The sequence below is a fragment of the Xenopus laevis genome, chromosome 3S (genome assembly GCF_017654675.1).
Source record: "Xenopus laevis strain J_2021 chromosome 3S, Xenopus_laevis_v10.1, whole genome shotgun sequence".
NCBI lineage: Eukaryota > Metazoa > Chordata > Amphibia > Anura > Pipidae > Xenopus > Xenopus laevis.
Window position 1 is genome coordinate 53908153 of NC_054376.1, and position 72089 is coordinate 53980241.

The window sequence follows — 72089 nt, forward strand, 5'->3', positions numbered from 1 at the left end:
CCAGAAAGCTCCTGATTTTGGGAAGACCCTCTCCTATGGGGGTAAATTTATCAAAGAGTGAAGTTCCGCCACTAGAGTGAAATTCCGCAGCTCACAATTCATTTCTATGGGACTTTGAAAGGCATATTTATCAATGGGTGAAAGTTCAGCCTTTGATAAATACGCCTTTAAAAATCCCATAGAAATGAATGGAAAGTGTCGGAATCTCACTCTAGTGGCGCAACTTCACTATTAACTTCACTCTTTGATAAATATACCCCATAGACTCATCTTAATCAAATAATTAAAAGCTTCATAAAATTATTTGCTTTTTCCCTGTAATAATAAATCAGTACTTGATCCCTTCTATGATAGAATTAATCCTTCTTGGATGCAGAACAATCCTTTAGAGTTTAATTGATTTTTTAGTATATGATGATCCAAATTATGGAAAGACACATTATCTGGAAACCCCTCCCCCAGAGCATTCTGGATAACAGGTCTCGCACTATATATAGTACATATAAATGCTATAAATGGAACCAAAATTCCATCTTGCCAACTGTTCCATCACAGCATTTTCACAACAGAAAGCAAACAGTGCCATTCTGAGCTTTTCTTAGCAAAATGGTTAGTTTTAGTATGAATCACATCATTAAAAAGATATGGCATGTTTCAAGTTGCATTCATGCAGCAATACTAAATGCAATCACTTGGTGGCGACATATCCCCTATAAAACCATTACCAAGACTGAAGGACCATTTTTCTAAGAAACTTAACATGAGAAGAAGACTAACTTTTATCAAACAGATTTTTTGATCCACAGATTGTTAATGTCAGTAGCACAATATGTAATATGTTAGTTTTCTTAGAGAACAAAGTGGCTTTACAATATATATATACGACATATGGACAACAGCCTAATCAAAAGAGAAATGCATTAAACAAGCTTGGGGCATACAGCTTGCAGTGCCACTGTAAGAATACCTGGGGTTCTTGTAAAATTCAAATATTTAAAGGTGCCGCACACAATTCTCCCTGTCCAACACAGGTCTATTGTTAGATAGTTCCGGAATGTGCTTATTGTCTGTTTTTGTGTTCTCGACCTCCGCCTGTCCCTATCCACTATTGATTAGCTGCCTGAACCAACCTTTGCCTGTCAACTGACCATTATTCTGGATCCTGACTTTGTACTGCCGTGTCCCGTGTCCATAAATACGTTTCAGGTTCCTCATCATCATCATCATCATCATCATCTATTTATAGCACCAACAAGTTATGAATGCTTTACATTAGTTTATAATGAACAGGGAACAAATTGTGAATAACAAACAAGGGTTTACAGAGTACAATAGGATTAGACGGGACTACTCGCAAGAGTTTATAAACTAAAGGTTAGGGTACTATTGAGACATAAGGATTTCAGAAACAAATTATTGATTTATGATACAGCTGCGACTGATTTATTAAGGTACATTGATAAGCTTCCCTAAACAGGTGGGTCTTTAGGGAGTGTTTGAAAGTTTGAAAAGAAGGAGAAAGTCTGACAGCTTGAGGCCGAGAGTTCTAGAGAAAACCAGAAGCCTGAAAAAGGGAAGATTATATCATACTTACTGTGATCTTCCTTTCATGGACAACTCCATGTCTTACTTACCATGATAGCCCCGCCCCAGTGCTCCCATCAGAAGGAACCTCCCCAAAGCTTTAAAAGCCAAACCCCTCCCCCCCAGTCCGCTGTCTCGTAATAAGCTTCTAGAAACTACCGAAAAAGGGATGGGAACTGACATGGAGTTGTCCATGATAGGAAGAGCATGGTAAGTATGATATAATCTTCCCTTTACACTGGCAACTCCATGTCATACATACCGGGACTTAGCAAGCCAATATCCCAATGGGAGGGAATTTGTTCCATATAAGGAAAACTGTCCGAGTGTAATCTATACCAGATAAAACTCAGAAGAATGAAACCCCCACAGGTGGACCTAAATCACCCTGTGGAAAACCTGTGAACTCTGTATTTTCAGAGGAAATGGACTGGCAGAGAAAGAAAAAGAAATCGTACTCCTTAGAGGAAGAACCCACACCAAAGTAATGATACAGAGCAGCCCACACAGAGGCCCAGTACAGCCCCTACCAGCCCACTAAATACTGACTTTCTATGGGACCTTTTAGCAGCCCCTCTGGCATTTGCCAGAACCCACAGATTGCCAGTCCGGGCCTGATACAGAGTGTGAAACCAGCATGACAATACCACATAAAAGAGAGAACTATATTTACATAAAGAGAAGCGGATAGGAACCCAGAGTAACACTTCTCCATAGTCTTACTCCCAGTACGTTTATTCCAACCGCATAACATCCACAAGAGCACTCTTGGAAATGGCTCAAAAGCATGGTACCTGAAAAAGAGGATTTAGTAGGGGGAAGGAAAAATTCCATCACTAGTATTGTACATGACACCCCTCTGTATGACACTACCAATACATGGCATCACGTAGGGGCAGATTTATCAAGGGTCGAAATGAAATCGAGGGAAGTAATTTTTGGATACTTCGACCATCGAATAGGCTAGTATGACTTCGACTTCCGATTTGAAGTAAAATCGTTTGTTTATTCGACCATTCTATAATTGAAGTACTGTCTCTTTAAAAAAACTTCGACTTCAATACTTCGCCAACTTAAACCTGCCAAAGTGCTAGGTCAGCCTATGGGGACCTTCCTGTCAGGCCCGAAGGCGCAGTTGCAGTGTGGACCAAGGAGGAAGTGGTGGAAGCCAAAGTTCGAGGTACAAGGGGTTGAGCAAAAGAGTTGTCAGTTCAAGCAAGGTCGGTGCAGGCGGCAATCAGACGTGGTCAAGAAACAAGCTGGAGTCAGTTCAGGCGGCAAGACAGACGTAATCAGAATTCAGGCAAGGAGTCGTAAACAGGAATCAATCAATGCAGATAACACCCAGGAACTTATCAGGAGTAAGACCTATAATCGGGCGCAGAGTGGAGCATCAGACGTCCTAAAATAGGCAGAGTTTGGCGCCAAAACGTGAATCACGACGTCATGCGCCATGCGCCAATTGCGTGCTGACGCTGCACGTTTTTTGACGCAAGCGTCGATACGCAGCGTCAAGTTTGACGCATTCGCGTCAACACTGCGCGCGGATCGACGCGCTGGCGTCCGTCGACCGCGTGGTCCCCTCTGGGCGCCGCCATTTTGGACTTGGCGGCCCTTCTGGACGTGGTGTCCGATATTGTCCCTTACAGTACCCCCTCCTCTACGGGGGGCCTCAGGACCACCACGATTGGGTTTAGAAGGGAATCTTCTGTGAAATCTTTGAACCAGAAGAGGAGCATGAATGTCCGAATGCTTGACCCAGGAACACTCTTCAGGCCCGAACCCCTTCCATTTCACCAGATACTGGAGGGAACCTCTAGAAATCCGAGAATCCAAAACAGTCTCAACCTCAAATTCTTGGTACCCGTCGACGGATACAGGAGCAGGAAAGGGAGAAGAGTGACCCGCCACGGCTGGTTTCAGAAGAGACACATGAAAAACGTTTGGAATCTTCATCTCCGGAGGTAACTGAAGACGGACAGCCACAGGATTTACTAGTTCAATTATGGGAAAAGGGCCAATGAACTTAGGGCCTAATTTAGCAGACGGGACCTTGAGGTGAATGTTCTTAGACGAGAGCCAAACTTTATCACCGAGAGCATACTGAGGGGTTGGAGAACGCTTCTTATCAGCATGAAACTTCTGGCTGGAGGAACTCTTCTCCAAGTTCTTCTTAGTGGTTTGCCAATGGCGGACATATGAGAAACTTGATCGTTAGCAGCCGGCACATCGGAGAGAAGAAAATCTTGAGAAAAAGCCAAGGGGTGAAGTCCATAGACACAAAAGAAAGGCGACTGGTCCGACGAAGCATGAAGAGAGTTATTGTGAGCAAATTCGGCCCAGGGAAGCAATTCAGCCCAATCATCTTGACACAATGAGACATGACATCTTAGAAATTGTTCAAGAGCTTGGTTAACTCGCTCAGAAGCTCCATTGGATTGAGGATGGTAGGCAGAAGAAAAATTAAGGGAAATATTGAGGGATTTGCAAAGAGACCTCCAGAACTTGGAAATAAACTGTGAACCTCTGTCAGACACAATCTCTAGAGGAAAACCATGCAGACGAAAAATGTGTAAAATAAACAGTTTAGACAGTTCCAATGCAGAGGGTAGTTTACGGAGCGGGATGAAGTGAGCCATCTTACTGAATCTGTCGATCACTACCCAGATGACTGTAAAACCTTGGGAGGAGGGAAGTTCCACGATGAAGTCCATGGCCAAGTGTGTCCAAGGGCGGGAGGGAATGGGAAGAGGTAACAATAATCCCTTGGGAGAGGTATGACAAGATTTGGAGGCAGCACAAATGGAACAGGAAGCAACAAAGTCCTTAACATCCTTTCGTAAGGAGGGCCACCAGACCAGCCGAGACAGCAGATCAATCGTCTTCTTAACCCCGGGATGACCGGCCTGCTTGGAGCTGTGGGATTGAAGCAAAATAGTCTGACGAAGATCTGGGGGTACAAAGGCTACCCCAAAGGGAGTATTGGCAGGTGCTGAGACTTGAGCAGACAGAATTTGGGAAGCCATAGGAGGAAATAAGGCAGCGATAATTTTGGCGGATGGAACAATTGGTTCTTCATCTTCAAACGTGGAATTCACGGAAGAAAAACTTCTGGATAAAGCATCCGCCTTTTTGTTCCTGGAGCCAGGTCGGAAGGTGATGATGAAATTAAAGCGGGAAAAGAACAAGGACCACCGTGCCTGTCTGGGATTCAGCCGCTTAAGGGTTTGGATATATTCTAAGTTCTTATGATCCGTAAAAATAGTCACAGGAACAGTGGAACCTTCCAAAAGATGTCTCCATTCTTCCAGAGCCAATTTAACTGCCAGAAGTTCACGATTGCCAACATCATAATTCCGTTCAGGCGGGGAAAATTTCTTGGAGAAAAAGGCGCAAGGATGAAGCTTCCCATCATTGAGTTGTCTCTGGGAGAGAATTGCACCTGCCCCAACATCAGAGGCGTCAACTTCTATGAAAAATGGAAGAAGAGGATCAGGATGTCTTAGGACTGAGGCGGAAGAAAAGGATTCCTTCAGGGATTCAAAAGCTGCTTTGGCTGGAGCAGTCCAAATATCAGGCCTTCCCCCCTTGCGAATAAGAGCCAAGATAGGAGAAATTCTAGAAGAGAATCCTTTGATGAACTGCCTGTAATAATTGGCAAAGCCAATAAATCTCTGGATGGCCTTAGTACTGGTAGGCAAAGGCCATTCTTGAATAGCAGAAACCTTGGTTGGATCCATCTCAAAACCTTCAGACGAAATAATGTAACCCAGGAAGGGAATCTTCGGGGTCTCAAAAGAACATTATTCCAGCTAGGCGTAGAGGGAATTTTCTCTCAAACGTGAAAGGACTTCTCGGACATGACCTCTATGCTTGGAAAAAAAAAGATGCTTTGAAAAAATGAGGATGTCGTCAAGATAAACAACCACACACAGTCCCAAAAGATCTCTAAAAATATCATTGACGAACTCTTGGAAAACTGCAGGGGCGTTGCAAAGTCCGAACGGCATGACGAGATACTCGTAATGTCCATCCCGAGTATTAAATGCCGTCTTCCATTCGTCGCCCTTCCGAATTCGGATCAGATTGTATGCCCCTCTGAGATCCAGCTTGGTGAAGATACTAGCCCCTTTAAGTTGGTCAAAGAGTTCTGAAATAAGGGGTAAAGGGTAACGGTTCTTGGCTGTAATCTTGTTAAGGCCCCGGTAGTCAATACAAGGTCGTAGAGTGCCATCCTTCTTCTCAACGAAGAAAAACCCAGCTCCAGCAGGCGATGAAGAAGGACGAATGAAGCCACGCTGGAGATTCTCTTGTATATATTCTCTCATGGCCTTAGTCTCGGACGGAGACAGCGGATAAGTCCGGCCACGAGGGGGCATGGTGCCAGGAAGGAGATCAATGGGGCAATCATAGGGACGGTGGGAAGGAAGGGTTTCTGCGGATTTTTTACAAAAAACATCACAAAAGTCCAGATATGCCTGGGGAAGTGAAGGAAAATTTATTGAAGAGCAGGACAACTTCATAACAGCATTGGAAGGTAAACAACTCTGTTGGCAAGACGAACTCCACTGAGAAATCTGGCCTTCCGACCAGTCGATGACAGGATTATGGAGTTGAAGCCAGGGTAGTCCCAAAACAACAGGTGTGGAGGGGCAATTAATAATAAGAAAAGAAAGTCTCTCCACATGCAGTGCCCCAACCGTAACGGAAAGTTCAGTAGTGGCATGTGAGATATAGGCATTGGACAGAGGTCTGTCGTCGATGGCCAATACTCGGAGAGGTGTAGGCAATGACTTCAAAGGAATCTTGTGCAGAATGGCAAATGACTGGTCCAGGAAGTTCCCAGCAGCCCCAGAATCCAGAAATGCTTGCGAAGAAATCTGCTTAGTGTTTACTTGAAGCTGTACAGGAAGCAAAAGACGTTGAGGGGTCTGTTCAGGATAAGAAACAATTCCACCCCAGTGTGTCTCCCCACACTTACCAAGGCGAGAAAGATTCTCTTGCTTCACAGGGCAGTTAAAGGCGAAGTGTGCCTTGCCTCCACAATATAGGCATAGGCCGGCAGAGCGTCTGCGGAGCTTCTCTTCCTCGGTCAGGCGTGCCCCCTGATCTGCATGGGTTCAACAGGGGGCGAAGCGGAAGAAGAGGTAGTAGGAATGATGGGCTTCTGAAAATGTGGAGCTATGAGAGGCTGGAATCTCTTGCTCTTATCTCTATCGGACAGATGCTCCCGCATTCGAGTGTCCACCTTGGTGGCCAAGGTAATGAGATCTTCCAAATCGTCAGGAATATCACGGGACACTAAATCGTCCTTCAGACGAGTGGAAAGTCCTTGGTAAAAGACCGCATGGTATGCATCGTTATTCCAAGTGGTCTCGGCCGCTAGAGTACGAAAGTCAATGGCATAATCACTAACTGGGCGGTTGCCTTGACGGATCTGCAAGAGACGAGAGGCGGCAGTAGTGACCCGCCCAGGAGCGTCAAAGACTTTGCGGAAGGAGTGCAGGAAAAGGTCTATATCGTAAGTGAGCGGTGAATTCTTTTCCCATAAGGGAGATGCCCACTCCAGAGCTTTTCCTTGCAGGCGGGTGATAACGTACCCCACTTTTGCCCTCTCGGATGGATACTGAGTAGGCTGGAGCTCGAACTGGATCTGGCACTGGTTTACAAATCCTCGGCATGCCTGCGGATCACCATGGTAGAGAGGAGGAGCCGGCACCTTGGGTCCAGTACCCTGAGCAGAAGCAGCAACGACCACAGGAGAGGAAGCAGCAGCGGCAGCAGGGGGATTCACAGACAGTTTGTCCAAGATTGCCTCCAGGGCTTGCCCAAAATGGACCTGTTGACTCTCGTAAGACTCCATACGGGAGGCTAACCCACGGAAAGCTCTTCCGAAATCCGGAGGAGGAGTCACTTCCTCAGTGGGGTCCATGGCCCGATTATACTGTCAGGCCCGAAGGCACAGTTGCAGTGTGGATCAAGGAGGAAGTGGTGGAAGCCAAAGTTCGAGGTACAAGGGGTTGAGCAAAAGAGTTGTCAGTTCAAGCAAGGTCGGTGCAGGCGGCAATCAGACGTGGTCAAGAAACAGGCTGGAATCAGTTCAGGCGGCAAGACAGACGTAATCAGAATTCAGGCAAGGAGTCGTAAACAGGAATCAATCAATGCAGATAACACCCAGGAACTTATCAGGAGTAAGACCTATAATCGGGCGCAGAGTGGAGCATCAGACGTCCTAAAATAGGCAGAGTTTGGCGCCAAAACGTGAATCACGACGTCATGCGCCATGCGCCAATTGCGTGCTGACGCTGCACGTTTTTTGACGCAAGCGTCGATACGCAGCGTCAAGTTTGACGCATTCGCGTCAAGTTTGACGCATTCGCGTCAACACTGCGCGCGGATCGACGCGCTGGCATCCGTCGACCGCGTGGTCCCCTCTGGGCGCCGCCATTTTGGACTTGGCGGCCCTTCTGGACGTGGTGTCCGATATTGTCCCTTACACTTCCAGAGCATATTTTTTATATAGTTTTTTGTATTCGAAGGAAAATCGTACGATAAAATCATTTGAATCATATGATTCGAAGTACGACCTCAGTACGGTCGGAATACGATTGTACGATGCAAAAAATACTATGAATTAGACTTCAAATTTCGTAGTATTCAATTCGATGGTCGAATTTCGAAGTATTTTCCACTTCGAAATTCGACCCTTGATTAATCTGCCCCTAGTGTAGTTCCCCGTCTCTTTAATACTAAGGAACCTGTATTTATTCTGGACCTTAACCACTACCCCTCTTAATGAAAGGTCTGTAAAATGACTCCTGGAGAAGGAGTGATGCCACTGTGGCCTACATTACCTGCCCTGTAAGGTATCTAGGAGCATTCTGCAGTATGTACAGATTGAAATTGTTTCAACCATTAGCTCATGATCCTCCACCAAAAAAAAAACTGGATAGTATTAAGGATCAGCGTGCCCTGGAGTGGACCAGGTAACCGAAATGCATGCAGATATGCATAACCATGCTATGCTACAGTCCTCGAGCCTTCAAGGATGTGAGCTGTACATAGCTGAAGTTATTGTATCCCATAGATTGGGCCCATAATCAATTCCGTATGGCATGCTATCATGAGTTTACCCTATATGAAGAAATCTGACTGACTCCCAACAACCAACAATACTGCTATGGGTTATTTTCATATCCAAGGGCTCTGGCTTGGGACCTGGACAGTTCATGAATATCATACCAGTTTTGTAAATAGACCTTGATTTATCATTAGAATATACAGAATATTTATCTTGCCTGATCACAGGGTGTGATGATATTAAAATCCTTTGAATGAATATATGACTGTATACATATCTACATCCATTCAGCCCCAGGCCAATCCTATCGTAAAAGGCAGGATGCAGTATATAGATTATTTTCTTAATAAGCAGGCATAAAGTCCAGTCACAGAACATAGATTCTAATTAGTGAGTTCCTAAAGACTGATAACTACTCTTACAATAGCCTGTAGTTATGAATTTAACAAAAATATGGGCCACATAGACACCAATGGTTGTGGTCTACAAGTCCATGGTTATAATACAGCAATTGTACAATACCTACCTGCTGTTTGACTATTGCATTAACACCCATATGCAATATAGCCATATACTTTTAAGATAGAATTGGCCACTACTCTCACAACACCTTTGTGATACACACAGTGCATAATCCTATATATTACATAGCATTTGTATGAATCAGAATTGGCCTTAGCCAATCCATTTGGAGAAGATATAGGTCTACATCAGTTATCACATTTACTGTATCTGTAACCCATATACTGATTGGGGCATACTTACCGGGGCACAGTCCCCTAAACCATTATGGACTGCTGTAAATAAGGGTATAATACTTATCTGCAACACAGCTGATGCACTTAATTAAGTTCATAATACCTATATCTCACTTGGCTTCCACCTTTAAGTCAGTCTTGGCTGCTGCCATAAGCAGGCATACGATACCCAATTGGCTTATTTGCAAGAGTACTCCATGCTTGTAACCTAAATCAATGTTATTTGAAACAAACCTAACCCAGGGATACTGGAGCCTTGACATGTGTTACCATGTATACAAACCTAGAGGCTGTTTGGCACCCTCTGGAAATGCCTAAAACCTTACCACACCAATCACTCAGCAGTATAACATTTACCTTCAATTTGGTTGTTCTATTGATTGGTGTCCAAACCAGAGAAATGTATAGCATGTGCATTTATTTTTGGTTATAACCTTAGTCAGCCCTAAAGCCCCTGAAATGTTTAAACATACATACAGTAAGGTTATAGTCGTAACCAGTTGGACCAAATAATGTATGAAATGTGCATTAATATGTGGTTATTACAGCCAGCCCTCGAACCACTGATTTTACCCCATCTACATTCAGTTTGGTGTAATATTAAGCAATGCCCAGACCAAAAATGTATAGCATGCACATTCATATTTGGTTATTAAAGCCAGCTCTAGAACCACTCAACTGTTTCCACATATACAGTCAGTTTGGTTACTACATTATGCAGTGACAGGCCCATACATATATAACCTATGCATTTATATTTGGTTATTCAAGCCAACTCTAGAATCACTGAAATGTCAGTTTGGTTGTAATATTAAGCAGTGCCAGGACTACTAATCCCTACATTATGCAGACAGAGCACTACAGAAGAGTAAAAAGGCCAGTTTCTCTGGCTGCCAAATCCCAGCTAGCCAGTATCCACATATACCGTATATACTCGTGTATAAGCCGACCCGTGTATAAGCCGAGGTACCTAATTTACCTAAGAAAACTGGAAAAATGTATTGACTCGTGTATAAGCCTAGGGGCCCCATGTCAGATTTCAAAATGTGAATGTGTAAATGTGTAATCATGTTTTATGGCCGGCGCCGCTACCCACGTGGCGGCCATGGGCGCCGCCATTTTGGGAGCGAACGCCGGCAGGGAAGGAAGCGCCGCCCGGAGCTCCTGGACCTGCTCCGGGCGGCGATCGTGACAGTCAGTCACAGACAGTCCTGCTGGGGCCGCGGAAGGAGCGTATCTACGGTATGACCCGCGTATAAGCCGAGGTTGAGTTTTTCAGCACATTTTGGGTGCTGAAAAACTCGGCTTATACGCGAGTATATACGGTACACACACATTTATACTGGCTGAACATTTTTCTTACTCCCCTACAGCACTGTCTTAGCTTGTAAGCTAGCTAGAACCAGAAAGCAGAGTAGAAGTACATGTTAGTTTTAGCTCACAAACATATAGGACAGAGTTGTAACACAGAATCTTACCTGATGTTTCAGAGAATCAATCTGAGCTGCTAAGGAAGAGAGGGGAATGTACCTGTTCATCAACTGCACCTGAACACTGACCTCCGGAGTAATTAACTAATTACCTGCAGCTGCTGCTCACAGAACCTGCAGACCAACATAGTATTCTCAGTGCTCAAATAAGAAGGCTAACATTGTATTAGCAACATTCACATAACATATAGACAAGTCTTGCCTTAATGCTAATTTCAGAACCTGCAGGTCATCATTGCTTAGAAAACAGTATTGCATTATCAGTGCATTACATTATCATTGCTCATAGACCGTATATATCTGCATTTCAGCTGCACAGTTCCTCCAATGGCCAATCTGTCTCATCCATTTTTAAGAGTTAAGAGACTCTGGCAACAAGGTGGCATTCTCATCTTAAATTTAGCTTTTAACTGCCAGTAGATTGAAGACCTCAGGGTTTTCCTTTATTTAACCCTGGAGGCTGCAAATTACCTCAACCTTGGGAAAGTCTTTTGAGGGAGCTGGCTCTGAAACCTAAACTACTCCAGAAGAAAAAAATAATACCCCCGTATAGGGGAAAAAAAGAGAAGGAGGCCTAAGGTTCAGGCTGCTAACTAAATATTGTTATCAGATTAACATAACTAACTGCCACCTCCCTCTCCCATCCGTAAAAATAATAAAGGGTGTATGGGCCCTATACCCCGACGCTTTTTAGACATGCCCAGGTAGGCATACGGATGGGGGGGCATAGCACTTGCCACAGCCCTGGATATAATCAGTCCCAGAGGGCACATGGATCAAGAAAAAAGCAATGATATTAGCCACAGTAACACTGTGCCTACCTGATCCAGATGGTTAAACACTGAAGACTCCAAACATGAGGTAATGTGCTTAGGGGTAAAAAGATCACCCTAGGAGGCTTTCCAACAAGCCCTAATGCTTCCCCAATGTTAAAAAGAAAACTTGCTTCTAACAGGAGCAAAATAAATAAATAAATAAACTGAAGCAGAAGGAAAAAAAGACACCAGACTGGGGGGTGGGGTTGGACTTTTAAAGCTTTGGGGAGGGTCCTTCTGATGGGAGCACTGGGGCGGGGCTATCCCGGTAAGTATGACATGGAGTTGTCCAGTGCAAAAGTTTTGTAGATAAGAATGGGCTGAAGTGATGAGAGGAGAAGAGAGGCAAAGGTCAGAAGCAGCAGCATTTAGAAAAGATTGAAGTTGTGAAAGGTGACTTGTTGGAAAATCTGCGAGAATTAGGTTGCAGTAATCAAGGCAGGAGATAATAAGAGACTAGATAAGTGTTTTGGCTGTGTCTGAATTGAGATACAGTCTTATTTAGGCAATGTTAGGCAGCTGATTGAAATGTGATGTTATTAACTGTGTGTGAGATCTGAAGGATAGGGGAAGATCTTGGAGGAAATATAATGAGTTTTATTTTAGAAAGATTCAGTTTCAGATGGAGATGAGACATCCAGGAGGAGACAGCAGAGAGACAGTCTATAACCTGGCCAAGGACAGAAGGAGAAAGGTCAGGAGTAGACAAGTAGAGTTGGGCGTCATAAACATAGAGGTGATACTAAAGTCCAAACGACTGAATACTGTTTCCTTGAGAAGTAGTATACATTAAGAACAGCAGAGGCCTAAGATAGAGCCTTAAGGAACTCCAACAGAGAGAGGGAATATAGTAAAAGTTGAGTTACAAAAAGGCAATTTTAAAGGAACAATCAGAAGGATAAGACATAAACTATGAAAGGGGAGTGTAACAAATGCCAGCTGAATATAGAATGTCTAGGTAGGAGGAGTGGGTGATCAATTGTGTCAAAATGTGTGAATGGAAGAAAAGAACTTCGACAATAGTTATCTGGGATCAAGGGAAGGTTTTTTTGAGGACAGGAGTGATTAGCACTAGCATTAGTGCATCAGAGATTGAATAAAGGAGGCGAGAGGGTATTGGGCCAAGGAAGCAGGTAAAAAGTACAGTGTGGATGTGAGTGGACTGCAAGATAATTTGAGATTGTTGTCAGATGGTATGCTCAGTCTAATGAGATTGCTTTATTTCTTTAAAGAATTAAAGAAATGAGCAAGATCTTGAGCAGTTACATTAATGGGTGTAGGGTGCAGAGGGGGCATAGTAGTAAATGTGGTGAACAGTCATTGTTGTTTAGAGGATAGAGAGGAGATTAAAGAAGAGAAGTACTGTTCTTTAGCTATTGATCGAGCTTGATTGTAGCAGGAAAGCATGAACTTGAAGTGGATGAAGCCAGGATATGTGACTTTCTCTACTGTCGTTCAGCTGATCTACTACATCTTCTGAGGTACCGAGTTAAACTAGTGTTTTAGGTCTGTGGTTTAGCTGGTCGACTGTGATGAGTGGTAGAAGGAGCAAGGTAGTCAAGAGCATAAAAAGTATCGTTATAGAGAGAGAGAAGCTGTGATATTCATGCAGGAAAGGTTGTTAATACGAAAGATTGGCTGTGCCGCTACTGTTGATAATAGTTGTGGATCAAATGTCAAGTTTTCTGTAGATGTGGCTGGAGAGAGATGGATGTGATATCGCAGGTGAAAGTACATCAAATAAAATTGTTAGCGAGTGGAGTTTAGAGGTGGCAGAAGAAGCAGAGTTTTCAATGGGAATATTGAAGTCACCTAAAATGAGAACAGTCGCTGGAGAGAAAGTGTGGAAGCCAAGCAGCAAAGTGATCAAAGAAAGTAGAGTAGGGACCAGTTGACAATATATCACTGCAACACACAGAGATTAGAGAAAACAAGTGTATGCTGTGGACTTCAAACGAAGTGAAGAAAAGAGAAGTTGGTGCGGTTAAAGTTTGAAACCTACATTTGGAGGAGAGAAGAAATACAACTCCACCCCCATGACTATTTCCCGGTCTAGGGGTATGAGTTAATGAGAAGCCTCCATAGGAGAGGGCAGCAAGTGAAGCAGTGTCAGTGGGAGAGAGCCATGATTCAGTGATATCCAGAAGGTGAAGAGATTTGAATATAAACAGGTGCTGTGAGTTTATTGCAGATTGATTGTGAATTCCAGAGGGCACATTAGAAAGGCAGAAAGGGTGATGGCTTTATGAGAATAAGATTTGCAGGATTTGAAGTAAGGTTTTAGAGATTGAAAAATACATCGTTAAGCATCTGTGTGTGGGAATAGCCAAGAGTAGGAACAATGAGAGAGTGGGATCAGGGTTTGGGGAGATGCCCCCAGCCGCAAGGAACAGCAATAAGGAAAGTGACACACGGTGTGACCTAAATTTGAAAGTACGAGGATTGTACTGTTTGCTGGGTTGAGAGGGGTTAAGTGAGTTAACAGTGCAAGAAAGTGTTTTCTTAGATTGAGAGAGAATGATGGGAGCACTGAGGATGAGTTTTGAATTTCAGGATGGTTTGATAGATGTTGGAGTGCAGAGGATATATGGAGAAGAATGGAGGAGAAAGAAAAAGAAGACAATCAATTTAAACATAGTAAAATGGTATAACCAGGCTTATCTTGTTTATGGAAGTAATGATGAGTAATGAGATGTATGCAGGAAGTTTCCAATCGAACTACTGATCCAACTGCTGTCCAACTCTGCCTAACTCTATTTGTTGTACTTAAGATTCCTGTACTTCAAATTGATTGACTTTAAATTGTTAAATCGAATCGTTCCTGATTTTGTACTGACCCAGTCCCACAACTACACTTATCTTTCCCCCATCTTTCCTGTCAGGCTGGACTGGCAATCTGTGTGTTCTGGCAAATGTCAGAGGGGCTGCCATAAGATGCCATAGAAAGTCACTATTTAATAGACTGGTGGGGAGCTGATTGGGCCTCTCTTTACTTGGAATACCGAGGTCTATTTTGACTCCAAGTCCAGACCTGCTTCCTGTGACGCGTTGTAGTTCCCTTGTCAGAACTGTCTCCTTGGTTCTCTCATTTAAAGGAGAACTAAACCCTTAAAATGAATATGGCTAAAAATGCCATATTTTATATACTGAACTTATTGCCCCAGGCTAAAGTTTCAGGTTTTCAATAGCAGCAATGATCCAGAACTTCAAACTTGTCACGGGGGGGGCACCATCTTGGAAAGTGTCTGTGACACTCACATGCTCAGTGGGCTCTGAGCAGCTGTTGAGAAGCTGAGCTTAGGGGTCATCACAAATTATCAAGCTGAAAATGAGGTTTGTCTGTGATATAAACTGATGCTACAGGGCTGATTATTAAATTCTGATGCGAATTGCACTGGTTTCTGTGCTGCCATGTAGTAATTATCTGTATTAATTACTAATCAGCCTTATATTGTGCATTTCTATTCTATATGTACTGTATATTGTGAGTGGGTCCCTAAGCTCAGTAAGTGACAGTAGCACAGAGCATGTGCAGTGAATCAACAGAAAAGATGGGGAGCTACTGGGGCATCTTTAGAGGCACAGATATTTACAACTAAAGGCCCGTGGTTGCCTTGTGGCCTTCTATGTGTCCTTAATTCTGTCTAAAATAGGGAGTCTGTAATGATGGGTCTTTATCTGATCCATAGCTGTTGGCTGCAGACATGAAGACCCTTTATATCTCCTACAGTTGGGAGTTCTGTAGTAACATGCATCAAGTTACCCAGTTTAGAAACTTTACCTAGACAGTATTTGGTTTAGGAACAGGTTATATACTGTACTGACATCTTGTGGTTGTTTCAGTAAATATTGCACAATGTTAATTGATACACTTTATTATGTGGAATAATATCACCCCAATGCAATTGTTTTTTATTATTATGACCATATATAATGTATTTTCAAATTTGGGTCATGAGGTTTTTTGGTAAAGTGTTTGTTCTATAATTTGGATTACCATGCCTTAAGGCTGCTAAGAAATAATTTTACATGAAATTATACCATAAAATTGTTTTGCGCCACGAATATGGATTTATGCAGCTTAGTTACCTTCATGTAAAAAGCAGTGTTTTGTTATTACAGAGAAAAAAGGAAAACATTTTTGAAAATGATTTACTTTAATTCATGTTCCATGGAAAAATAAGGCTCTTTCTAATATGTTTTAAAGCAGAGGTGCCCAAAAGGAAGATCGGGATCTACCAGTAGACCTTTAGCTGGTGATCAGTAGATCTCAAGAAACTGTCAACAAACAGCTTGTCTAAATCACCCTCCTATTTCATGCTTTTCATTCAGATATTTATTATGTTAAGGTTACATAACAAATAGTTGTTTATTAAATAAAGCAATATACATGTTCTTATAAATCAATATTTAAGTAATATCTTCCATGGAACAGAATGGTAACAATGCTTTTTTGGCTGTAGATCATAATGGGACAACCTCACTAAAAGTAGACCTCACATTAGTAAAGTATGGGCACTCCTGCTTTAAAGGAGAAGGAAAGGCTTAAATAAAGTAAACTGTATCAGAAAGGCCTATATAAATATACCAGTAAACCCTCAAAGTAATGCTGCTCTGAGTCCCCTGTCAAGAGAAACACTGCATTTCTTTCCTTCTATTGTGTACACATGGGCTTCTGTATCAGACTTCCTGTGTTCAGCTTAAACCTCCAGGGCAGGGCTTGAGCATGCTCAGTTTGCTCCTCTCCCCCTCCCTCCTCCCCATCCTGCTGTAATCTGAGCCCAGAGCTATCAGTGAGCAGAGAGACTCAGGCAGGAAGTGATGTCACACCAATGTAATATGGCAGCTGCTATCCTAAACAAACAGAGAGAGCTTCTAGAGCTGTTTACTCAGGTATGGTAAAGCATTCTGCAGAATAAATATAGTCTTATAGCTTGCACTATTATGACTAATCTATTGGCAATAAACTGCTTCGGTAACTTTCCTTCTCCTCAAAAGCATAAGTACTGTAAACTTTTTTCAAAGTCCTGCTGCCGGCAGATGCCTAGAACTGTGCGAGTAGTGAGGGAGAAAAGGCAACCTTATCTTACAAAAAACTTTTTTTTAATAAAACAGCGCTTTAATTAAAGTATATTAGACAGGCTTATGTTTTCATGGAACATAGATTTAAGTAAATAATTTTAAAAAAATGATTCCCTTGTTTCAAAGACCTGCAGCCAATGGCCTCCTAGATCCCAACCCAATTAAGAAATGACCCTACCTACTAAGCAAGATAGTCCTCTCTCCCTGTGGTGAACAGTCATTGTTGTTTAGAGGATAGAGAGGAGATTAAAGAAGAGAAGTACTGTTCTTTAGCTATTGATCGAGCTTGATTGTAGCAGGAAAGCATGAACTTGAAGTGGATGAAGCCAGGATATGTGACTTTCTCTACTGTCGTTCAGCTGATCTACTACATCTTCTGAGGTACCGAGTTAAACTAGTGTTTTAGGTCTGTGGTTTAGCTGGTCGACTGTGATGAGTGGTAGAAGGAGCAAGGTAGTCAAGAGCATAAAAAGTATCGTTATAGAGAGAGAGAAGCTGTGATATTCATGCAGGAAAGGTTGTTAATACGAAAGATTGGCTGTGCCGCTACTGTTGATAATAGTTGTGGATCAAATGTCAAGTTTTCTGTAGATGTGGCTGGAGAGAGATGGATGTGATATCGCAGGTGAAAGTACATCAAATAAAATTGTTAGCGAGTGGAGTTTAGAGGTGGCAGAAGAAGCAGAGTTTTCAATGGGAATATTGAAGTCACCTAAAATGAGAACAGTCGCTGGAGAGAAAGTGTGGAAGCCAAGCAGCAAAGTGATCAAAGAAAGTAGAGTAGGGACCAGTTGACAATATATCACTGCAACACACAGAGATTAGAGAAAACAAGTGTATGCTGTGGACTTCAAACGAAGTGAAGAAAAGAGAAGTTGGTGCGGTTAAAGTTTGAAACCTACATTTGGAGGAGAGAAGAAATACAACTCCACCCCCATGACTATTTCCCGGTCTAGGGGTATGAGTTAATGAGAAGCCTCCATAGGAGAGGGCAGCAAGTGAAGCAGTGTCAGTGGGAGAGAGCCATGATTCAGTGATATCCAGAAGGTGAAGAGATTTGAATATAAACAGGTGCTGTGAGTTTATTGCAGATTGATTGTGAATTCCAGAGGGCACATTAGAAAGGCAGAAAGGGTGATGGCTTTATGAGAATAAGATTTGCAGGATTTGAAGTAAGGTTTTAGAGATTGAAAAATACATCGTTAAGCATCTGTGTGTGGGAATAGCCAAGAGTAGGAACAATGAGAGAGTGGGATCAGGGTTTGGGGAGATGCCCCCAGCCGCAAGGAACAGCAATAAGGAAAGTGACACACGGTGTGACCTAAATTTGAAAGTACGAGGATTGTACTGTTTGCTGGGTTGAGAGGGGTTAAGTGAGTTAACAGTGCAAGAAAGTGTTTTCTTAGATTGAGAGAGAATGATGGGAGCACTGAGGATGAGTTTTGAATTTCAGGATGGTTTGATAGATGTTGGAGTGCAGAGGATATATGGAGAAGAATGGAGGAGAAAGAAAAAGAAGACAATCAATTTAAACATAGTAAAATGGTATAACCAGGCTTATCTTGTTTATGGAAGTAATGATGAGTAATGAGATGTATGCAGGAAGTTTCCAATCGAACTACTGATCCAACTGCTGTCCAACTCTGCCTAACTCTATTTGTTGTACTTAAGATTCCTGTACTTCAAATTGATTGACTTTAAATTGTTAAATCGAATCGTTCCTGATTTTGTACTGACCCAGTCCCACAACTACACTTATCTTTCCCCCATCTTTCCTGTCAGGCTGGACTGGCAATCTGTGTGTTCTGGCAAATGTCAGAGGGGCTGCCATAAGATGCCATAGAAAGTCACTATTTAATAGACTGGTGGGGAGCTGATTGGGCCTCTCTTTACTTGGAATACCGAGGTCTATTTTGACTCCAAGTCCAGACCTGCTTCCTGTGACGCGTTGTAGTTCCCTTGTCAGAACTGTCTCCTTGGTTCTCTCATTTAAAGGAGAACTAAACCCTTAAAATGAATATGGCTAAAAATGCCATATTTTATATACTGAACTTATTGCCCCAGGCTAAAGTTTCAGGTTTTCAATAGCAGCAATGATCCAGAACTTCAAACTTGTCACGGGGGGGGCACCATCTTGGAAAGTGTCTGTGACACTCACATGCTCAGTGGGCTCTGAGCAGCTGTTGAGAAGCTGAGCTTAGGGGTCATCACAAATTATCAAGCTGAAAATGAGGTTTGTCTGTGATATAAACTGATGCTACAGGGCTGATTATTAAATTCTGATGCGAATTGCACTGGTTTCTGTGCTGCCATGTAGTAATTATCTGTATTAATTACTAATCAGCCTTATATTGTGCATTTCTATTCTATATGTACTGTATATTGTGAGTGGGTCCCTAAGCTCAGTAAGTGACAGTAGCACAGAGCATGTGCAGTGAATCAACAGAAAAGATGGGGAGCTACTGGGGCATCTTTAGAGGCACAGATATTTACAACTAAAGGCCCGTGGTTGCCTTGTGGCCTTCTATGTGTCCTTAATTCTGTCTAAAATAGGGAGTCTGTAATGATGGGTCTTTATCTGATCCATAGCTGTTGGCTGCAGACATGAAGACCCTTTATATCTCCTACAGTTGGGAGTTCTGTAGTAACATGCATCAAGTTACCCAGTTTAGAAACTTTACCTAGACAGTATTTGGTTTAGGAACAGGTTATATACTGTACTGACATCTTGTGGTTGTTTCAGTAAATATTGCACAATGTTAATTGATACACTTTATTATGTGGAATAATATCACCCCAATGCAATTGTTTTTTATTATTATGACCATATATAATGTATTTTCAAATTTGGGTCATGAGGTTTTTTGGTAAAGTGTTTGTTCTATAATTTGGATTACCATGCCTTAAGGCTGCTAAGAAATAATTTTACATGAAATTATACCATAAAATTGTTTTGCGCCACGAATATGGATTTATGCAGCTTAGTTACCTTCATGTAAAAAGCAGTGTTTTGTTATTACAGAGAAAAAAGGAAAACATTTTTGAAAATGATTTACTTTAATTCATGTTCCATGGAAAAATAAGGCTCTTTCTAATATGTTTTAAAGCAGAGGTGCCCAAAAGGAAGATCGGGATCTACCAGTAGACCTTTAGCTGGTGATCAGTAGATCTCAAGAAACTGTCAACAAACAGCTTGTCTAAATCACCCTCCTATTTCATGCTTTTCATTCAGATATTTATTATGTTAAGGTTACATAACAAATAGTTGTTTATTAAATAAAGCAATATACATGTTCTTATAAATCAATATTTAAGTAATATCTTCCATGGAACAGAATGGTAACAATGCTTTTTTGGCTGTAGATCATAATGGGACAACCTCACTAAAAGTAGACCTCACATTAGTAAAGTATGGGCACTCCTGCTTTAAAGGAGAAGGAAAGGCTTAAATAAAGTAAACTGTATCAGAAAGGCCTATATAAATATACCAGTAAACCCTCAAAGTAATGCTGCTCTGAGTCCCCTGTCAAGAGAAACACTGCATTTCTTTCCTTCTATTGTGTACACATGGGCTTCTGTATCAGACTTCCTGTGTTCAGCTTAAACCTCCAGGGCAGGGCTTGAGCATGCTCAGTTTGCTCCTCTCCCCCTCCCTCCTCCCCATCCTGCTGTAATCTGAGCCCAGAGCTATCAGTGAGCAGAGAGACTCAGGCAGGAAGTGATGTCACACCAATGTAATATGGCAGCTGCTATCCTAAACAAACAGAGAGAGCTTCTAGAGCTGTTTACTCAGGTATGGTAAAGCATTCTGCAGAATAAATATAGTCTTATAGCTTGCACTATTATGACTAATCTATTGGCAATAAACTGCTTCGGTAACTTTCCTTCTCCTCAAAAGCATAAGTACTGTAAACTTTTTTCAAAGTCCTGCTGCCGGCAGATGCCTAGAACTGTGCGAGTAGTGAGGGAGAAAAGGCAACCTTATCTTACAAAAAACTTTTTTTTAATAAAACAGCGCTTTAATTAAAGTATATTAGACAGGCTTATGTTTTCATGGAACATAGATTTAAGTAAATAATTTTAAAAAAATGATTCCCTTGTTTCAAAGACCTGCAGCCAATGGCCTCCTAGATCCCAACCCAATTAAGAAATGACCCTACCTACTAAGCAAGATAGTCCTCTCTCCCTGTTTCCCCCCCGCATACTTCAATAGGTCTAAAAATGTTTCTGAAATATTTCTCACCTAACAGTGCAGAGTAAGCGCAGTAGAGCTTGTGGGCGACATCTTTTGGATTTTTCAGGGTCCTCTTCTGCAATTTCCGTCACTTTTGCCGCATGCGCAGTCAGTATGAACCAGAAGACTGCTCCAACTGCGCATGCACCAGTATGACGCTCTATTACAGATAAAGACTGCCAATCCGGAAGATTTTGTAACTAATAACATTCATTTGTCTGACCCAGTATCTTATTTGTGCTCACTTAGTACTTTATGAACAAAGCCAGACATTTAGGAAGGACCTGTATAAGCTAACTACATAGAAACCACTTTTAAATGTTCTCTTTAAATCTTCATGAACATAGATATTAGCAGATATATATACATGTATAGGATCTGTTACCCAGAAAGTTCAGAATTACAAAAAGGCCATCTCCCATAGACTCAGTTTTATCCAAATTTTTGATTTTCTTTTTCTCTGTTATAATAAAACAGTTCCCTGTACTTGATCCCATGAGTCATTTGGTGGATTTTGAAAAATCGAAGGTTTTTTTTTTTGGGAAAAACTTTGAATCAAATTCGAACGAATGCGCTATTACTTAGAATCCAAAATGTTAAAAATGTAAATGTATATGGTACCAGCTATTTGTAGTACCTGGTTTCCATTGTGGGAAGTGTCATCAGGATGGCACAGAAGAAGGGTTGCCAGATGATCTCTTTAAAACCCAGACACAACAACTCTTAACTGCACAGAAAACGAGCAGTTCATTTAGGGATGAAATAATAATCCACACAGCACAAGGTTCTGCTTTACATTCCTAAATCTAATTACAAAAAAAATAACATTCATTTAAAAAAAAAAACTGTCAGATACATGAAATGGTTGCTACACCTTTTATTTATTTATAGTTTTCTTAATTTACATAAAAGAACTAGAAGAAAACCAATTATAGTACACCTCGGGGCTCATTTATTAGAATATGCACACATTTCTGCTCCAAATTATGTTCACTACTATTCACAGGTACTTTTTGCCAATTCTGGACAGTTTAGCCTGCTGTAATAAAATGCACACGTTTCCTTAGTGTGCTGCCCCTACACCTGCAATTCATGCACACGCTAGGGCTCATTTATAAACACTGGGCAAATTTGCATCTGAGCTGTTACCAATAACAACCACTGATGAGGTTTTTTTTTCCAATAAGCTGCAGGTAGACCAATAAAAGCAAACATCTGATTGGTTTCCACGAGTTACTGCCCAACTGCAATTTGGCCAGTGTTTATATATGCCCCCCCCGACTGAAAAACTGGACTGCTATTTCACCCTTGCGTAGGTAAATTGCATACAAGTTGCACACTATTTTGCAAAATCCCTGCATTACAATGAAATTCTGAAGAAAAATTGCACCTTCGTAACTTCGTTGTTTAAGAAATGTATATGTGGGGGTTATTTTTTTGCACCGCTTCTCTATATGAGCCCTTGTGTCATCTAAATTGAATTTAAAACATTGAAATGATTTTGTTAATCCCATCCGTCATCTGATGATATGTCTGCCCTTCTTTTCTGAAAATCCTGGCGAAATCCTTCATCAAACAAATGAAGATCATCTTCATTCTTAAATATTCCCTAAAATTAGCAAATAGAAAAAGAAAACATTGTCATACATATTGTATGTAATTTGTATGTTGGCTGTATAAACCAAAACCTATTGTACAGCACTGCAGAATATGTTGGAGCTTTATAAATAATAATAATAATATATATCTTTGTTCTTTACAGATGATCCCAACACTGCTGGCATCATTCCGCTTCACTTCCTCCAATTATTATTATATATATATATATATATATATATATATATATATATATATATATATATATATATATATATATATATATATATATATATATATATATATACACTGCATACATATATATATATATTTTTTTTTTTATTATTATCTGCTCATTATATAAAATTAACATGCAAGCCTTGTATGTTTTGAGCAGTCAAAAGTATAATGTACGAGTAGCCACTTAGCACAGCCACCTTTGTTAATGTTGTTCTGAACATTAAAGGTGAAGTAAAGGCTTGGTGCACTTGGGGGTGTCAAATGTTAGGCACGCCCGAGCGATTTTATTGACTTACCCGAAACCCCGGGCCTGTGCTCCTATCAGCAGAAAACTGCACCGGCCCGGGGTTATACCAGTGAGCACCACAGAGCGCAGTAAAACAAAAAGCCGAACTTTAACTAAAAATTCGGCAAATTCGTTCTACTGCGCATGCGTCTGCCCCGGGAAATTTGAAGAAAGAAGAAGACGGAAGTGGATCGCTCATGGTGCTCATGGTTAAAACCCCAGGCCGGTGCAGTTTTCTGCTGATAGGAGCACCGGCCCGGGGTTTCAGTTAAGTCAATACAATCACTTGGGGTGCCTAACCCGTAAGTGAACCAAGCCTTTCCTTTTCCTTTAAGGCAGACAGTCTGAAGGACTAAACAGGAGGAAGTTTAAAGGAGCTTCACTTCATAATCTGCCACTGCACCACACATAGTTAGATATTGAGCATTGGCAGATTTGATTTTCAGACAAAGCCAATCCACAAACTGACAGAGTCATAGTACATTGAAGTTGGTAGTGATCATCAGCCTACCATACGTCTACAGAAATCATACAAAATCAAATGCAATTCTTTGCAAGCCTTTCAGGCAAGAAAGAGCACTTTTAGGTGGTTGATGTAGAGAGCTAGCCAGTTGCCATTGAATAGTAAGAACGGCCATACTGTTTTATTCATAATAGTGACAAGTTACATTTGGACTGTGTGAATCAGCGAAAACGTGGGCATGCAATGTTTGTGTTTTTACAGCCTCACTACGTAGCCAACTCTCTATTGTGTGTACACGGATACAAATCAAAACATAAGTAAGAAAATCGATTGCTTTGCCAGTCTGAGTCAAGGCTTATATGACTTACTTTTGGAAGATATCCAAGCAACTGAGTAGCATGTTGTTTAAGGAGTTTCTGCCTCTCCTCCTCAATAATTGCTCTACGGAATGCGTCTCTTCTTTCTTCATCTTGCCTCTCCCGAAGTTCATGCTCCTGAGGATAAAGAACCCATTAAAAAACTATTTACACTCCAAGGGAATATTAATGTGATTGTAAAGTGCAGGTTTTTGCCCCATTATCAAATCCCAAAAAAAAACCCTGCACTTTAAGAAACAATATTAAAAAAAAAATAGAAAAGAAAAATTATTCTTTTTAAATATTGTTTTCTGCGGATAAAAAAAACGACATATGCAGTTCTTCTAACCTTTACTATAAAATGTGGTGGTTTTATTCCTTTAACAGGATGTGGGATTTTCTCAGGGACAATAAAGAATCCTTTTTATATATGGAGAAGATTGTGAATGATTTACTGGTGCCTGTTTAAATCTGAATATACTTTTAACACCTAGCACCACCACTTTAAGACTTTCTGTGCTTAAATACCTTGATCTAGCCACCCTGTATATTGCCAGGAAACACACGGCACTGAAAACCTACATCACTGGCACTTTTGTACCAGTAGCATCAGTTTTAAGACTCTGGCCGTTATATATTATATACTATTTATATGTACACAGAATACTGCCAGTATACCTGCCACTGTTTTGTGTGTGTCAGACAGGGCACTTTTCAAAATGCCCCGTGAATCCCAAAGAGGGGCAATATATGAACATGCTAATACTGAACTGACCTGTAGTTATAGAATAGGGTCAAATTTATCAAGGGTCGAATTGAAAATTGGAATTCAAAATTTTTTTTATGGTCAAAACTGTCAGATTAGACTAGGGCTTTATTCAAATTCAATTCGAGTTTTTAAAAAAATTCAAATTACATTTTCAGATTTATCATACTCTGGCCCTTTCAGTACTCTTATTTGATTATTCACCTGCAGAATTGCTGTTTAAGTCAATGGGAAACGTCGGAGAAAAAACTTGAATCGACTTTTTAAAATTCTAATCGAATTAGATTCAAATTTGATTCGAGTTTTCGGATCAATTCCATTCATCCGAGTTTAAAAAATTAGATTTTTATATATAAATTTCGATTGGTAGAATTTCGAATTTATGGGAGTTTTTAAAAACTCACCTGAATTCAAAATTCGACCTTTGATAATTGTGCCTCAGGGAATTTGATTTGAATTTTAAAAACTCAATTCGACCTCAACTTCTCCCATTGACAATTCTGCAGGTTTTAGGTGGCGAATAGTCGAATTTGAGTTCTTAAAGGACCAGTGTATGATAAATCTCGAAAATCGAATTTGAATTTTTTAAAAAACTCGAATCGAAGAACTCCCTAGTCGAATTTGAGTTTTGACCATAAAAAAATGTTAATTGTTGATTCAAACTTCTGCATATTGGGAACAGAAAATGAAATTAGGGTTGAGAAATGTGATCTGTGCATTATTTAAACATAAACTGCTCACTTTGTCTGCAATAAACTGCTTGCGCCGCTCCTCTAGAAGTTTCTCCACTGCTCTCTTATGCTCAAGCTGTTTCATCCTCCTCTTCTGCGCATTCATCTGCTCAATGCGGTCGTCCTCTGCAAACTTGGCTAGCATGGCTTGTACAAATGCTTCTTCCTCCTCTTTTGCAGCTTGCTGTACAATTTGCTTAAAGGCCATTTGCTCTTCAAATGTTTGCTGCAATTCAAGACGTTGGCGGATTTTCTTCTCCATCTCTGCCTAACAAAAATTGAACCAAACACTGTGTTATGGATATATAGTATGGAAATTAATCTCTCTATGAAATATATTTTTCTAAAATCACAAATGCCATGCCATGAAAATTATTAAATGACCTGAGTATGAAAAGTGTGAATGTAAAAAAACTCTGAACAATGCACTAAAGAATGTGAATATATCTAAAACCCCTAAAAATCTGAATTTTTCAGCCAATTACAAGCAAAAAAAATCTGACAACCTCAAAGAGTCTGATTGGTTAAAAAAAAAAAGTTCTAATAGCATCAACACAGCTCGTTTTTCGTGGTTTTTACACTTAATAAATCTATTTAGAGAACACTTAATAAATATTTAGAGAAAATATAAGATCCGTGAAAAGAAATCTGAAGTGTTTCTGTCGGAATGGTTTTAAAATGTGTTTCAGCTCAAGTGCCAGTGAAAGTCACATGACTGCCTAAAGTTCTAGTTCCAAAACCCACCAGCACACCCTGGCCTCTCAGGTACAAGCTGGCCTGGTGCACAGTTGAAAGGGATCGGCAACCCTTAATGAAATACGTTTAGCAAGAAGAAAACCGGCACTCAGAGCTCAATGCATGCGGGCAAAGCCCTGCGTGTTTATTGCAACGTTACGTTTTGGGGGCATGCCCCTTCGTCTGTCTGACTGTGGCCCAGCCAATATAGCCTGCTTCATTTGGGGGGTGTATTTTTCATTTGCCTTGAAGATGTATTAGAGCTCACTCTATTTAAATCACTAGACATCATGTCTCTCTACATGCAGGATTTGTGCAAAAGGCAGTTATTTTGTTAGATTTTGTTTGTACTGGAATCAGTTATTTGAGTGAGCTCTAATACATCTGCTAGGAAAGGAAGCCCCCCCCATAAGATATATTGGATCTAACTGTCAATAATTATCTGACACCCAACTGCTGCAAGAAGAGAGAATGAAGAGAAACCAATGAGAGAGGAATAGTGAATATAAACTTGATTATTACAGGAACGATTCAGAATTTTTAATTGGTTGTATTTAGAAAGTTTCTTATTTCAGTATGATGAAGCTTATATTAAATTTTCATTTTTGCAATAGTTTCCCTTTAAACAGTAGTGGAGACTGGGAGTAGCTAGCAACTTGACTACTATCACCAAGCAGCAGATCATTTTTGAGTACACCACTCAAGCTAAACCTTGAATAATAAGCGTCAAATTCCCAATTACAAATACCAAACTGCTGATGTTTTTTCCCTAAACCAATCTAAATGTCATTTTTACATGGAAAATAGTTATTTTAAAACGTGTTTACAGTCACTTACAATATCCTTTTGCCTGGCCTCTTCAGCCTGTTCCTCCAGGTACAGCTCTTCACGCATTTGCTCAAGCTCTTCACGCTGCTGTTGCTCTTTTTGAATCTGTTCTGCAAGCTGATATTGAAAAATGGAAAGGCAAAGAAATCATGTAATATGATTGTATCATTATAAATCAGTCATACATTTGTAGTCACAATTTACATCTGACTGTGTCAATAGGGCCCAGGAAAGTTTTAGAAGAAATATAAGTAGCTGTTCATTTGCCTTAACCTCTTGAGGATTATTTTAATTCTACATATTCTTTGCAGGCAAAACCCTATTGATTTACATTAGAGCTCATTGAACAAAGCAGAGTTCATGGTGTTTACTGCAGCTACAAAACTTAGTGCTACTGATAACAAGCAAAGAAAGCAAGAAATGCGGCTGCAGGCAAATCATTTATTGTTGATGAACGTTAGAGCTCAGTGTGTCAAAGGCTTTTATCCAATTATATTGCTGGCTTTATCAGCCTTACACAGTCCTTAATGGAAATGCTGTTTAAAGAAATTCTGGCTATACCTGTCAGAAACTCTACTCTGACATATGTATGAACTATAGAATGGGAGAAATTGCATTGCATGTGCTGCAAGCTCTGTCTCTAACACAATGAAAAATATCAGTACAAAAACATCAGTACTTGTTTAAGGAAACTTGCACTACCGAGCTGCACACATCTGCAATGATCTCCTCCTTTTACAATTCCATAATGTTATTGTACCTTCTCCTGTAGAGCCTTCTTCTGCTGCTCCCGCTCTCGCACCTCTGCCATACGATCCTCCTCTCTCCTCTGCTGCATGTTGCCAAATGCCAGGATTTTTCTGTTCTCCTCTTCCATTCTTGCCTGTTCCACGCATCTCCACGTTTGCTGCTGATCTTTGAATTCTTCAATGTATCTCCGTGTGGCATTCATTTTCTCCAGCTTCAACTGTGTTTCCCTTTTCATTTAAACACAAGCACATTGGTTGAGTTATTACTCCACTGTGTATTAGATTTCACATTTATAAGGAGCATTTAAAGCATTGTAGCTCAGCCAGGCCCTCCCAAAGCCTGGGTATTAAAGGGCTAGATCATTTTACCATTTTAATATCTATTTACCCAGTTTTTATTTTTACACTGAACAATTCCTTTAAGGGATATGGCATAGCAGGAGATTAGTTAGTTAGGAATAGATTTTGCTACCGTGGAAGACTAATCTCCTGCAAATACTTTCCCACCAGCAATAATGTACTGTAAATCTGCGGTGGGAAAACATATATGGCGCTTCTTTATTCCCAAATAGTTTCCTGAAGTTTCTTTATAAGGCACCTCTGCCACCAGCTACAGCAGGATTCTGGGAGTACAGGGTAAGGGTCTTACTTACATTTGGTCTTCTTCATAGATCTTTCTCACAATTTCATCAATAAGGATCTTCTCTTTAAGGAATTCCTGGTAAGCTCCCTGTCTTGTCTTTTCTTTTTCTTCCAACTGCCTCTCCAGCTCTCTCTGGTAATCTAGCTTCTGCTGATAGAGCTTGGTTTCTCTGACAATCTCTTCATCTGCAGATCTTTCTTGATCTTTCTGCATCTTACGAACAGTTTCCAAGTCTTCTTTCTGTTTGAGTAAATTAAGAACTTGTGAAAATTAAACTTTTAATTTAATAATTTCCCAGCCACATGCCTCCTTTAAAGAGGTAGTGCACCTTCAGATTACCCTGTAGTATGTTATAGAATGGCCTATTCTTACCAACTTCAACAATTGGTCTTCATTTTATTTTTTTATAGTTTTTGAATTTTTTGCTTTCCTTTTCTGACTCTTTCCAGGTTTTAAATGTGGGTCACTGAACCCAGCAAACAAAAAAAATCCACTGTGGGGCTACAAGCTTATTGTTACTTTTTATTAATTATCCTTCTATTTAGGTCCTCCTCTAGTAATAGCCATGTCTCTTTCAAACCACTGCCTGGTTGCTGGTTAATTTTTTTTTTTTTAAATGCTAAAAGACCGGACAACTACCCACAAATTGGTACCAGTGGTCTGCTTGGTGGGGGTGATAGACGATACACCACATAATAACACAGCCAGGATACAGATATGTTCAGCAACATTACAGCAAGAAGTTGGTAATAAGATAATAATCATGCACTAGATAGGGACACAATATCATCTTTGACCCTCTGGAGGCAAGTAACCTTCAAACACTTTTTTTCAGCTCAGTTGGTTTCAGATAGTTCAGCAGAAATAAAGACTTTTTCCAATTACTGATTCAGGTGCATAATTACAATTATGCACCTGAATCACTGAGCTGCCAACTGAAACAACAGAGACCAGAGGAATTTTAAACTTTAAACTTCAATTTTGGGAAAACTGTAAAAAAATAAAAGATGCAAAGCAGTTGAAAAAAAGTCTTTGTTTATGATGAACAATCTGAAAACAAGGGGAATTCGCCTTGTTGTCTATGTTCCATATGCAGCAGAGATGACAATAAATCTCCTTGACTTGACTAACAACCCCTTTAATAGATAGAGTCCTTCCTCTTATCAAGACCAGGGTGCTTGATGACAAGTTTGACAAGATCTGGGAGGCCTGGTATGATGCAAGCTCCTTAGAGCTGTGATTCCACTCCAGTGCATCTTAGGGTCAGGGCACATGTTCAGATTGGGGGAGATTAGCTGCCCGGCGACACATCTCCTCTTCTACGGGGCAACTAATCTCCCCTAACTGCATCCCGCTGGCTAGAATGTAAATCGTAGGCGGGATGGCACTCGGAGCGCTTCGTTTTCCAAAGTTGGCCATATGGAAACCCAAGAGCAAACAGATTTTTTTTAATATTTAATTTTGAAATTTGTTGTGGGGTTAGGCATGTTCTTTGTTTCCCAAGTGCCCCCCGAAAGTCACTTCAATCACTCTTTACTGCTGCACTGCAAGATGGGAAGATGTCAAAGAACAATGGGAAGGTAAAAAGAAAACACCTGCATTGCTACAAAATGCCCTCCTAGTGGTAGATATAAACATAGCACTCAATAGTAAAACACCCAAGCCTGACCAAGACTCATTCAGTTACTTTAAAGGAACAGTAACACCGAAAAATGTAAGTGTTTTAAAGTAATGAAAATATCATGTAGTGTTGCCCTGCACTGGTAAAACTGATCTGTTTGCTTCAGAAACACTACTATAATTCAGATAAACAAGCTGCTGTGGAGCAATGGCGGAAATTGAAAAACAGCTATATGGCACAGGTTAACTAATGGATAACAGATAACACCATTAGACAGACAGAGTTTATTTTCTATCTGCTGTGTAACCTGAGCCTTTTCTCCTTTGAATGGCTGCCCCCATTGCTATACAGCAGCTCATTTATATAAACAATAGTAGTGTTTCTTAAGCAAACACAGCAGTTTGCTAAAGACTGCATTATATTTTCTTTACTTTAAAACACTTTTATTTTTTGATTTCACTGTTCCTTTAAGTAGGAGAAACAATAGCTTATCTGAAAGCAGTTACATTGTGCTGGCTTGTTCTGAAAGTACAGTGACTGAGATAGCTGCCTAATCATCGATATTATAACTAACAAAATACACATATTTGTTCAAGGATAACATTTTTAAATGTTAGAGTAAATCACTTGAACGGTTCTGATAACTTTGCAGTGACAAACATAATTTGAGGTAATGACATGGATTCTAAAATTCAGTTTACATCACATAAAGACAGCTCCTTACCGTCTGTTCATATTTTAAAAGTTCTTTTTCTGCAATCTGAGCTGCCCGCTCCCTGTTTAGGTATGCAGCATTGAGCTTTTGTTCCAGCTCACGTAGTTCAGTGCTGGGAAAAAGATGGTTGGAAAAAGAATCTTAATTTGTGAACAAATGAATAAGCATTGCAGCATGGTCATGGTAAAAGAAAGTTAACTATAGTAATGGTACTTATATGTGTACATATATAATACATGTGAATTAGCCATGAATATTCTGTAAATTATAGTGATCTACTTCACATCACAAGACTCACTGAAACTTGTGTTTTATATACATGCCTTTTATGCTCATGGAACATGATGGCAGGAAAGGAATATGGTTTACAGCCTTGCCTTTTAAATAATATTTTAAATTGTATAGATGTCTTGTTTCATCAGGTTTTATTTGAAATGGGCTTTTACTATAAAATTATGGCTGAGCCACTGCAACCAATGGTGTTTGCTTGCTAGTAAGTCTAAACTCAAGTAAACCTATCCTTGTCTCATGCTGGACAACTAGCTAGGGAACAGCTGATCCATAGTGTAGTTACACCCTTTAAGGTAAACAGAAATTATAGATGGTTTAAAACTAGTAGTCATGGGTCTGTTCTAACTACACTACATCGTTAGAATGAAAAAGTAGTCCAAGAGAGAGGGATTATATAATAGGAAGAGAAATTCACATGCAATTAACTACCTGTTTTCTCTTATTTGTTGTCTTATCTTGTCATCTTTTAGCTGTTCATGTTTTATTCTTGCCAGCTCCATTGCCATTCTCTCTTCTTGTTCTAGCTGGTGCACGTTTAACCTCCTGCTTTCTTCTGCCTAAATTGAAAAATTATGTGAAGTAGAACAACAGAGAAAACTTCTTATATTACCCGAATTGCTAATAGATAATGTAGTGTTACCTTGCACTGGTAAAACTGATCTGTTTGCTTCAGAAACACAACTATAGTTTATATATACAAGCTGCTGTGTAGCCATGGGGCAGCATTTCAAGCACAGGATAGACAGTAGATGACCGATAAATTCTGAAGTATTATATTGTATTCTACAGAGCTTATCTGTTATCTGCTGTGTGTCCTAGGCCTATTCTCCTTTTTTCATCTTTGAATGCTTGCCCCCATGGCTACACCACAGTGTGTTTATCTAAACTCTAGTTATGTTTGTATAAGTGCAGCACAACAGTACATTATATTTTCATTACTTTAAAAAAACTTTTATTTATTGGTGTTACTGTTCCTTTAATACTAACTACCATCCTAAGAAGCGTCTAAAGCCTCCAGTAGAATCCGGCCTGCCATGGACTAATGACTTACCTGTTGTATGGCCTCATCCATTCTCATTTCCTGATCTTCATTTTGTAACCGTTGTAGGAATCGCTTCTTCTCTACACGTTCCTCACTCTTTAAACTTTCCGCCATTTGTTGTTCATAGTTCAAATGTTTAATTCGGTCCTCTCGAAGGAATTCCTGCCGTTGTGCTTCTGCTACCATCTTCTCCCTCTGTTTGTAAGTAACATTTTTCCTGGACACCTAAAATTAAAATATACAAACCCCTTTATTTACACGGAAGTAGTATCATACTCATGCCCTACTCATTCATTGTTTACAAACTAAGCTGAACAGCATGAGGGTATTATCAAACTGAAAGGCATAGTTAACTTTGAAATTATGGATGCAACGAAGCCAGGATTTGGTTCGGGATTCGGCCTTTTTAAGCAGGATTCGGCCAAATCCTTCTGCATGGCCGAACCAAATCCAAATTTGCATATGTAAATTAGGGACAGGGAGGGAAATGCGTGACTTTTTGTCACAAAACAAGGAAGTAAAAAATGTTTTCCTCTTCCCACCCCTAATTTGCATATGCAAATTAGGATTTGGAATCGGTTCCGTATAAGGCCGAATCTTTCGCAAAGGATTCAGGGGGTTCGGTCCAATCCAAAATAGTGGATTCGGTGCATCCCTAATTGAAATTAATTTGAAGTATGATGTAGATATGTAAGTAAATTCGGAGATAATCTGCAATTATAGTTATCTATTATCTGGTTGCTAGGGTCCAAGTTACCGTAACAACCTGGCAGTGGCTTCTACGAGAGACTGGAGAATAAATAGCAAGAGAAGTAAAAAAGTAACAACAGAATTAGAGCATTACATAGCAATAGTTTTTTTTGGCTGCCAGGGTCAGTGACCCATATTTGAAAGCTGGATAGAGGAAGGCAACTCATTTCAAAAACAATAACAAATGAGGACCCATTGAAAAGTTGTTAAGGACAGGACATCCTAAAATATACTACATATGAACTACATTTTTAACACAATTTTTCCATTTTACAGGGATACAATTGTTCAGCACTATGATTAGGAATATACACAAAATGGGTATGTAAAACATTGCTTATACTGTATATATGATATCCACAAGAGCAATGAATATCTTGTAAACGACATCCTTATAAATGGTGCTTGCAATGTCATCAGCTATAATTGATACTTAGGGGCAGATTTACTAAGGGTCGAATATCGAGGGTTAATTAACCCTCGATATTCGACCAGGAACTAAAATCGTTCGACTTCGAATATCGAAGTCGAACGATTTAGCGCAAATCCTGCGATCGAACGATCGAAGGATTATTCGTTCGATCGAACAATTAAATCCTTCGAATCGAACGATTCGAAGGATTTTAATCCAACGATCGAAGGAATATCCTTCGATCAAAAAAACGCAGGCAAGCCTATGGGGACCTTCCCCATAGGCTAACATTGAGTTTGGTAGCTTTTAGCTGCCGAACTAGGGGGTCGAAGTTTTTCTTAAAGAGACAGTACTTCGATTATCGAATGGTCGAATAGTCGAACGATTTTTAGTTCGAATCGTTCGATTCGTAGTCGAAGTCGTAGTCGTAGGTCGAAGTAGCCCATTCGATGGTCGAAGTAGCCAAAAAAACACTTCGAAATTCGAAGTTTTTTTAATTCGAATCCTTCACTCGAGCTTTGTAAATGTGCCCCTTATTGATGTTATTATTATCACACGACTCACTGAAACTTGTGTATTATAGAAAATGAAGTCATTCCTGTTGTAAAATATGAGGATATAAGAAGTCACCTCAGAGATCCATCACTTGTATATGGTTATGGGACTATTTTCAGCCATTTGTAATATCCTTTGCTTTTACAATAAAGGTACAGTATTCCTTATACATTTATGTGTTTGTGTGTTTCAGCCTAAATGTAACCAGAGACACAAGGGGAGAAAACAACGTCAATGCACACAGTGTCAGGTTCAGAATGAGCTGTGAGCCGCCATGCTGCTGGAGGCAATAATCACTTGCATTTACCATAAATACAGGGAATAATTAAAAGTTCTCTGGCAGTTAAAACACCATAAGGGCAGAGACACACGCTCAGATTTGGGGAGATTAGTCACCAGGCGACAAATATCCTCTTCTTCGGAGTGACTTATCTCCCCGAATCGCCTTCCCGCTGGCTAGAATGTAAATCGACGGCTGGATGGCACTTGGACCAATTCATTTTCCGAAGTCGCGGAACTTTCCTCTTGAGGCAACTTCAGAAAACGAAGCGCACCGATTGCCATCCCGCTGGCGATTTACATTCTAGCCAGTTGGAGGTAGTTTGGGGAGATTAGACACCCTGAAGAAGAGGAAATTTGTTGCCGCCCGAATCTGACCGCGTGTCTTTGCCCTAAAGCAACCCGTGTGCCATTTTATTGGCAAAAGATGGAATTGCCAGCTAGATACGCTGGGACGAGCCCATGAAGTCTGGTGTAACCATGGTGCCTGTGCTCGCTGTCAGTAGGAAACAACCTGTGCCCATTCCCTAGGCGGCCTTAAGCCCAACACAAGTGTGCCCAGCTCTCATTCACAGCCCAGAGGGGACATGTCAGGGGTGTAACTACAGAGGAAGCAGATGTGGCTATAGGGGATTCCCAAAAAGTGTAGGGGGTCCTAATTAATGAGCAAATTCAATATATATATTTGTAAAATAGTAAAGACTGTTCTTGTAAAACAATAAAACAGGGTTAGATTGCACTGGGACCGACAAAGATTTTTTGACCTGGCCGATCAATTTCCGGACAGATGTCGGACGAAAAATCGTAACATGTACGATCGTTCGAATCCCACTAACCGCACGATAATTTCGAAGGATTGGTCGGACTTCCCTAAAATCGGTCGTTCGGCAAGAAGATTCGTCGCGTCTATGGGGAGCTTAATAGAGAATATCTCTGTATATCTTCCCAGGAAACATTGCAGCAGCCTCTCCCCAGGTATCATACAGGTTGTACACTAATTACAGGACTTGCTGCTTCCCCATCAAGCTTAAAGGGCAACATTAGCTGGTCCTTCATTTACCATCATTGCTGTAACTGCAGATCAGGCTGAGGAGCAGCAAATGGCAGAATGTCTTCCCGATCTCCTTCAAGTCTCCCTCCTCCTCCTCTTCTAGCTATTGCGCCTGTTTGCAGCGTTACCCGGGAAACACAGTCTCCTAGGGAGAAAGCGCGCCGCCCCGCCCATGTGTGTAAAGCGGCCTATGATTGGCTACAGAAACTCGCGCTGTGGAGAGTGCGCACTACGCAACCTTCCACTTGTGTCTTATTAAATCTGTACGCTGAGACGTGCGTGTGCTGTACAGCCACAAAGTACGGACAACAGTTTCCTGGCAAGAAATAAATGTACAAACCAGGGAACTGTCACTGATAGACACAGATATTCCAACAGCGCTAACTTGAGGGACGCAGCTCTAGTGGGGAACAAGGTACTAAACTGGACAACATTTGTAAACTTTAAAGGGTCACTAACTCTTGCAATAGTTTGAAAAAAAAAAAAGTGGCGAAAAATTCCTTTGACCACGCCCGTTTTGTGGCCACACCCCCTAATTCAGAATACAGATGAGACAGCGCACACTCTTACAGAATCCTAGACAGATAACGTCCGGTGCACAATGTCAGGAGTACGGCTTCTCCCCTCAATCAGTGAAAATAGAAACACATTGGCACACGAGGCGATTTAATGCAGGGTTCTCCCCTTGCAGTTTATTAGTGCAGGCATGCCCCTTTGTGCTTGACAAAGGGGCACGCCCAGGGTCGGACTGGGGGGCCTGGGGCCCACCGGGACTGCTGTCCAGGGCCCCCCAGCCCCCGCCTCCCCTTGCTGCAGGGCCCCTGCCTCCCCTTGCTGCGGCACCAGCGCCGCGCTCCCCTTTGGCGTTGTCCCATGCCGGCGCGCATGCGCAGACGGCACCCGTGCCGACGAGAATGCGCAGACTGCGCAGACAGCGCATCGCGCCGGCTACGTTTTTTTTTTTTTACTATTGCGATTGGGGGTCTGGCCCGGCGGGGCCCCTTGAAGGTCGGGGCCCACCGGGTATTTTCCCGGTGTCCCGCCGGGCCAGTCCGACACTGGGCACGCCCCGAAACGTTGCATGCCTGCACTAATAAACTGCAAGGGGAGAACCCTGCATTAAATCGCCTCGTGTGCCAATGTGTTTCTATTTTCACACCCCCTAATTACCATGTTCATTTCACAAAATTTTGCAGTTTATTAAAGTTTGAATATATTTCTGTTTTTTTTCCAATTATTACAGTTTTCCTAATGAAGGTGAATTGCCCTTTAAGCCATGAGTCTAACTTTACCCAAGGGACCTGTTATCTAATTGTTACAATTACTTATCTCGAAATTGTTTCAAAAGTATCTTATCTTCTGCTGTGGCTGTTCTAAGCTCTATGCCAAAAGCCAATTAAGTTAGAAACATTGTTTCTTTTTCTGGCTGTTTAGTGCAGAGAAAAAGGGGCTTTCCAGTACAAACGAGGGACTGCTGGTTGAGCTGTCAAAAGAGGGTCTGTCCCTCTAAAAAAGGGACAGTTGGGAGGTATGGTCATGGGAAAACGTTTTTTTTTTTTTTTACAACAAATAATAGTGGTGCTCCACCAGACCTGTGCACTGAAATCCATTTTTCAAAAGAGCATATTTTTTTATATTTAATTTTGAAATCTGACACAGGGCCTATTGACATATTGACCATTTCCCAGGTGCCCCCAGTCATGTGACTTGTGCTCTGATAAACTTCAGTTACTGCTGTACTGCGAGTTACAGCAGTAACTGAAGCCTAACAACAGAACAACCTGATAGCAGCTGCCTGGTAGATCTAAGAACAGCACTCAATAGTAAAAATCCAGGTGCCACTGCAACTCCTTCAGTTACATAGTTAAATTGGGTTGAAAAAAGACAAAGTCCATCAAGTTCAACCCCTCCAAATGAAAACCCAGCATCCATACACACACCCCTCCCTACTTTTAATTAAATTCTATATACCCATACCTATACTAACTATAGAGTTTAGTATCACAATAGCCTTTGATATTATGTCTGTCCAAAAAACCATTCAAACCATTCTTAAAGGCATTAACTGAATCAGCCATCACAACATCACCCGGCAGTGCATTCCACAACCTCACTGTCCTGACTGTGAAGAACCCCTACGTTGCTTCAAATGAAAGTTCTTTTCTTCTAGTCTAAAGGGGTGGCCTCTGGTACGGTGATCCACTTTATGGGTAAAAAGGTCCCCTGCTATTTGTCTATAATGTCCTCTAATGTAATTGTAAAGTGTAATCATGTTCCCTCGCAAGCGACTTTTTTCAAGAGAAAACAACCCCAACCTTGACAGTCTACCCTCATAATTTAAGTCTTCCGTCCCTCTAACCAGTTTAGTTGCACATCTCTGCACTCTCTCCAGCTCATTTATATCCCTCTTAAGGACTGGAGTCCAAAACTGCACTGCATACTCCAGATGAGGCCTCACCAGGGACCTATAAAGAGGCATAATTAATGCCCTTTTTTATGCAAGACAGAACTTTAGGCTGTACTCACACAGGCGTGTGTAGGCGGCGAACGCAGGAAAAATGCAGCATGTTACGTCTCAACCTGCGTTCAGCGCCTACACGCGCCTCTGTGAGTACAGCCAGATTGGAAAAAATGTAATGCGTCTATTCCTGCGCTCCCCTGCGGCTGAACGCAGAAAAACGGAACGCAGGGGAGCGCAGGGAAAAACGCTCGTCTGTAAGAGCCCTTAGTCTGGGGCAATATGCAAATAACTTGTTGGACTATATTCTTGGCCCATTTGAAGTTAACACAAATCATGCATAACGCTCATGCTTGCTTGCCTAGAGTCATGTTCCAGAGTATTTGCTGATAAAATATCTATGTAGTATAGTTGATAGGAAATAATCACATTATTTATAAAGCTGTATAATTTGGCTGCATTGATTAGAACGTTTTCTAGCAAGCTTGGAAATCAGCCAATTTTTCTGTGTGAGAATTAATTGCTGCCTGTGAAAGTGCCAAGATCTAAGCTAGATAATGAGGCAGAACATGTCATATTTGGGCAGACTTAGGAAATGTAATGTAATAGCACGGGTATGAGCTTATTAGCGCTAGAAAGCACATATTTATCTGAAATACTGAAAAAAATCATCACTATAAAGTCTACTCCAATGTATTAATGAAAAGCATTTAATTGAATCTCTTCCAGCTGGACTGCACCTGCAGAGGAATCTCCAGGCACCATGAGCATTTTACACTTATCTTTACAATATTGAGAATGTCATTTTTCACTTATGCAACATAAAAGCCCACAGGGAACAATTATGCTAATCAACCTTAATGATTTTTGCAAATAAATGATCAACTAAATTACTGCTGTTGATGTATATTTAACGGTTGCCTTTAGTAGCAGATCTGTGTAAATGTGATGCTGCTTCTTTTTTTATTTATATCCATCTTGTTGAACAGGGGACTATATAGGGTGTGTTAAGCACAACTTTACAGAATGTAGTGTGGCATTGAGTAATGCCTAGATATTAATACATTTTCCTTTGGCACACATATATGTCTGAGTGTGGCAGATATTTCAGCAACCTGATTGCACAATTAACTGATCAAAAAGCAGTTTAGCCAATCAGGTAATCTGCCCCACCTGGTTAGCAGAGACCTGAAATTTAAAAAAATGACTGTCTCCAAGTCCCAGTAAACCCCTTCCCCACAGACCTCAGAAGTGGGGGGGGTCACACATTTTTCTGTACCCTTGAGAGTTCTGAAAGATTTAACAATGTCGGACCTTTACATGCACTATTACACTATTGCTGGTATATACAGAATATGTAAAGTCCAGGAAATAGCAGGGCCCTCCTTGCCTTAAATTAATTACTTATCAGTAAACATAAAATAGATACACTGCTATAAATAATAGTACTGTCCTCTCTTTACATTTGGGATGCTCCAAATTCCATATTTGGTTCCAGATTATAGCAAATACCAGCCTTTTCATTCAGCTGAGTCCCTGGCTGAACTGAATACAAACCAATGTCACATGAGTTTAGACCACTGGACAACTGAAGGTGGCACCTTTTTATTTTGCATTTACAAATTAGGCTTGAGATTCAGTCAGCCATTTGGTTGAATCCTTTTGTGTTGGATTTGGTATTCGGCAAATCCCAAAATAGTGGATTCAGTCTTGCACTACTATACCATGGAAGGTGTGGAATAAGCATTTTCCTTTCCTTGCAAATGCTACTGTATTAGTTATAAATGGCTACTTACATGTACAGTTTATTTCCTTACATGCACAACTACACCATGCCAGCTATATACAGAATAGACACAACGCAGGAAACCACAGTCTTGCGGAATGGATTTTTGCTTGGTCATGTTATTATATTTTCATACATTTTGGTGCCAAGATAAACAGCTGTTGTCTCTACAGAACTGTATTTTATTTCCCAAATTAAAAGTTTCACTTCTCACATAAATATTTATACACATGCATGAGTAAGACTAGTGTAGCATGGGTGATTATGGAACCCAGCATAGCCCTAACTCGCTCTTGTTAGTCATTATTTAAAGAGAAAAGATACAGATAATCACAAACATGTAGACTGGGTCACTGACATGGTATGGTATGGTATAATGAGATTTGAGTGCAAAGCCTTTTGATCTACTAGATACTCTTAAAATAAATATTTTGTTGTGGATGCAACTTTCATGCAACTTTTGCCATTGACAAACCAGCACAGAATTTAGTACCCAAAATGCCTTCATTTGGCAAAATTACACAATTTGGGGGTGGCTGCACTGTATTGGGAAGAAGATGCTGAAATATGGCTTTTTTTCTTCATTGTAAACAATAGTTGGAATTAAAACAGATTTGCACATTGGCTTAACATTTGGGGGCCCCACATGAAAAAATATTTTTCAGGGGAAGTTGGGAGTGGATCATACCCTCACCCGCACAGTGACACTGCTTAATTCTGCTTAATTAAGAAAAATAACTCATATACACACATTCAGTGGTGTAACTCGTTTGCAGCATACACCATGGGTCCACTGTATCGTTTCAGCTGTCCTGCCAATACCTGCCATTGGGGTAATGTAGTGTCACGAGAAGCTGAGGTAGGGAACCAATCCCGTCTTCCCCTTGTACCCAATAACAATCTTCACAAAGACACAGTGGATCATGTAAATCTCTCGTCCATATTTAAAACGTTCATTCCATACATTTGTTTTTAATTACCCAATGACAATCTCTTTGCAAGGGTCAGTTTGTCAATATGATGACTCCAACACACATAGTAATAAATATACTTTTCCTGATAAGGCAATTTTGCATAAAATAACTTGTATCCTCTAATAATGAAACATTATTGTTAACATGAATTTATATAGCAGAAACATATTCCAAATAGCTGTAAAATAGATGGATGTATACATTAAACAAGTAAAAGAATTACAAAAAAGAATTAAAAGAAGTAAAGAGGGCCTTGCTTAATAAAGCTTAAAACCTACAATATATCCTTTCTTAAATCTTACACTTAAAGGGGACCCGTCACCCAAAAAAAATATTCAAAATTCTATTTTATCACATTAATCAAGCAAAATGAACTATAATTACACAATATAAATTATTTGAATCTTGTTTCCTTTAGTCTGGGAATTTATAATTATGGCACGTAGGCAGGAGCCATTTTGTGGACACTGTTATTAAGACAAGCCTTGTATCATCTCAGAATCTTGTTTGTGCACCAGAATGGGGGACCTGATGTCCATCCCCATGCCCTGGTTACACAATTAAATGGTAAAGAGAACAGGGGAATATATAGAGAGCAGTAACAACTAAGAAGTGCTGAATGGAAAGTGAAAGTAATTGTCTGCCCCGCCTCTATGCCAAGGGCATAGAGGAGGAGCAGACAATATTTGATTGACAGCTGAGATTTTTAAATGAGCTTACAGCAGCTATGAATGCTTTAATAAAAAATAGAAATTGGATTTCATGTTTAATTTGAAAAGGACTTTTATTATACAGATTTTGGTGTCTGGGTGACAGGTCCGCTTTAAAAGGAAAAGAAAATGAGAACTGATAATAGAGTACATCTGGCCTTCATTGTGTGCGACAGAAATTCAGCAAAGTATAGTTAGCAATAATTATTATTGTTATTATCATTGCATTGCACTTTTTCATTGGGCGTGTTTAATAAATAATTCAATGTGAACTAGTGAAAAGACTTTTTACAAACACTGCTCAACGAGAGAGATAACAGAGGGTAACACTTTATAGATAAGATTTCCAGGTCAAATTGAAGGGACATTCATCTTCTGAACTACGTTTGCCTGACTGCATTAATCTTTCAGCCCTAACTATAAATAAATGAGTAAGAAGAAATGCACTTTATGTACTGGTATAGTAACATTTAAACTTGATTTAACTTGACAATATATGATATTTATATATCACATTCATGTCTGCATTTTGCCTTCTACAAAGTGTAACTGTCTGAAAACCTCTTAATATTAATATTACTAGAGTAAATTCCCAAAAAATCAAGTATCATCTGTTTTGCTACAGTTGAATGGGGATGTAATTCTTTGTCTAGCTGGTCAAACAGATATTGCAGTGATTTCCAGTTAGACTAGATAGTATGGTGTGGGGACCAATTCAGCTGCAACAGTTGTGCACTGGTCTTCTATAATCTAACTATTTCTCCAGACTCCAAACATCCTCCTTCCCTTAATCAATGGCATTAGTATCAGGGAGAAGTTCTCAAACTGGCAAGCAACACTGGTCTTGGCAGGTTTTCTTGCTGCCAGTGCTAGCACAAAGAATGGGTATTGTGAAGATAGCATTCAGTAGAATTGAGGTTCACACTAAATCCATTTGGAACCACAAACTCTTCTTATAGTAACTTTTTATTTTTAATTCAAGAGAATTTTCTTTCTCTCGTCCCTTCAGACCAAGGCCCTAGTATAGTGGCCACCTGAGAGCCTGCTTATCTATATTTGGCCAAAAATCTGGCAAATATCATTCAGGTGGGTTTGAAAATCCCATTGGGCCAGGACCAAATAGAAGAAGTGATGTGATCCTCATCCAACAGGTCTCTATATGCCTGCAGTATTATCTCATTGTTAACCCCTCAGCCAGCATCAGCTGATTTGGTTTGGCCCAATGCATTTTTGGCAAACTGGGCATAGATTTGAAGGTTTATGGCTGGCTATAGGCAATTCTCATACAGACTATACCTTGCTATGAAAGAAGGCTCCTGGTGCCTTAGAATCCATATACAGGTATGGGTACTATTATCTTAATGCTTGGGACCTGTGGTTTTCCAGGTAGTAATTTGGATTGCATATCTGTCATTTCCATATCTTATAAAAAACATTTAAACATTAAATAAATCCAGCAGGGTTGTTTTGCCATCAATATGGATTTATGCAGAGAAGTGGTATCAAGTACAATGTATTGTTTTATAATTACAGAGAAAACGGAAATCATTTTTCAAAATTAAATTATTCAAATGAGTTTTCATTTAACAGACCCTTATATTGGCATACAGCACAGAAGTGAATCCATTGAGTTTCACTTCCAAAGCACCACTTTCAGCTTGTAGCCAGGGCGTGACAAAGAACTGTTTCTATGGATTACTCTATGTTTTAACCAATATTTTTATAATACAAAGAATTACTGTGTATATAGAATGTGTAAAATATGTAATGTATGAGAGACGTCAGCCAGTGGGTACTATATAAATAAATATTGAGCTAAGTATTATTTAAGGGTTAACAAAGTAACATAACTACATGGTGCAGGGCCTGGATGAGGCTGTGCATGCTGCCCCCCTCCCCTCCAGAAAGTACAATTGAGCAGGCACTCAAATGAAGGCAATCTTCCACCAGGTAGTTGAAGCAAAGAAATATATTGTGTCCACAGCCTTACACGTTTTATGTTACAAACACGTAGTCATAGGCTCATGACTAAGTGTTTGTAACATGAAACGAGTAAGGATGTGGACACAATAAAATAAATTTCTTTACTTTGCGTCAACTACCTCTAAGGATATTCCAATGGCAGCTGTGCATGAATTATTTGCATGGAGTGTGTTGCAAGCACCATGCAAGAACAACCTGTTGGCTTCTGCAGTGAATAGAGTTTGAAGTACTAAAAACCTCTTTCCATTTAGAGGCCTGTCTTTTGTTTCTGGTGTTTACACTCATTTTTATGTGTATTTACAGTTGGCAAATCACATGGGTTTATATGCCACAGTCTCTTAGTTTAAGGAACCTTTACTTTTGTGCCAGAACAGAGACTGAAGACCATGGCTATTGTAGAGGGGACTACATCCTCAATCCAAGAGCAGTTTCATACAACTCAGCAATGTACAGCTTCTAACTTTTGTTGAGCTGCAATGAATTTTACCATTGGAAGCAGATTTGCTTGTTGTCTATTAATATGAGGAGATACAAAGATGGTTGCTCTGACTAGAAATCTCATCTACACACTCCACTCAATTTAAAGTGACATAAAAGGGAAAAGGACTTCAAGGACGTGTGCAAAATGCATTTAAATATTCAACTGTTCAGTTCTGCTTTGTGTAACGACAAGTTTTACACTTACTATTCATATGTTTTTTTGTTATAGTAAAAGAGGAATATATTAATATTTGCTGAATATAATGTAGGGGATCCTTTCACTGTTTTTCTGTCTGTGACATCATCCAGCCCAGTTACAGACTGGAGAGCCATCCGATTGGCTGGGCGCCCCAGTGCATCCTTGGGAGAGAGGGAGTGCCTGACTTTGAAGCCATTTGTACAGGGTCTCCAACAGAGATTAACAGGTGTTGTATGCTGCAACATCCAGCCAGAACCAGTTTGTGTGAGACTGTCTAGTGTAGAGAAGCTGCTGTATCTGTAGAAGTACAGAAAGAGCCCATCCTGTTCTCTGCCAAGCTGTTAGAGACTCAGGAGGAGAAAGGTGCCACTGGTGAGATTGATCCTGCTGCAGAGCTGCCTGTAATCTCCAGCGTGACTGCCTCTAAGAGCACCTCCGGTGAGTGAGCCACCCAAGGGAGGATACTGGCAAGGAAACAAGCGGGGGTTCCAATTTGAGGACAGGTCTAATGCATTTACCTGCTATGTGGGAGCGGCTGCTATGTTCCAAAGGGAGAGGTCCTTTTGGGAAAGGTAGTGCTACCTGGGGTATAACTCTGGGGAAGGGTCATTCCATTTAAACTGAACTGTGTGGTTATTAACTCCTTCCAGAGGATTGGGACTTTGATAAATAAAAGGACTGTGTTGGAGAAACAGGTACCTAATAGTGAGATAGGTAGGTCCCACGTGTCCCCAGTGCAGGAGTGCATTGTGTATTAGATTGCCCAAGTTCTTTCACTACTGTTTTATATAAAGTTTATATTTGTTTCATTTGCAAACTGTGTGTTTTTGTTCCATAGGTGGAGGCTCTGCGCTGTAAATCCCAGTTCCCAGTACTTTCCATATGCAAAGGGACTCAGGGCCCCTGGATTGCCAATGGTTTATTTCTATTTAAAGAGACAGTAACCAAATTATGGTTACAATACTATATATATCTAGATGCTATTTGTCCATGTGCCTCAGCATAGCATTCATGTGCTTGCTCTTTCAGAATTGTCTTACTTTTACACTCATTCGCTAAAACTTGCTAGGGGTAATTTATAAATAGCGGCCAAATTTGCACCCACGGCAACCAATCTGCTTTCGGTGTTCAACCTGCAGCTTGAAAAAACAATGACTGATTGGCTACTAAGTCACTGGCCGTTACATGCTTACCCGTATTTTGTAAGCAACAGAGCTTTTTGTCTGGATATAATAAATGTACTCCAATCAAGAGAAGAACTTCATAATGAAAAGGAGGAAAGAGGCAGATATTGTAGCCCTGAGATGTAATTCTATATAATTTGCAGTTGAGGGCACCCTTATTCTATCTTACATTTATAAAAAAAAGGCACTTTTTTCTGAGCCTTGCCTTTGTACAGTATGTGATGCAGAAAAATACAATTGACAGTTTGTACAGTTTAAGCTTCACATTAAAATCCCCTCCCAGTACCAATGAATATCTTGACTATAACATTATATATAAACTGAATTGTATAGAAAATTGAAGATCAGTCGACATTCATGGTTAAATGTACTAAAAGGACAGAAAATAAGGCTGCTGATATTTTTTCCATGTTTGTACTCTTACTTATAGAATGCCTTATGCTTTTCATGCATATTTCTATAAATTTTGAAGAGTACAGAAAAGAGAGAGAGAATAGTGTGGACTTGGGGTTAGGGCATTTTGGTACATGTAAAGTAAAAATAAGAACCAAAAATTCCTTTTTTGCAAGTCAGTTTTCCCTGCTTGGTGTTCTGAGCAGCATTTTTCAAATAGAAAAAACAAAAAAGAAATGATCTTCTGCTGCTGCTATCTATCTGCTGCAACAAGCCAACATACAGTATGTAACTGTGCCCAATGTGCTTTCGCTTTCATTTGACTTCTTTGCAATATCATTTGTACACATAAAACACTCAAATAATAGTTGTCAGGGGGAGGGGTTGACATAAAATGTGACACCAGCATAAGGGGCATGTTATGGACACATGAAGCCAATCAGTGGATCTCCATTATGAAGCTGCCAATATATTTACACACAGGGACCTGAATTTGCCTTTTGTGCTTGTATCTGGCCTCCCCTGTACTAAATTTCACTATACATGTAACAGCAAGGGTTAAGGTTTGCGTTAAAGGAAAAGTGTCACTAGTGACGCATCATGCGACTTCTTTTTAAAGGTGGGGGTTACAAAATGTTTTTTACCTATGACTACATGTGGAGACACACGAAACGCGTTAGGTGATACCTGATGTGAAATAAAGACTTCCTTTTGATCTAACGCTGCGTCTGAGAAGTTGCTGGAGTGCGTGCCTAAGGTGGATTTGTGAAGTGAAGTATTCTCCCCTGTACAGCACTACTAAATATTCATTCCAGCAGTTCTATATACCATGTCTGGATTATCCAGCTAATACTCAGTTGCAATTCTTCTCTGATAAACCAATGAACTATTCATGTTCATCAATTATGATTGATTGCAATGCTCCAAAAGTCAATGAAGAATCACATATCAAGGGCTTTGGAAAGATGAGACATTTCTGGCCCATCTGCTTCTTCTAAGTATTACTTCAGATCAAATAGCTTTACAGCTCACAAAATTCTAAACATTGAATAAATGCAGAGTCCCTTCGATGATTAGGAACCAAGAGATAATAACATTGTTTGCCTTTGCATTATTCCAGGATTACCCAGCTGTTTGGAGTTATCAGTGTTAAATTACTGTAGGTGCAAAGGGAAACTGGGCATTTTCATCACAATTCCTTGTCACCATGGCATAAGACTTCTGACCTGCCACAGATCACTTACAACAAACTTTAGTGCAATTATTTTCTTCAAATGTATAGCAGTGCACATCATGTCCCACTGTGCATCTTATTCAAGTCATTGTGGCACAATCCAGAGGTACTGGCTATTTGACCTGCTGCTGCCAACAGTTAAAATGACCTGGGCATAGTTTTACACTGACTGGGTCACATTCTAGACAAGGAGGTATAGTTGGTTATTAGGACTGTTACAAGTATAAACATCAGAGCATTATTACATAATCATATTGGGTAGTGCTTATATGGATACAGATTGCTGTGTGCATTTTGCCCATAGCTTTTTCAAAGGGGATCAAAAAAAGCTCTGAAATGCGCATTGGGGTGGACTTAAAGCAATGTTAAGATGAGGACTAAAGGATTGTGCAGAGCCAGGTGGTTGCCTTCATTGTAGGCTCTCAATTTTGTGAAATTAATTATTTTTGCTAATGCCGGAAGGCAACTGGGGCATTTGGTATACATTTCTGATTGATCAATACTTATCACCTACTAGCATTATTTGTATGGGAATCTTTTTTGAATCCCTTTAGTGAAACGAATTGATTGATGCTACACCTAACACATTGCTCATATGTCCAGTTTTTTAATATGTATGTGTATTTTAAATTCTGCATAAATAAAGTGTATTTTACCTAATATATTCCCAGTAGTGAGACCCCCTGTTTAAGTAATTCTCTGCTATATGAATTCTTTTCTTCTTAAATGTATTTTAACTTTACTTTGGGGGGGGGGGAGCTCTGGGCGAACTTTCCCTTAAAATATACTGGTTAATTATATGAATGTTGCACCTCTAGCTGCAGCTTTGGGATATTTTTTTCTTATCCAGATATAAATATATTATATTTTTGCAGCTTGTAGCCCTGCAGCTGTTGGGTATCACAGATTCACAGGTCATAGTATAACAACAGCTGGGGGGTTGTCAGCTGAAAACTCCTAATTTTGTAGTTTTTTTTATCTTTGACAACATACATGCATTCTCCTGGGCTCCCAGATTCTGGAATTTTCACTTCATCTCAACCAATAGCCTCTCTTATCTGTCTTGTAGGCTTTACAGTGATTGGCTTTACAATTCACACGGCAGCCAATCATTACTAAACTGTTTATGGCTTCACTGGATAACCTTGAGGTTCATCTCCAAAGACTATCCCCACCAAACTTCTGTGCTCAAACTCCCAGCCAATGGTATCATTGTTCCTTACCTGGGCATGCTACAGCTATAAGGTTACATTATAGCAACTAGTGATGTATGGGTTGACCCAAAACCTGTTGTGACCCATGGGTTGACCGGCTGGTTGGGTTAAAATTTGGCCAACCATTGTGGGTTGGAAGTGGGTGTAGGTCAGACCGAGGACGTACACTCCTCCTCTGCTGTTGTAAAGTCCATGTCTTGGAACCAGAAGTGTGCACAGAAGTAGGGTACAGAGAAAGGTGACATGGATTCAGGCCAGGTGCAGGTCCTACAATGGCTGGTTGGGCAGATATGGGTTGAAATTTGCCCAACCGTTGTGGATTGGGACTGGCTATTGGTCAGACTGGAGAAGTACACTACTCCTCTGCTTCCAAAGATTGAGTGTCTTGGAACCAGAAGTGTGCACAGTAGTAGAGTAAAGAGAAAGGTTACATGGACTCAGGTCGGATGCAAGTCCTACAATAGCAACCTTTGCACATTAGGATCAGGTATGAGTTGAGTTTTTCTTGACCTGCAAATCACTAACAGCAACAACCTGTGGTTTACGTTAAATGTGTAATTTAAGCAGATTCAGACGGAACAAACCTGGTCTATCAAGAAACTACAAACTTGGGTGAAAATTAGTTGTTCATCCAATCATGTGATTTTTTTTTAATAATATGCTTTTGTCACCCTTCCCCTTTTCTTTTTTCCCACTGCTGTTTTCCTCTGTGCTTCCCTTCATACTCTCATATCTTTTCTTGATTTTATCTCATCTTTCATTTGCCCTCTAACACCCATTTTTCATGACCAAGCATGTACATATTGCTCATACACATTTTACTTTTTAATTCTTCAGGAAAAGGAGTTTATTGTGGCAGAATCAAATTCACCAAACAGCAAAGTCCAATAAGACAATCACATTAAATATTTATCAGCAGATTAATTAGATCTGGATTTATTTGGCACAGCCTTTCCGACAAGCTCAGAAAAAAAGTGGGCTTAAAAGAATAAACAGTTAATCGAAACTATCAGTTAAGAGAAACTATCTTGTTTATTCAACATTTTCACTTACCATATGTTTGCAGAAGTATCATTAAAAAAGTAATTCATTATGAGGACGAGGCTTTTAAGCATTGTGCTGAGGACCTAAGATCATGCCCTGGAACTGCTGACTGTCAGCATTTAGTTCATCGTTAGGAGCTTTATGGGAGACAGGGTGATAAGGGAAAGTGTCCCATTAATTCACAAATTGTCTTAAAAACCAAAATCACTACACTGTGTCTTAATAATTCTCGTGTTTACTTTGCAAAAAGCTTTGACCATTGGTCAGCTGTGTTCTGTACACATTCAACTTGATTAATGTGGCCTCAGCACTTGTGTGGGCAGCATATTTGCAGCAATCTCTCTCTGAAGTCAGCATGGAAGCAGGTGCCTTGGGGAGCAGAGGGGACTCAAGGCAGCAGAGAAGGTTGACATGCTGTCTGAGGAATAAACACTATAGATACAAGTGATGCCATCCAGCTGATGTTTAACCAGAACTTATCATACTTGCTGGGAGTTTAAATCGCCGAGAAATGATGACACAAAATAATATCATAAATGAATGTATGACATTTTGTACCAAATGTTACAGTTTTATTTTTTTTTGGTATTATTTTTCTTTTTTTTTTGCTTCAATAGCTTTCCTGCTAAAGTAAAAAACAAATTGACCCCCAGCCTGACCATACATTTTAAGCACTTCTCATAGAATACAAGCTCTTTAGGGCAGGGGCCAACTGTGTAGTTGAAATTCCTAGCATTTTGTTTGTGTTTATGCAGTGCATACCATAGCTCTGCTCTGCACTTGTGGTGCTATATAAATAAATGCATATAATACCAGCTTATTAAAAGTCTTACATTTATAGATTTGTTTTTACAATAAAGGGCCTTTAAATATCCTGCTTGTTCAAAAAGAATGTTATATTTAAACAGGCTAGGAATAGAGAATTGTCCTGAGAACAGATGAGCAAAATCAAATTAGGCCTGATGGTTTCCAGATGAAAGATTCTGAAGGAGCATGGCTGATATTCTTCTCTGATGACAGGCTCGTGCTTCATTAATGCAACCTATCTAACTGTAATGGAATCCGAAGGTTCTTACCTGCATGGCGTCCAAGATGGCGACCAAGATGGCGTCCCCCTGCTCCACCATGTGGTCCCTGCTGGTCGCAGGCCATCAACGTCAAGATCGAGTCGCCCAGGGATTGGTCGCCGGCGACGGAACGGACGCCGGCGTCAGAATCGGGCGCCGGCGTCAGGACGTCAGCGTGGGGACGCTGGCGTCTGCGTCTGACGCCAGTGCGTCAGTTTTTGGCGCCAAGCCCAGGACTATTTTTACCCCATTCCCCTTTTCTTCATTGCCCGATTATAGGTTCCTTTACTGTGTTCCTGGGTGTTATCATTCTGCTATATTTTCCTGTGTACCGTTTATTGCCTGTTTCCTGGACTTTGCTGATTGCCGCCTGAACTGACCCTTTTGCTTGTATTTGACGATTCTTCTGGATAAACCCTTTCTGTACTGCGAACCTGGTCTGGTCTCCTCTTTGGTCCTTACTATTACTGTGCCTTCGGGCCCGTTACAGTATAATCGGGCCATGGACCCTGCGGAGGAGACGCAAGTTACGCCCGATGTCTACCAAGCTGTCCGAGGATTGTCTTCTCGTCTTCTCTCTTACGAGAACCAGCAATCTCAGTTCAGTCAAGTCCTTCTGGCGATTCAGGAGAAGCTGTCCGCATTCCCGTCAGCGGCCCACACCCCTGTTCCAAGACCTGCTACACCGGTATGTGTCCCTGAGCCCCGCATACCTGCACCCCCTCTGTATTTCGGCGATCCGGAAGCATGTCGCGGATTCACCATCCAGTGTGAAATCCAATTTGCTCTGCTTCCCGGCCAGTATGTCTCAGAGCGTGCTAAGGTGGGCTTCATCATCTCTCGGTTACAAGGGAAGGCTCTGGAATGGGCATCACCACTCTGGGAAAAGCAAGATCCAGCCATTGACGATGCAAAAGCCTTCATCCGGGATCTCCGCACTGTGTTTGACGCGCCAGGTCGGTCTGCCTCGGCTTCTGCTCGGTTGTTCCAGTTACAGCAGGGAACTCGCTCTGTGCCGGAATACGCCATAGAGTTTCGTACCTTGCTGGCAGAAACATCCTGGAACAACGACAGTTATCACGCTGCCTTCTACAACGGCCTGGCAATGCGTATCAAGAATGACCTAGTGTCCCGCGAGATCCCTTCTTCTTGGAAGACTTGGTTTCCTTGGCTGTAAGAGTCGATACCCGGCAGAGGGAACATCTTGCTGACTGTGAGCGGGTCTGGAAATCGCAGAGGTCTCAACCAGCTTTAGCTCCTCGCTTCCAGAGACCCATACTACCTCCCCAGTCTACTTCTACTTCTTCTGTTTCTCCTCCTCTGCCCGCCAAGAAGCAAGTACAGATTGGTCGCTCTCATCTGTCTGATCAGGAGAAACTTCGTAGAAAGGCTACTGGACTTTGTTTATATTGTGGGGGCAAGGCTCACTTCGCTCTAGAATGCCCCATTAAGCCTGGAAACGCCAGAGCCAAGGTTGGGGAAACTATTCTGGGAGGAATTGTTCCCTCTCCACAGTCTTCTGCCCATCGATTTCTTCTTCCTGTGCAAATCCAATGGGGCCCCCGGAAAGTCTCCCTGCAAGCCTTCCTTGACTCTGGGGCCGCTGGAAACTTTATGGACAAGGTCTTCGCTGCTAATCACGCTATTCCTCTTCAGCCCATGGCGAATCCTCTTCGAGTCCTTGCCATCGATGACCGTCCTCTGTCTTCTGCAATCATTTCCTTGTCTACACAAGAACTTTCGCTTAAGGTGGGCACTATGCACTTGGAGAGACTGTCCTTTCTTATTATTGACTGCCCTTCCACTCCAATAGTTCTGGGGCTTCCATGGTTGTGTACCCATAACCCAGTCATTGATTGGACCTCCTCACAAGTCTCCCATTGGAGTCCTTATTGCCAGCAGAATTGTTTGCCTGCTGCGCCCCTTGTCAAAGTTTCTTCTGTGTCTTCGAATCCTTCTCTTCCTCCCGTTTATCAGACCTTCTCCGATGTCTTCAACAAAGGCTCTGGAAGCTTTTGAATCCCTTAAAGAAGCCTTTTCATCTGCACCAATTCTCAGGCACCCGGAACCTCTTCTACCCTTCTTCCTCGAAGTCGATGCCTCTGATGTGGGAGCGGGAGCAGTTTTGTCTCAAAGGTCCTCTTCCGACGGTAAATTACATCCCTGTGCTTTCTTTTCCAAGAAATTCTCTTCTTCTGAGCAAAACTACGATGTTGGGAATCGTGAACTACTTGCTGTCAAGTTGGCCCTGGAGGAGTGGAGGCATCTACTGGAAGGGTCTTCTGTTCCTGTAACCATCTTTACCGACCACAAAAACCTCGAATTCATCCAGTCCCTCAAACGTCTCAATCCACGACAAGCCAGATGGTCTTTATTCTTTTCCCGTTTCAACTTCATCATCACCTTTCGTCCTGGCTCTAGAAACAGAAAGGCTGATGCCCTGTCCAGAAGTTTCATTTCCAAAATGCCTAGTTCCGAGGTTCCTGAACCCATTGTGCCTTCTTCCAAGATTATCGCTGCCTTATTTCCGTCCTTGGCTTCGCAACTCCTCTCTGCCCAGACCTCGGCTCCTGGAAATGCCCCCTTGGGGGTTGCTTTTGTTCCTCCAGATTGTCGTCAGTCCATTTTGTCCCAAGTCCACACCTCTAAGCAAGCCGGTCATCCGGGAATTGAAAAAACCACGGAACTACTTTCACGCCTGGTGTGGTGGCCATCCATGAGAAAGGACGTCAGAGACTTTGTTTCTTCCTGTGCCACCTGTGCTGTCTCTAAATCTGGACATTCCTCCCCCAAGGGTCTTCTCTTGCCATTACCCATCCCATCTCGCCCTTGGACTCATTTGGCGATGGATTTCATTGTCGACCTGCCCTTATCCTCCGGCCACACTGTCATCTGGGTGGTGATCGATAGATTTAGCAAGATGGCCCATTTCACTCCTCTTCGAAAATTGCCTTCTGCTCCTGAACTCGCTGAACTGTTTATTAAACACATTTTTCGTTTACATGGTTTCCCTGCCGAGATTGTGTCAGATCGAGGTTCTCAATTTGTCTCTAAGTTCTGGAGAGCTCTGTGCAAGGTTCTTAATATTTCTCTTCAGTTTTCCTCAGCTTATCACCCACAGTCTAATGGTGCCGCTGAACGGGTCAACCAGGCTTTGGAGCAGTTTCTTCGGTGCCACGTGTCCCTGTGCCAGGATGATTGGTCGGATCTTCTTCCCTGGGCTGAGTTCGCTCATAATAACGCTTTGCATTCCTCTTCTTTGAAATCTCCATTCTTCTGTGTATATGGTCGGAACCCGTTGGCCTTCCCTCAGGATCTTCTTCTTACCAACGTTCCTGCGGCCAACGACCAAGCTGCTCACATGTCGGCTATCTGGCAGGCTACTTCCTCTAATTTGGAAAAGAGTTCTTTGGTTCAGAAGAGGTTCGCCGATAAGAAGAGAGTTCCTTCCCCACCATATGCTCCTGGTGACAAGGTTTTTCTTTCCACCCGCAACATTCGCCTCAAGATTCCCACTCCCAAGCTTGGTCCTAAATTCATTGGTCCTTATCCTATCATCGAAGTTATCAATCCGGTGGCGGTCCGTCTTCAACTTCCTCCCGAGATGCGGATTCCTAATGTCTTTCATGTTTCTTTACTTAAGCCTGCCATGTCTTGTTCCTCTTCTTCTTCCCCCCAGCTCCTGTCCTGGTTGATGGTCACCAAGAGTTCGAGGTCAAGAGGATTCTGGATTCCCGCTTTTCCAGGGGCACTCTTCAATATTTAATCGAATGGAAGGGTTTCGGTCCAGAGGAGTGTTCCTGGGTAAAAAACTCGGATGTCCATGCACCTACCCTGGTCCGTAAGTTCCACAGACTGTTCCCTTCTTCCCCCAGTCTCGGTGGTCCTGAGGCCCCCCCTAAGGAGGGGGGTACTGTAATGGAATCCGAAGGTTCTTACCTGCATGGCGTCCAAGATGGCGACCAAGATGGCGTCCCCCTGCTCCACCATGTGGTCCCTGCTGGTCGCAGGCCATCAACGTCAAGATCGAGTCGCCCAGGGATTGGTCGCCGGCGACGGAACGGACGCCGGCGTCAGAATCGGGCGCCGGCGTCAGGACGTCAGCGTGGGGACGCTGGCGTCTGCGTCTGACGCCAGTGCGTCAGTTTTTGGCGCCAAGCCCAGGACTATTTTTACCCCATTCCCCTTTTCTTCATTGCCCGATTATAGGTTCCTTTACTGTGTTCCTGGGTGTTATCATTCTGCTATATTTTCCTGTGTACCGTTTATTGCCTGTTTCCTGGACTTTGCTGATTGCCGCCTGAACTGACCCTTTTGCTTGTATTTGACGATTCTTCTGGATAAACCCTTTCTGTACTGCGAACCTGGTCTGGTCTCCTCTTTGGTCCTTACTATTACTGTGCCTTCGGGCCCGTTACACTAACATTTTAGTTACAATTTTACTTATTTGTATTTAAAAGAGGGCTGGAGTGATTTACATTCTTGTATGGCTATTCTGGTCAGTTTTACCTCCTTTTCTACTGAATGTACAATTACTTTGGGTTGTTTCCTTTAGTCATATTACACTGTAGGATCAGTCAGTATGTTACAAAGATTTATCAGTCTTTCATATGGGTGTATCAGTCAGAACAGACAAATGAATTAGTGTGTAAAGCTGGCCATAGATGTAAAGGTTTTTAAAGGATCCAATCGTTATCGTGAGACCACGATTATCTCAAAATGATCGTTTAAATGTATGCTGTGTCCATCAACTAAAAAGACCATTTTCAGCAATACTGAAGAGTAGCTGCCTGCTGGGCCCTGCAAACATAGATAGATTGCACTGGGACCAATAAAGATTTTTAAACCTGGCCGATCAATTTTCTGACAGATGTCGGACGAAAAATCGTAAGATGTACGATCGTTCGAATCCCACTAACCACACGATAATTTGATGGATTGGTCAGACTTCGCTAAAATCGGTCGTTCACCAAAGAAGAATCGTCGCGTCTATGGGGACCTTAATGTGTAAGGTAAATACGGTCAGTTCTAGTTTGGCCACCAGGTTGCGCTGTTTGGTTGAGAAATCCTCCGAGATAAGTTCTATAAGGGTAGAACTACACAGGTGTTTTGACATCCGATACCTTCCGATGCGACACGGGGTAGCGCAGGCTTCACGTCGGATGCGCCAAATCTAGGGTAAGTAATAGGAATGTTGGACGTTGTCAGATGCACGCTGCAACAACGTCCGACATTCCTATTTCTTACCCTAGATTCGGCGCATCCAACGTGACGCCTGCGATGCGTCGTGTCAGAACGGAAGGTATCAAATGTCAAAACACCTGTGTAGTGCTAAGGGCAAAGATACATGGAGCTACTAGTAGCAGCTACTTGTCACGCCTACAAAAATAGTAGTGATAACAGGCTTTGCTAAGGCACAGTGGGGGTCATTTATAAAGTTTGCGTAGTGCATATTTATTTGCAAAGGGTTGTATTGACCATGCTTTTCCTGAAAGCTAAAATATTGCACTTCACTTTTTTTGTGAATTCGCATTGTGCATAAAGAGAGTCAGCAGCCGGCTAGATAGCTGAACAGTTGAAACTCTGATGAGGAGAGAAAGAAAGACCAGTGTACTGGTGGTACCTCGCCCAGTTAGGGATCAATGGAAAGGGGGACTAGATGAGATAGGACAGAGTGTCTCGAATGCAAGGCTGACCCCTATGTTGAAAGTCTGTAAAAGTACAGCATCCCTGACTTTAAGAGAGAAGCTGTTATTAAGGGAAATCATGGAACGTATTATTGTATAACTGTGCTAGTGATATAAACTGTTCAACTATGGTGTTGTGAGTAGGGTTGCCACCTTTATTGTTTCGGAAAAACGTGAGGCGGGCCGGTGATGTCTGGGGCAGGACTGTGATGTCTGGGGGCGGGCCGGGTGATGTTGGAGGCAGGGCAGTGATGTCAGGGGTGGAGTAGATGATCTAGGGGGCAGGGTGGGTGCTGTAGGGGGCTGGACTGATGTTGACTTCTGCCAACCAGCCCGGCCCCCTACCCCTCACCTCTTTCACCGGATTTCCTATGGAAACCCATGGAAGAGGCTGGGCGATTTTGTTTTTAAATTTATAGGCACCCGAGGGCCGCCCCCGAAAACCTGCTGCCCTAGGCACAGGCCTTCATATAAATACGCCCCATGACAGGTGGCAACCCTATCTGTGAGAACCTCCAATTTATTCATAACTAGTGAGTACAACAGGTTCCTTGAACTGACTGTGGTGTGATACTCAGCCAGATTACTCAAGAAGGGCATGGGCAGTGATGTTACAAGTGGAACATGGGCAAACAAGTCACTGATATAGGTAAATTAGTCAATATAGGTGAATTGGTCAAGGATATAGCTAAATCTGTCAGTGATATGGGTGCAAGTCGTTAATACAGTCAAATCAGTTGATCAAATGATATAGGTGGATGAGTTAGTAGCATGGGCAAACCAGTCAAACAAGTAGGTGAATCGGTTAGTTACAAGGACAAATCAGTGAGCGATATAGGTGGATCAGCCAGCAGCACAGGCATATCAGTCAGTACCACAAGCAAAAATTGTGATATATGTGGATCACTGAGTAACACAGGTGAATCAACAAGTGGGTAGATCTGTCTTTTGTACAGGCAAATCAAGTAATGGCACAGGTTACTAGAATATCACAGTCACTATAACCCAACCCCTTCAAGACTGACCTGAGTTGCTAATCCTCCCATCACATCTGTAAAGATCTTGTGTTGCAGGCCAGTCCCTCCATCCTTGCTGCTGCTTCGTACAATGAGCACAGACTATTCCAGCACTGAACGAGTTGACGCTTCAATATGCCAAGAGATGCAAATTACTTTTAAATGAGCACAGGGAACAGCAATGAAAACAAATGAATCACATTACAGGTGTCTGTGTGGACGGTTAAATGGATCCAAAGCTCCATTTTGAGAATTTTAACAGCTGTCAACCTTAAAACACCCATCTGGGAATATGAAGTCTGAAGAAATCTTATAGGTTACTAATATGAGGTGTGTGATTCCACTTGGACTGGGAATCACAGCAGTGAGGTATATGCAGTTCATGGCTTGTTGTCTCTTACATGGCTGCTTGACTGGCCTGATTTGCGAATGCCTTTTTTTCTTATTTATTTGGCCTGTAAAGAAAAATGTTGAAAGCACAGAATGGAATTGAATTCTGGAATTCACTCTTTGCAATTTGGAAGGCTTAGGAAAATGTAGGGCAAGATGCCATTTTCCAGTGCAATGTGCAATTTAACTTGGATTTGCATTTTAAACTGTTCTTTTCACCTACTGTGCTGTGTGCTGCTTTTAATTCTCTTTTCAGACCACCTTATTTTCTACCAAATTAACTCCTTGAAATATAAACATTCCATATAAACATTCAATGTCAGTGCCAAAGAGTTATTATAGCTAAAGTCCATTTTGTAGCAACACATTTATTTTACATCAGATGCCTGTTTTAGTACAGTCCAATATTACCATTTATTCACACTGGAATTGTATTGCTTTTTCAGTGGTGAAAAAAACATCTTCTGTTCCATAAAGGCTGAATTAAGTTTGCTGAACTATAAGGTCCAGCACCAGGCAGGGAAGCATCCACTGAAAGAGGTGGAAGCCTTTCATGGATTTATTAAGTAAGGATACAGGCTAAGGAGGTTTATTAAGCGCATGGAGTGTTGTGAATCATAGAGATCTGCTCAATAAATTGGCTCTGCACCATGGAAAACTATGTCCCTTTAACCAAAATGGGGAGCAGGTTTGTAAATATGTAGAGTATAATTGTGTTGAAGGGGCAGGGAGAGGTGGTGCCAATAGCAGATAGTATAATAACCTTAGTTAAGAGACTGGATAGCAGGTTTAGCCAAGTGAGATAATGACTGTAGCAAGGGATATAATAGCATTTAGGAAGTGGGAACAGTAACACTAGGGCAAGATGATACCTGCAGCAGAGGGTGTCAAAGTTAACAAATGTGAATGGTACATTATGGTACTAGTTTTGAGATGGTGCTTGTAGAAATGTGTATGATAGTCTCAATGTAGTGCTTGTACCAATGGGGATATTAGTCTGTTGCATTGGTATAGCAGGACTGGCTGTGGAAAATACACACACACACACACTATGGAAGAGGACCGCCAAGGAGCAAATTTGGATATTCTGTTATAATATGGGTTTGGTATCTGTAGCCAGTTTCTTTAAATTGCTGCTTGACTTCATACCCCCTTAATGGATTCTTCCATCTAAAGCATAGACACATTATCAACTATATATGTGCCCCAAGAATATTCTAGAACCGGAAGCCTAGAAACAGCTTGACTTATTCATCCTTCCTTTAGCTTAGTTGTGTAGTAATATATATAGACCGATTGTAATTAATCCTTAGGTAGAGTTTTTATGACTCCTTCAAAGGAGCCCATCCTGTCTTGTAATAAAATGCAAAAATAAGATAAGAAATAGGTGGGACACATTCCAAGAGACCATCTGGAGAGGGTCTTTTACATTTCAAAGAGGAACTGTTTAATCTGAATAAATCGTTTCATCTCTGGGAACCTTGGCTGCATCATTTTACCTGGCTGTGGTAAATTGCGGACTCTACATTTCTCATAATACGGATACAACAAGTTGGAATGGACATTCTGGGAGTTGTATTTTGCAATGGATGTCAGACTCTTAGAGAGACACACAGCAGCATTTTTTTCAAACAGTGAACTCTATTTGCAATATCCGTTTCGTATGATTTTCGGGCCGTGTGTGGAGTGTCCCGACATTTTTCGTGAAATGGCGATCAGAGGTTCAGTTGATGAGACAGGTTCGAAATTTCTGTCGGCTACCGATAATATCTCTGCATGTATTGCCGATCTGACGATATCAGTGGGAGACTGTCACCAGCTTTGTCAGACATTCATTTTGTACGATTGCTGTCAGGGGCAGAACATCGGCTGATCTGTTCTTTTATTACTTTATTTGATTGGAATGGTTAGTGGCAGGTCGGGAGATGGCACCGATCGTTCATCCGATATGAAGGTAAATCTGCACGTCTATGCTCTAAAAAAATCCTATACAGGTATAGGATCCCTTATCCGGAAACCCGATATCCAGAAAGCTCCAAATTACGGAATGGCCATCTCCCATAGACTCCATTTTATCCAAATAAGCCAAATTTTTAAAAATGATTTCCTTTTTCTCTGTAATAATAAAACAGTACCTTGTACTTGAGCCCAACTAAGATATAATTAATCCTTATTGGAGGCAAAACCAGCCTATTGGGTTTATTTACTGTTTAAATGAATTTCTAGTAGACATAAGGCATGAAGACCCAAATTACGGAAAGATCCGTTATCCGGAAAACCCCAAGTCCCGAGCATTCTGGATAACAGGTCCCATACCTGTACAAGTTAACACAGAGCAGTGAACTTTCCCACTTGCAAACTGTGCTGCATTTAAGTTCCACTACTTAATAAAAAGTATGCCCTATTATTTCCATTGTTGATTGTGCTTGCATTGCCTGGCACCCAGTGAGTTAAACAACTTATTATTTCTCCCCCACCTCCCAAATGATTATACTCCCTGCCACCCCCCCCCCTTATATTTTTTAAACACATAAAACCTTGCAGGAAAAAAGTAAAACCTATTAAAAATAATTGTATGTTGGATACAATTCTAGCAGTCAGCTAGTTTAGGATTCAGGTAAACTATGGCTTCATTATATTTTATAGCCTCTCATGTAAATGTTTAATCACCAGAAGATTTTGCAGGCCAGAAATTTCTATAGTTTCCATTTACAGGCCTCTGCTTAGCCAGAATAGTGTAAAGAACAAATTGGATATAAATATCTTGGCGAGTGGCTGCACTTTATACTGCAAAATGGAAAAGATTTGATTGTAATAAAATGCACTTATACAACCCGCAAATGCTCTGTGGCTTCCTAACAATAGGGGCAGCGGCAGAGGGAACAATGCCACCGGATCAATATGGAAGATATTGAGAGGACTCAGCTGGTGAGTGGATTAACTCGACTTGCAGCCACTTTACCCAGGAGGGAACAAACTGTTTTTGCAGTGTTTGTCAAATACCTTTCCCTCTCTATCTATATTGTAATCTGCCAACAAGTAAACAGAATCTTCCACCTGCAACAACTCTTATTCAGTGTGGATAATTTTAGAGATATTTTATTTTCTGATTTTTCACAATATATTATGAAAACTTATTTTGTGTGTGTGTGTATATATATTTGTATGTATATAAAGGATAATCCATTTGAAACAGCTCTACCTACTATTTAGTTTTTCCTACTGGAAATTAGAGTTGCAGAGAAAAGAAAATCTTTAGCTTTAACCTCAGAAGTCAATTTAACTCATGGTAAAGGTTTTGTTGAAAAAATGTATGCCCAGTATTGTTGGGCGGCTGTATACTTTTCTTAAAGCGATACTGGCATGGGAAAAAAAATTTTTTTCAAAATGAATCTGTTAATAGTGCTGCTCCAGCAGAATTCTGCACTGAAATCCATTTCTCAAAAGAGCAAACAGATTTTTTTATATTCAATTTTGAAATCCGACATGGGGCTAGACATTTTGTCAATTTCCCAGCTGCCCCTGGTCATGTGACTTGTGCCTGCACTTTAGGAGAGAAATGCTTTCTGGCAGGCTGCTGTTTTTCCTTCTCAATGTAACTGAATGTGTCTCAGTGGGACATGGGTTTTTACTATTGAGTGCTGTTCTTAGATATACCAGGCAGCTGTTATCTTGTGTTAGGGAGCTGTTATCTGGTTACCTTCCCATTGTTCTTTTGTTTGGCTGCTGGGGGGGAAAGGGGGGGGGGTGATATCACTCTAAAGGTGGCCATAGACTCAAAGATCCGCTCGTTTGGCGACATCGCCAAACGAGCGGATCTTTCCCCGATATGCCACTAACGGCATGGCTATATCGGAGGTAATTTGAACGTCGGCCGTATGGCCGAACGATCGAATTACGATGCGCCAAGGGGCTCCGACGGGTCGGTCGGTTAAAAATCAAACCTTCCCGATCGATATCGTGGCCAGATATCGATCTTGAAGACCCGTCAGAAGCCCCCATACATAAGCTGTCAAATCGGTCCAAACGACTGATATCGGCAGATTTATTTGCCCGTGTATGGCCACCTTAACTTGCAGTACAGCAGTAAAGAATGATTGAAGTTTATCAGAGCACAAGTCACATGACTTGGGGAAATTGACAATATGTCTAGCCCCATGTCAGATTTCAAAATTGAATATAAAAAAATCTGTTTGCTCTTTTGAGAAATGGATTTCAGTGCAGAATTCTGCTGGAGCAGCACTATTAACTGGTTCATTTTGAAAAAAATTTTTTTTCCCATGACAGTATCCCTTTAAAAGAAAAAAAAAATATATATAATAGTAATTGGTGAGCAATTTATAAATGTTATTGCTATTGAAAACATTTTTAGGGGTTATACAATGCTGCTGAAAGCAGGCAGAACTGTATTCAAGGGGAAAGTCCAGGTCCTTGCATTTCTGAACATACCAACCAAGGTATCTTGAAGAAAGGCAGCACATGAAATACTCACAAATGAAGTACATGGGCACATATAGTGTATAGTATACAGTGTATCTTCATTCCACACATAAGCAACCATAGGCTATAATAGTAATTGGGGTAATTTACAATACAGAACAGCATGCAAAAAGGCCTTTCTAGACTTTGCTTACTGCGTTTTGCTCTTCTTGTATTGTCACAGGAGTCACAAGAATCCCAGGGCCAGATTTATACATAGGGCGAACCTGTTGCCCCCATTTCCCGACTCCCCCTTCATATGTGCGTGTACATGCACAAGTCTTATCTCCTGGGTCCAGAATACAGGGATTAGTGCTCAGGAGAATTTAGGAGCTAGCAAATCTCCTGCGTGTCCCCAGTGCTTCTGAACCCATTGCAATGTGCTGGTTGCCAGACCGCCTCTAAAATTCTGTGCCCTAGGTTCAGGCCTTTGTGAAAACAAGGATAAACAGGTGCCAAAAAATAAGTTTCAATAAGGCAAAAATAAATAGGTGCACATTCATGAGAAAAACTAAAACAATTTTGTGTCCCTCCAAAAATCAGTAAAAAAGTACAAAATATTTATTAAGACATAGTAGACAACGGCCTGTCGGGGCACTTACTCATAGGCTCGTGCCCCAACAGGCACAAAACACGTTAGGCCGTTGTCTACTATGTCTTAATAAATATTTTGTACTTTTTTACTACCTTGACTGATTTTTGGAGGGACTCACAATTGTTTTGGTTTTTCTCAGCCTTTGTGGCCTTTCCACAAATACGGGCCCAAGTGCTTCATCTCCAGAGAACATGGTCCCCCTATGCTGCTATCTCCATATGGCACTCGGTGATTAATGCAGAGTTCCACGGGGTGCAATTGCCTTGGGGAGCACTATGGGGTGCGCTCTTGCAGACCTTTAGTGCTCTACCATTTGTGCCCTGGGGTTAGGTAAATGACCCCTAATTATCATCTAAGGGCATCTAGTTTTGACCAAATATTTAACTTGAAGGTTATCTCTTAAAGCTGGCCATAGACATACAGATTTTACCCTTGTATCTGATGAAAACATTGGATGTCCCAATCTTCTGACCTGCCACTAACCATTCAGATTAAATAAAGTAGCCAAAGAACAAATCAGACAGTGTTCTGCCCATCACAGCAATCGTATGAAAGTTATGTCTGACAAATTCTAGTGACAGTCACCCATTGATATCATCAGATAAGCAATATATGCAGAGATATTATCGTTTGCCAACAGAAATCAGTTTGATCAACTAAACGACCGTTTGCCATGGTACGAAAAATGGCAGGAGGAGCCACACACGGTCCAAAAATTGAACAAAACTTTGATCTGTACGACTATATCTTTGCGTCTATGGCCAGCTTAAAGGGGTGGTTTACCTTTAAGGTAACTAACTTTAATTATGTTATAGAATGGCTAATTCTAAGCAACATTTCAATTGGTCTTCATTTTTTTCTTTTTTTATAGCTTTTTGAGTTATTTGCCTTCTTCTTCTGATTCTTTCCAGCTTTCAAATGGGGGTCACTGACCCCATTTAAAAAACAAACACTCTTTAAGGCTACAAATGTTATTTATATGATATTGTTATTTTTTATTACTCATTTTTCTATTCAAGCCTCTCCTATTCATATTTCAGTCTCTTATCCAAACCAGTGCCTGTTTGCTAGGGTAATTTGGACCCTAGCAACCAAACTGCTGAAACTGTAGAAGCTGCTGAACAAAAAGCTAAATAACTAAAAAAACACAAATAATAAAAAAATTAAAACCAATTGCAAATTGTCTCAGAATATCACTCTCTACATCATACTAAAAGTTAATTTAAAGGTGAACAATCCCTTTAAGTCATATTAACCCCACTGCTTATAATGTCTTAATTCATCAATCAATTCATCAATCCCTAGTAGATAAGTGTTGTTAAAATGCCAAGTTAATTTATGTGGAATATATGACCCAAGTGGCTTGATAGATGAAAAAAGTAAAACACTTTGAATATGCTGGTATGCACTGTTTATGTGAACTTTGACTTTCATACAACTACTGGGGGCTTGTTCACGTTTTTAGCTATTTTTTTATGGTGACTTATAGATTGATTCCCCCAGGCCCCTACATGGTTAAAAACTGTGTGCAGGAAAGTGCAGATGACAAATGGTAGCTGTGAGGTGGTAGAATATTTTTGTGCACCAGCTGAGCTGCTCAGTGACTTCTTTAATATCTCATTTTAAATTATATATACCAAAGGGTGAAATATACTGGTGATCAAGGCTGAATACAGCAGACGGCTTTTATTAGGAGACGTTACTTCCCATGTAACAAATCCTTATCAGAGATGACAAGCCACAATGAACAAAGCATATCCCATCTTCTCTTGTGGCCATATACAGCATTGTCCTGCCACAGTGATGAGCTTTACCTTAATGAAAGTGACAAAGCACTTGCGGAAGCACCAAATAAATAAACAACAACAAAAAAATCTATAGACCCAGCTGATTTCTACTCCCCAGAGTTGACTCTCATGAGCAAAATCAAACACTATTTATCTATCAGTCGCCTGCCGTGCTTATATGATCCAGGAGGAAATGTGGTTCATACGGAAACTCAACCTTTGCCCTTGTTACTGTTGTTGAACTACAAGTCTGATCATCTGGGGGGGAATTGTTTGTAACACCTGCTGGCTGCACGCACATATATTAATGTATTGCTTAAGCCTCCCCCTGATGAAATGTATTCCTATACGGGAAGTCACTGCGGGCTCTTGTCATATGAACAAAATCCTTCTCACGCTTGTTTACCGCTCAGCACTTGTCACACTGCTCCCTTGAGCCTACTATTTGTTTGGTTTTTTTTGTTGCCTCGGGCAGTGTAGAAGATTTAATTTCTTCCTTTCCTTCTGTTTTTTTTTTTTTTTTAATGTTTGTTCTTACATTTGCAGGTGCAGGAAAGTGAAAAAAATAGCTGTGCCAGATGTTTCCAAGTTGCAGTAACATTGCTGAGATTAAAGGGAACATTGCAGATTAGATCGAGCTCATTCTTCTTACACACAGGCCTATGCAATATTTAGCAAGCCTACTATCTCATTCAACAGAGCCTATAGCGTCCAATTTTGGCCTGAAAGGAATATTTCATACAAACATTGGCTTATTTCGCCCTGTAAGGAAAACAGTTTTATGTTTCAAGTGTGTTCATTGCACATACATATTTATGCCTGAGCAAAATTTTCATGAGCGCGCTGCTAAATAGACTATTTAAAGCCAGTTCTCCACCATGGTATATTCATGTATTGGTTATAAACGTCAGCTTCCTGAAGATATATCTGCTTTATTATCAGTTAAAGCCACTATTTTGCCAAGAAACCAAACCTCCTGCCACTCATAACCCCATGTGATTATAGTATTCACCACAATGACTTGTAGAATGCTAAGGAGAGTAGAACGCTGTATCTAGTCTTGTTAGCTTTACTCTTTCATTTGCTAACGGCTGCCTGGCAATTAAGAATATATACAATCCAAGCTGTAACATTTTAAAATAGGAATAATAATTTTAGGGTTGCTGTACTGCAGCAGAAAGAAATTTTTTTTCTCTGTGCTTGACAGAATGGTGAAATTGTATGTTCTCGGTAATACGGTTATTATACGGTTCTTGGGAAACAATAGTGTGCCGTATAAGGAGTAAAAATATAAGCAGGCTATAAAAAATATAGATGGGTGGCTTAAAGGCATGCTGTATTTTGAAAATAACGAGCTGTCATATTTGAACACATACTTCACTGAATCAATTAGGAAATCGTGAAAATGCTAATTGGTTAAAATGTAAAAAAAGTAGCCCTCAGCCATTACAGAAAACAGGAGTCTTAGTCCTACAGTGACTGCTGCTGAGCCTTTAGCTACCCAAACAGGGCTGGGGCAAGTCAACAGCAGAACAGAAGACCCTGTCCTTCCTTATATAGCTGTTATTATGCTAATATGTCACTATTTATTTGTGTATAGAAAGTTACACAGGGATCACACTGAACTGTAATGACAGTTACTGAGGAGGAAAGATGATTGGCCTACACAGGGTGACAGTCTGGGGGAGGGGGGCAATTGAGTAAAATACCAGATGAAAAGCAAAAGCATTCACCCCTTTTTGAAGATAAGAAAATAGTTTAATGCACTGTATGTATACACATGTATTGTAATCAAAGTATGTATGATGTATTTTCAAGTAACCTGGTGGTGGGCGTATAATCTAAGCACAGTTTGGTTTCTTTTGGAAATAGCTCTGCAAGCTGGGCTCTTAAACTTTCTACCAATAATTCTCTCTCTCTGCAAAATCTCACTTGTGTTTTGTTGAGGGTTAAATGCACAACACATTAGTAGTTGTCTTGTCAGATTTCAAGCAGCATTTAAGCACCAAAATCCACTCGACGTGTCCTCACCTGGGACAAGGCATAGGTTATGGTGCAGACACAGACGAGCATTGATTTGAACTTAGGGGCTGCTGAGAATTAGCCCAGTGTCCCCATGGCTTTAGCCTAAGAAACACAAATATCTCTGTACAACCTACTAAGACCACTTTCAGAATTTCACCAAACCAAAAAAATAAGGAGATGTGAAAAATAATTCCCCTGTGCATTGTAACAGGGAAATTATAAAATGTAAAAATATTTTTTTTTTTTCAGGAGGAAAATCAGTAACTTAGCATAACTCAGGGCTGCCATTATGGTGGGTGTTTAGAGAGTACTGTTGTCCTGGGCAAAGAGAAATTTTCATCAAAGGGGGCCTGGGCACATAAGCTTACACAATTTTCATAACTTACAAAAACTAGCATAACTTGTAAGCAAAGTGCCCATTTAAGGTTTTCCATTAGAAAGCCCTTTCAAAGATGTTAGCCGCAACCAAGTGCAGGGGGAAAAAAAGAGGTTTTCCTACAAGAAAAAGTAAATGCTTTTTCTCTATCAAGCAATGACAGTAGAGAGCAGCGGCAGGCAGAAGTGTAGGGTAGGGCAAATTCCACAGACTTCCCAATGAAATGACTGACTTATTAGTACATTAATTCATGTAACATTTTATATGAGCTACTTATTATTATAGAGTAACATGAGCTATGTCTATTAGAATCTACATACTGAATTATGAGATCTTCTACAAGAACTTTTCAGCAGGGGAACGACTCATTATTGGGCCCTACAGCAACATCATTGTGCCACTTGGGGACAAGACATGATCATACAGTAAAGTGCAGCTGCTTGTCAATCCTATGGGTCCCCCTATAGTTCCTGAGCCTCTTACTTCTGACTTTCCAATGCAATTCAGGGAAGAAGGGGTTAATGTGAGGGCATATGTAAGAAAGGAAGAACAATGGCATGCTTATAATTGTACTTTGTTTTGAAAGCACTTGATGCACCTGTTTCATTAAGAACCAAACAATGAAATGTAGCCCCTTGCTTATAATGTTCAATATTTTTAGAGAACAATGAGTGGATGGAATCTGGGAACTGTAAGTACTAATAGTGAAAAAGTAAAAGTGGTTTAAAGGCATACAGTCATCACACTGCAGAGGAGAGAGATTGGGTTAGTAGCAGGTTAGTTAGTAGCAGGTTACAGTAGTCTAGTTGGGATAGGATGAGTGTTTTAGCTGTTGCAGGTGAATGAAAGGGACAGATTTTGGCAATACTGCATATGAAAATTGAAAAAAATTATTTGACATTCAGCCTATGATCAAAGGGCACCTGTTGCCAAAAACTATTATTCCCAATCAAGATGCACTGTAAGGGACTCATCACTAAAAAAAATGAAATAAAGATATGTGGGTTAGTTAAGGAAAATGTGTAACACTAAAACACTGTAGTCTGATGCCTTAAAAATACAAACAAAGTGGAGGAGATATGGATAAAACTCCAAAGTAGCAAGAGATCAACAGAACTTCTCAGATACTTTACAATGGGACATTACTGCACATGGTGATAAAATCCATTAAGCTTTTATGTCTATCAAAGCTGCAGGGTTGTAAAACAATAAGCAATCATTCAGGTGCAGACCACTGCTCCTTTCTCATTTTAAACTATACTTGTATACCTATGAGTAAAGTCACACTTCAATGTTAGCAATAGATGGCAATTTCAGGCTTTATAATGCAGTATTCTGCCAAATAAACTTATTTGCTAAAAACGAACAAATTAAGTAGGACAATTATAGGATTTTTTTAAAACGACACCCTGCTTTTGGTTTTTATTTTTCTTAAAATGCACAGATTTTAAAGTTAGGCTTTTTTCACTGAACATACACCCCTTCCTATATCAGCAGGGCAGTTTGTTCAGAGCTCCCTATTTACCTTTGAACAAACAAACCCATCCTTTCTCTAAGCAGCAGCCTTTGAGCAGCTCATTATCAAAGGATTCTCAGTGGACTGGTAATGAATTTGTTTTATCAGGTCTTCTGAGGTTCTTTGGGTTCATTCAGTGACAGGAAAGACATAAGTGAAACTGGCTTCATATTCTTGTTTAGTGCTAGAAGTAACAGAAACCATACATATTGCTTAAACAAAACAGTAAAATGCAATAAGTATGTTCAGCACACGATGTAGGGTTGATAGAAGCATATTCATGGCTGCCATGTATACAATACTGTCTCAAGTGATATAGTTGAAGCCAGGAAAACTGTGGGTAGCCACCTGCTTGGCCCTGCAAACAATTGGACAATGGATACATTTCACTGTGACCAATGAAAATTTTCTAACCTGGCCGATGTCCGATGAAAAGCGTTAGACGCATGATCGCCCACTAACCTCACAATAATTTGAAGGATTTGCCGGATTGCACAAAAATTGGTCGAAACATTAACGTCTATGGCCACCTTAATGGAGAAAACAAACAAAAATTATACATTCAACGTTGAAAAGATCATAAAAATATTTGAGCACTTTTAATGAGGCACGTACAAATGGAAAATAAAAAAATGGGAGGTAAAAGTTGCCTTAAAGGGATACTGTCATGGGAAAAAAAAAAATTCAAAATGAATCAGTTAATAGTGCTGCTCCAGCAGAATTCTGCACTGAATCCATTTCTCAAAAGAGCAAACAGATTTTTTTATATTCAATTTTGAAATCTGACATGGGGCTAGACATTTTGTCAATTTCCCAGCTGCCCCAAGTCATGTGACTGGTGCCTGCACTTTAGGAGAGAAATGCTTTCCAGCAGGCTGCTGTTTTTCCTTCTCAATGTAACTGAATGTGTCTCAGTGGGACATGGGTTTTTACTATTGAGTGCTGTTCTTAGATCTACCAGGCAGCTGTTATCTTGTGTTAGGGAGCTGTTATCTGGTTACGTTCCCATTGTTCTTTTGTTTGGCTGCTGGGGGGAAAAAGGGAGGGTGTTGATATCACTCCAACTTGCAGTACAGCAGTAAAGAGTGATTGAAGTTTATCAGAGCACAAGTCACATGACTTGGGGCAGCTGAGAAATTGACAATATGTCTAGCCCCATGTCAGATTTCAAAACTGAATATAAAAAAATCTGTTTGCTCTTTTGAGAAATGGATTTCAGTGCAGAATTCTGCTGGAGCAGCACTATTAACGGATTCATTTTGAAAATTTTTTTTTTTCCCATGACAGTATCCCTTTAAAGATTAGCTTTTGGGCAGAAATGTAGGGACAGAGGTCCACTTGAATCCATTAGAAACATTCCTTTTTTGATCTGGGAAAACCCTCATGCAGTCAACTTGTAGATTAGCTTAAATTCCCCTTTAAATACGTCAGTCATTTAATTAAATTGGAATAGGTCATTTCCATAAAAAGGCTCACCCACAGAACTGTGGAATCTGATATTCTAGCTAATGTTTGTTTGGAGTTCAATAGAGTCTGCATAAGCGTAAGCACTCGTTTTGTTGGTGAATATAGAATTAAACAGATTAAATTGAAAAGCAAACACATTATGTTGCTATTATCCATGTGGATGTCGTTTAAATTCTTGGCCTCTTAGAAATAACCATTAGAATAGTAAATAAACATCAACAACGACAACAAAAAAAAACCCAGCAGTATTTTATGCGAGTAGCTGCATTAGCTTTATTGTAGCTAGAAGGCACCAACAATTAGATGAAACTCCTGGAGGATGAAACATTTTACATTTAACTGTTTTTCACCCCTGCTTTCATCTGGTGGATGTACAAAACAATCGCAGCTTTAACGTGGTTGGTTAGTTTTGCCCAATGAAACTTGGATATAAATTGAAGTTAGTGCTTTGGAGTTGCTGCTAGAGAACAAAAGATTCAAAGGCAGTATTTTAATATGTTTTGTTTGCTTCGTGCTGTTTCTAATGGCGGAGGGCGCTTCCTTGAGATCAGCTGAATGCGTACAACAGCGTTACATAAACACTGCGTTCAAAACAAAGGGCATTTGTTGTAAATATCATGATGTTCTAAAAGGCAGGGTTCGGTGCAATGATTTTTACTGTACAGGTATGGGATCCGTTATCTGGAAACCCATTATCCAGATAGTTCCAAATTAGGGGAAGGTCATCTCCATTAGACTCCATTTTAATGAAATAATTCAACATTTTAAAAAGGTTTTTCTTTTTCTCTGTAATAACAGTAGCTTGTACTTGATCCCAGCTAAGATATAAATTATTCTCATTGAAGGTTAAACAATCCTATTGGGTTTATTTAATGTTTAAAGTATGGAGATCCAAATACCGGAAAGCTCCCTTATCTGAAATCACACTGTTTTCTACTCCTATAATGAGTTATTACAGAAGTTTTTAACTTTATTCCATATGTTAGGATGGCCAAAGACACACCGATATTATCGTACGAAAGATCTTTTGTACGATAATTGGTGTGACCAATATCTGTAAAGAGCCTTGATTGGGCAGGACTGAAAGTTTTGATCAGGCCCCTTTGAAGGTGCCCCAACTTTGTAACGTTAATGCAGAATCATCTGATAGCGCTAAAGAATTATTTTCGTTTTTACCTGTAAATTTGACGATTCAGTTCTTAACATTAGTCGAGTGGATGAAAGATCTTTCGTATGACCAATGTCGTGGGAAAGATCGCAACTGTAGCATGTCTGGCCACCTTACACCTTAAAAAAATAATGTACGTACCTTTCTCACATCAATGTAAACAACATTTTCCAAAATAGTAAAATAACTTACTTTCTCTCAGTATGTGACTGCACAAATTCAAGCTGCATTCCTTCCCAATGCTGGAGATTTGTACAGGGGCACAGTAAGGGGATGTTATCTTAAATTGAATATTTTTCAGAAATATTCAGAAGTATTTTGAGAGAACCCCAAGGTGATGAGAAACAAGAAATGCAAACAATTATTGCAGCCAGATATGGAAATGTCAATAGATCACTAAAATTGAGGGATGACTGAATCCACTATTTTGGATTCGGCCGAACCCCCGAATCCTTCCCAAAAGATTCAGATGCAAATTATGGGTGGGAAGGGGAGAAATTTTTAACTTCCTTGTTTTGTGACAAAAAGTCAAAAGAATTCCCTCCCCGCCCATAATTTGCATATGCAAATTAGGATTTGGATTCGGTTCGACCAGGCAGAAGGATTCGGCCGAATCCAAATCGTGCTGAAAAAGGCAGAATCCTGGCCAAATCTGGCGCTTCTCTACTAAAATTGAACGCTTCGGACATACACTGGCCAAACTGGGGGTTATTTGACTGATCTTCTTGAAAGCCAAATTGAAACTGTGCAGCCAGGCAAATCATGGGGATCAGACCTGAAAGGAAGTGCAGAAGAACTACAGCGTCTCTGAACTCATCTGTTGATGCTCTGCAAAAAGAGGGTTGTCAGATAAGGATAGACTGATGTCAGAATATTCTCATGATCACTGAACATCTCTACCTTGTGTGAATGTACTGTATATGTGAGTGTGAGCTATACATACTGTACATATATGAAATTATTGTGTGAGACTGAAATTTTGAGCAATAAACATTTTTGCATTTATAATTTTGTTTTGCTGTTCTTGTCCCTGTATGCAGCCCAAGAGGCTTTTGGTCTCTAAAGCCTGGTCATTTGTAAAGGATACTGGAGATTTTCAAGCTAAATTCGTGGCAATGAAAAATGATAGTGAAATAATTTTGATCATCTTAGGTGTCACTAAGCCTCTATAACTACGTCATACATGATGGAAGTATGGAGGCTACTGAATAGATGCTGGTTAATTCCAGTTTATATGCTCCATAGGAAATATTTTTCATTGGCTTGACAATTATTTCCAATTCTCTGATCACTACTATCACCAACTCAGGGGCACTGCTATGGACTCCAATGTCACCCCCTCAAGAACTTGTTGGAGGATGGAGCAATCGTCGGATCACTACAGATTAGTTTGCAAGCCAGCAGTCAAAAGTGTTACATTTTTTAGATGTACAAATTGCGAATAATAACGGGACATTACAGGCATATATCTTTAAAGGAGAAGGAAAGTTTAAAACTAAGTAAGCCTTATCAGAAAGGTCCATCTAAATATACCAGTAAACCCCCAAAGTAGTGCTGCTCTGAGTCCCCTGTCAAAAGAAACACTGCATTTCTTTCCTTCTATTGTGTACACGTGGGCTTCTGTATCAGACTACCTGCCATCAGCTTAAACCTCATTGCTCTGGGCAAGATCATGCTCAGTTTGCTCCCCCCCCCTTCTCTGCT

General features: G+C 40.7%; 1 protein-coding gene across 2 annotated transcripts; it reads right to left on the bottom strand.

Moving 5' to 3' along the window:
* Positions 1 to 21905: 21905 nt before the first annotated feature.
* On the bottom strand, positions 21906 to 56711 carry mns1.S (meiosis specific nuclear structural 1 S homeolog). Of its 2 annotated transcripts, none has more exons than XM_041588313.1 (10): positions 56592 to 56711; positions 32116 to 32331; positions 31494 to 31621; positions 30783 to 30885; positions 28448 to 28677; positions 27806 to 28022; positions 27055 to 27162; positions 25493 to 25750; positions 23998 to 24123; positions 21906 to 22653 (listed from the first exon to the last, which is right to left on the bottom strand). In XM_041588313.1, the coding sequence occupies exons 1-10, from the start codon at positions 56610 to 56612 to the stop codon at positions 22549 to 22551; spliced, it is 1512 nt and encodes a 503-aa protein (XP_041444247.1). In that variant the 5' UTR covers positions 56613 to 56711; the 3' UTR covers positions 21906 to 22548. The 2 variants fall into 2 exon arrangements, with proteins under 2 accessions (XP_041444247.1, XP_018110952.1); XM_018255463.2 differs by lacking the exon at positions 56592 to 56711 and adding an exon at positions 35163 to 35311.
* Between the last annotated feature and the right edge of the window lie 15378 nt (positions 56712 to 72089).

Coding starts and splice junctions, on each gene's coding strand:
- mns1.S (XM_041588313.1), bottom strand. CDS start 56,612: ATGGGAGGATTAGCAACTCAG. Junction 28,023..28,447: donor ATCTATGAAGAAGACCAAAT/GTAAGTAAGACC, acceptor TTAAATGAAAAG/GGAAACACAGTTGAAGCTGG. Junction 22,654..23,997: donor TGCTTGGATATCTTCCAAAA/GTAAGTCATATA, acceptor TGCTAATTTTAG/GGAATATTTAAGAATGAAGA.